Genomic DNA, 72,089 nt, shown 5'->3' on the forward strand with positions numbered 1-72,089 from the left:
CTTTGAACCGACTGACCAAGAAGTCGGCAGCCTTTCATTGGGGGCCTGGGCAGCAGGTAGCCTACGAGGCTCTCCGACAGCGGTTGTACGAGGCACCAATTCTCACCCTGCTAGAGGGTGTAGATGATTTTGTGGTTTATGGTGACGCTCGGATCACGAGCATGGGTACGGTACTGATACAATGGGGTCACATGGTAGCAGGTTTCGGGAATCAGGTTAGAGTTCTGGTTAGGACTCAAGTGTAGTGGTGTGTTTGGTCGAGTGCATGTTCGACCCGGTTTGGAAAGTGTTGTAAGACTACGGGGGTAGCTGTAGCATTCACTAGGTTAGTAGATAGTGTGAGCGCGTTTTTAGGACGTAGAACGGATAGTCGTACCCACCAGTTCGGGTGTAGCGGTAAGGATAAGGAAATCCACGGATTGGATTTCGGAATTACCCAGATGGATTGGATCTGGTTGAGCCAGTGATAGGACTGTAGGAGCGCCACTACAGTTATGGGATCGGGAAAGAAATGGACTGTATAAGAAGTCATGTGAGATAAGGCTACCATTGGTCAAGTAGCAATCACTTTTAGTCTTGGATTTGATGATGACAGGATTCGACACAAGGACCCGATCGGTTAGACCCGAAAGTGGTTTGAGCTAGTGTGGCATGATAACTAGTGGCAACTAGTTCCAGGGAAGTATTTCGTTCAGGAGTCGTGAGAGGCGACTAAGTGGGAGTCCTTTGGCTCCGCAACCGGGTTGGAACTCGACAAATTAAGATGATTAACGTATAAATTAAGACCAGGAAAGTCTCGATAGATTATGGGAAGCAGCTATGTAGCAGCATACTGCTTCCGGCAGTTCAGCGTTTAAGCAGTTTTAGCAATGGGCAGTGTTAGCAATTGTGTTTCAGGTTCCGAGTATGGGCGGAATAGCTAGATGATCTGAGGAGTGACAAGTCACTCACAGCGAGACTATCCGAGCCTTGGCCAAGTATTAGTGGTTTGCGAGGATAATTGGGCCTATGACCTTGTTTTATAATGGGAACCACAGGTTAACAGAAGCTGAGTAGTTAGTTGAGGGATAAACAGACTAGATTCAATGATAATGATTCAGTATGAGTGGTCTGTCAAGGAATCAGACCATCTCGAGATAGTAGATTCAGATGAAGTAGATGTGATCTTGTTGCGAGGAATTCGTACATATGAGGATGTTATGGCTTTATGAAGATTGGTCATAGCTACCCTGGGAAGGCTAGGGCGTGCCCATGATGATGACTATGTTATTAGAGTGGCTTGGTATGTAAGGATTAGCATGGAATGATTTCGAGGACGAAATCTAATTTAAGTAGGGGAGAGTTGTAAAACCCCGTTTATTTATTAAATAAATAAATTAATTAATGAATGGCTAGTAGTCCTAAAATAATAATTATATATATACCAAAGGATGGTTCGAAGGGCTAATTATCATTTTTAGAAGTCGGGGGTTAAAAGCGTGAGTTTGGGACTCATTTTATAAATATTTATAAAGATAGGGGCTCTGTAGTAATTAATTGAATTTAATTTAAAAGGAAATGAGGTGGAGGGAATGATTATGTAATACTTCAGATATTAGGGGCTGTTTGATAATTTATGGGACATAAATTGTAAGGGATCTCCATGGATTGGGTTAGAAATGTAAAATATGGATCTATTTCGAATTAAATTGGAGCTGGAGGGACTAGTTTGGTCATTATGGCAAAATAGTATGAAGATCCGGTATATAAGGGTTATGAAACCCTAACCCTAGCCTCATTTGATCAGCCGCACCACCCTTATGACTCCCATCTTCCAGCCGCCACCCTCACCTTTTCACCCCTCGTCCCAATCGTCGCTTCCATGAGACCTTGGTGAACCACCGGCGATCCTTGCGACTCCGATTGCGGGCGTGAAGGCCGGTACCGAGGCTGTTGTTGCGTTGTTCCTTCTTCAAAGACGCCGTTGCCCTCCTTCATCATTCTCTTCCTCCCATATCTTCTCCGATCGCCGCTCCTTTGTCGCCGATAGATGTTGCTGCTACCCGTCATCTGTCGTCGGGTGTACAGGTAGCCGCCGCCGCCCGACTCCCTCTCGTTCTCCTATATGTTGAAGCCCCGAGTGACTGCCGACGACGAAGTAGAAGAACACGATTTGTCGCTGCTGCTATTTGCTTGATGGGTTCGCGACCTCCCTCCTCTTCCCCATTTATTTTGTGGTGCGTGTTTCAGGATGTGTATACGTCCGTATGATAGCAGTCCTCGTGTGTTCGTTGGGGAGCAAGGGAGCCACCATGGCCGCCAATCATGGTGGCTGTCGATGTTCAAGCTTCTGCTACCGCCATCGTGCACCACCTAGGGTGGCTGAGTTCGTTTACAACAGAAAGTGTAGGTGTGTGTGTGCTTTGCAGTTATGTGGTTTTGGGTGTCGTTTAGCCGGGATTTTCGAAGATCAACCACCGCCGCCATCTGCCGCCGCCGGCCACCACAAGGTGGCTGTGTGTGTGTGTGTGTTTAATTGTTTAGTGTGTGTTTATTTTAATATTTGGCATTGTAAAATGTAAATCACAGCTTGGAATAATAAAAGAACTTGAAAACCACCACCTCAGGGTGGTGGCTGCCGCCTTCTGCCGCCACCGGCCGCCGTGTCGGGTGGCGGTGTGCTTTGATGGTGTTTGGACTCGTTTAGATGATTGGAAAAGGGACTAAAACCCTAATGGGCCTTGTCAGCCTAATGGGCCCAATAAAACCAAAATGGGCTTGATGACATTCTAGTGGGCTTGATAGGCCCAATAAAGCCTTAATGGACCTAAAAGCCCAACAAATTAATAAATGGACTAATATGTGGGTTGGAAAAGCCATAATGCCAATAAAACCCTAATTTGTGGAAATTGCTTGGGACACACACGAGAATTAATTATTAAATCTAAAATAATAATTAATAATCATTGGCAAACTAGCGTAAGGCATAATGGACTTAATGGATTAAGTCCTTAATTGGTTAAGAAAGAAACACCGAACCTTAATCATCATTTCATGTGAAAACTCTAATTTGGGATTATGCGCTTGGACTTATCGAGACCCACTTTTGGGCCATTGGAATGGAATTGTGTGATTAAGCCCAATCACATCATATGACTTATTTAAAAGAATGATGGACGTAATGGATTAAGTCCTTAGAGGAATAATTCCTTAATGGGTTAAGTAGGAAACTTAACCCTAATCGGCATTTTATGTGAAACCCTAACTTCACTTGGGGTTATTGTTGGGCCTTTCTATTGGGCCTTAATGATTGGATTATTAATGGGCCATCCAAGAATAATTATATGGGCTAAAATAATTTAATGGGCCTAGGGTAAGTCCCACGTAAGGGGTTGGGCCCAATTTGGAAAATTGGGCCATAGATGGACCATAGTTGGGCCTTAATGATTGTATGATGTTGGGCCTTAGAATAAGACCATGTATAGGCCTGGGCCCAATTTGGAAAATTGGGCCATATGTTGGGCTTTGATTCCTAGTTCGCTTTGGGCCTATGGATTGGGCCATGGGATTGGGTAAGCCAAGCTAGGGGTAATGTAGTAATTATCCAAAGCATGTATTTTTAGTTATGTGTTAGAACCCAATTATTAATTGGGTGTTATTTTGGTGTTGACAGTTCGGGAATCTGTCCTTCAGCAGCTGGGGTTGAGTCTGCGGGACTTCAGCAGTGTGGGGTTGTGTCTACGGGACTTCATCAGTATGAGGTGAGTTTCCTTCCAGTAGGAACGGGTCTAAGGCCACAATGTCGGCCCGTTTAGTAGCAGTAGTTTCCGGACTTTGGTCCGATGCAGTTGTTAGTTTGTTTGATGCCTTCGTGGCTCAGACAGGATTTATGTGTTAAGTGTTATGGGCTACGACCTGATGTAGTATGCAGTATATGAGTTTATGATCATGTGTGTTATGCTATTTGATATGTGTTTTTGCTATGCTATGCTATGCCCAGTCAGTTCCGGACTTCGGTCCGATGCAGTTAGTTCCGGACTTCGGTCTGATGCAGTTAGTCCCGGACTTCGGTCCGATGTAGGGGACAAGGTCCCAGTCAGTTCCGGACTTCGGTCCGATGCAGTTAGTTCCGGACTTTGGTCCGATGCAGGGGACAAGGTCCCAGTCAGTTCCGGACTTCGGTCCGATGCAGTTTCCGGGCTTGGTCTCGATGCAGTGGGCAAGGCCCAATATGTGTTTATATGTTATTGTATGGTATGTGGTAGTTTGGGGGAGCTCACTAAGCTTCGTGCTTACAGTTTCAGTTTTGGTTTCAGGTACTCAGTTTTCAAAAGAGGAGCTCGGGAAGATTGCAGTGCACACACCATTTGTTCAGCCTGGGATGTTTTTACTCTGATATATTTGACAGTTGTTATAATATTCTGAGATACATTGCTTATGATTTCTATATGAGGTTTATTGACTATGGTTTTATCATTAAATTAAACGAAATTTTCAGACTGTGTTTTTGGGATGTTACAATATATATATATATATATATATATATATATATATATATATATATATTGTTGTAAATAATTGAATGACAACATTTCCTAATGTCAAATGTGTAAGAGTTATTTTCAACTCTTAGGATAAATATGTCAAATATGTGTAAGAACTCATTAATTATGTCTAGTGATTAACTAGTATAAATAGCACTATCACATATGTAAAAGATACACCAATTTGAATACTTTATATAAGTTATCAAATTCTCTCCTTCCTTTCTTCTTTCTTCTTTCTTAAAGGTTCTTAGTTTAGTTTTACTAATCTTGTTTTAATTACATCAAATTTATAACACGTTATCAGCACGAAAGCTCAAACAAAGGTTATTTAGAAGTGGAAATCACATCTATCTTAATCAAGGTATGTATTACTTAGTAAAAACATTATTAATTATAAAAACCCTCATCATATTAAAATAATAATAATACTAATGAATTAATAAAACTTATACATTATGGACTACTAACGATTTTTATTTCTTATACTAACATTTCTTTATGTATTCTAATTTTTTTTATGCATACTAACATTTACATTATGCAACTAACTTTTATTTATGCATACTAACATTTACATTATACAACTAACTTTTAATTATGCATACTAACATTTATATTATGCAACTGACTTTTCTTTATGCATACTAACATCTAAATTATATTTATTTATACATGTCAATGTTTATTTTTTACTCTTCATAATTTTATTTTAACATTTACTAATATTTATTAATGTATCTAATTAGTCAAATTATACAAAGTAAAGTTATGTATTAATTATAAATCTTATTAAATGATTTATAAATATACAAAACGGATATATATATATATATATATATATATATATATATATATATATATATATATATATATATATGCAACGGTTATAAACAGTAAAAACAACGGCTATATTTTTTTACTATAAATAAACATATTTACCCTGCTTATTTTACCCACAATAAATATTTCTCTCTTCTATCAAACAAATCAATTTCAAGAGATCAAGCTTCATGATGATTCACCCGTTTGTGATAATCATAACTATAATAGTCATATTACTTTTTATCCCAATCTTTAACATCGAAGATAATATGGAATTTCATCTACTTTTAGGCTTGTATGCAATGTTAGCTTTACCGCTTCTTTTTTGTGTAATATTTATTGAAATAAATGGATTTTAATTTTAATTTTGTTTAAAATTTATAGTTACATTATGTCCAACATTGCAAAGCTCGAGTTTGCAGCACTTGAAGTTAGCGGGAAAAACTATGTGCCATGGATGATAGATGTAAAAATGCATCTTGAGTCCCTGGGAATCTCAAATGCTATAAATGAATTTAATAAGTGCTTGGCACAAGACAAAGCAAAAGCACAAGTTTTTCTTCGTAAGCATATTGATGAAATGTTAAGATTTGAATATCTTGATGTTACTGATCCAAGTATTCTCTGGAATCTTTTGAAAGAAAGATTTGATCATCAAAAGGAAGTTATACTTCCAAATGCTAGAGATGAATGGAGAACACTGAGGTTTCAAGACTTCAAGAAAGTAAATGAATACAACTCAGCTTTGTTCAGAATATGTTCACAACTCAAATATTGTGGATAAGAAGTTACTGATGAAGATATGTTGGAGAAAACTTACTCCACATTTCATGCAACAAACATTACCTTGATGCAACAATATCGGATGCAAAAGTTCACAAGATATTCTGAACTGAATGCATGTCTGCTCGTTGCAGAGCAAAACAATGAACTCTTGATGAAAAACCATGAATCTCGTCCAACAGGATCAGTAGCACTTCCTGAAGCAAATGCTACAAATATTGATAGTCATCGAAACAATACACGTGGACGAGGGCGTGGTCGTGGTCGAGGACGAGGCCGTGGCTACTTTAATCGAAACCAAAGCCATAATCAGAACCATAATTCTGGTCGTGGACAAGGTAATAATCGTGGTTGTGGCCAGAAAATGAATAATTACCAACATTCACAAAGAAACAATGTCCACACACAAGATAAGGCCAAAGTGGCAAGGCATGACACTGGGACATCACAAAAATCTGATGGTTCATGTTATAGATGTGGTAGCACAGGCCATTGGTCAAGGACCTGTCGCACACCTGCACATCTTTGTCAACTTTATCAAGAGTCCATTAAAGGAAAAGGAAAAGAAGCAAACCTCATTGATAATGTTGAATTCACTCCGCTAAATGTTGCCGATTTCTGCAATGACATGGAAGACATTAACTAAAAAAAAATCTATTATTGTGCTAGTAAAACTGTTTTTCCTTCGTTTATTTGCATGTAATGCCTTTCCTTCAATAAATGAACTTTCTTTTAATAATAATTATGATTATGTTTATTTACTTATTATTCCTTTCATATGTGAAGTTTAATATGAGTCCAACTGGAGCACAACACCAAGAAAATATTGGAGATCTTTGTATAGCAGATAGTGGTAGTACACATACTATTCTGAAATCAAAGAAATATTTTTCAAAATTAGTACCAACAAAAACAATTATACATACAATATCAGGTCCTGCAGACTTGATAGAGGGAACCGGGAAAGCCCATTTTATATTACCAAATGGTACAAACTTTTGTATAGAAAATGCCTTATTTTCTCCAAAGTCTAATAGAAACTTATTAAGTTTCAATGACATATATTTCAAAGGATATGACACAAAGACTGTGACCATTGAAAATAAGAAATATATGTATATTATAGATAAAAGTCATGTGCTTGAAAAACTACCAACACTTGATTCCGGTCTGCATTATACATATATACATATGATTGAATCAAATATGGTAATCGAAGGAAAACATTGTGATCCTGGGACATTTAGTTTATGGCATGATAGGTTGGGCCACCCAGGATTAACAATGATGCGAAGGATAATTGAGAATACACATGGGCATCCGTTGAAGGACCAAAAGTTCCCTCAGTCCAATAGCATAAAACCATGTATATCTTGTTCCCTTGGAAAGTTAATTATAAAACACTCTCCAATGAAAGTTGAAAGGGAATCACCTAGATTTCTAGAAAGAATTCAAGGTGATATATGTGGACCGATTCACCCTCCATCTGGACCATTTAGATACTTTATGGTCTTAATAGATGCATCCAGTAAATGGTCTCATGTTTGCCTATTATCAACTCGTAATATGGCATTTGCAAAGCTTCTTGCCCAAATTATTAAATTAAGGGCACATTTCCCTGATTATACTATCAAAAGAGTGAGACTGGATAATGCTGGTGAATTTACTTCACAAGCATTTAATGACTATTGTATGTCTGTTGGAATTATTGTTGAGCATCCAGTTGCTCATGTACACACACAAAATGGTTTAGCTGAATCACTGATTAAACGTCTCCAGCTAATAGCTAGACCATTGATAATGAGAACCAAACTTCCTGTGTCTGTTTGGGGCCATGCAATCTTACATGCTGGATCATTGATACGCATAAGACCAAGTTCATATCATGTATATTCTCCACTACAACTTGCTTTCGGTCAAGAACCAAATATATCCCATTTGAGAATTTTTGGGTGTGCAGTATATGTCCCTATTGCACCACCTCAACGAACAAAAATGGGTTCTCAAAGAAGGTTGGGAATATATGTTGGTTATGAGTCAGTCTCTATTATAAGATATCTTGAACCATTAACAGGTGATGTTTTCACAGCACGCCTAGCAGATTGTCAATTTGATGAGGCAAATTTCCCATCATTAGGTGGAGAAAAGAAGATCATGGAAAAGGATGTGTCATGGCATGAGCCTTCTTTATCATATCTTGACCCTCGCACAAGGCAATGTGATATAGAAGTTCAAAAGATAATGCATTTCCAAGAAATGGCAAATCAATTACCTGATGCATTTACTGACACAAAAAGGGTGACTAAATCATATATACCCGCTGTCAATGTTCCAGCTCGAATTGACATTCCACATGGACAATCTGATGATAAAGTCACTCAAGAGTCTAAAACACGCCTGAAGCGTGGAAGGCCATTTGGTTCTAAGGATAAGAACCCACGAAAAAGAAGAGGAGCAGAAAATGCACTAGATCATGAGGAAAGTGTTCCTGGAGAAACACGAATTATTCAAATTCCCCCAGGAAAAGAGGATGATGCACAAAATTATGGTCAGCCAAATAGAATATGTGACCAAAATGAAACTGACAGTATAAATGCAATATTTTCTTATTCAGCTGCATGTGATATTATGAATGATGATCCTGAACCACAATCTGTCATTGAATGTCAAAGAAGAAATGATTGGGCTAAATGGAAGGAAGCTATGCAAGTTGAATTAAATTCTCTTAACAAGAGAAAGGTTTTTGGGAACATTATCCTCACACCTGAAGTTGTGAAACCATTAGGATATAGATGGATCTTCGTACGAAAAAGAAATGAGAAAGACGAAATTGTAAGATACAAGGCCAGGCTTGTTGCTCAAGGTTTCTCTCAAAGACCTGGAATCGATTATGAAGAAACTTATTCACCATTAATGGATGCAACCACTTTCCGATATTTAATCAGCTTGGCAGTATCTAAAAATTTAGAGATGCGTCGGATGTTGTTACAGCTTACCTGTATGGATCACTTGATAGTGATATCTATATGAAAATCCCTGAAGGATTTAAAATGCCTGAAGCGTTAAGTACAAAACCCAAAGAAATGTATTCCATAAAATTACAAAGATCTTTGTATGGTTTAAAGCAATTTGGGCGCATGTGGTACAATCGTTTAAGCGATTATTTGACAAGTAAAGGTTATAAAAATAACACTATTTGTCCATGTGTATTTATTAAGAAAACAACATCTGGATATGTGATCATAGCAGTCTATGTTGATGATCTGAACATCATTGGAACGAATAAAGAAATCCTTGAAGTGATTGAACTTTTAAAGAAAGAATTTGAAATGAAAGATCTTGGAAAAACCAAATATTGTCTTGGTTTACAGATTGAACATATGCCTAACGGAATACTTGTGCATCAATCAAATTACACAGAAAGAGTCATGAAACGTTTCAATATGGACAATGCAAATCCTTTAAGCACTCCAATGGTTGTTAGATCATTAAATATTGACAAGGATCCATTTCGTCCATGCGAAGAAAATGAAGAAGTCCTTAGTTCAGAAGTGCCATATCTAAATGCAATTGGAGCTCTTATGTATCTTACCAATTGTACTAGACCTGACATTTCTTTTGCAGTAAACTTGCTAGCAAGATTTAGTTCAGCCCCAACAAAAAGACATTGGAATGGAATCAAACATATTTTTCGATACCTTTGAGGAACTAGTGATTTAGGGTTATTTTACCCTAACGATTCAAAACAAGGTTTGATTGGTTATGCAGATGCAGGTTATTTGTCTGATCCTCATAAAGCTAGATCTCAAACTGGATACGTATTCATGAATGGAGGTACTGCAATTTCCTGGCGTTCTCAAAAGCAAACACTTGTTGCCACATCCTCAAATCATGCTGAAGTAATTGCACTAAATGAAGTTAGTAGAGAATGTACATGGTTAAGATCAATGACACAACTAGTTTTAACTTCATGTGGACTTGAAAAGGATATATGTCCAACTTTAATATATGAAGATAACTCAGCATGTGTCGCTCAAATGAAAGAAGGATATATCAAGAGTGACAGGACAAAACATATACCTCCAAAGTTTTTTGAGTACACTCAAGAGCTTATAAAGAACCATCAAGTTGAAATCAAATATGTTCAATCCAGTAACAATGCAGCAGACCTTTTTACGAAGGCACTTCCTACTGCAATATTCAGGAAACATGTCCATGGCATCGGAATGCGACATGTGCATAGAATATAATGTGACAGATGTCTAAATAAGGGGGAGTAAACTATACACTGCACTCTTTTTCCCTTCGCTAAAGTTTTTTCCCATTGGGTTTTCTTTAGCAAGGTTTTTAATGAGGCAGTACTTCAAGGTTGAACTCTAATTTGAAATGATGTCATCCAAGGGGGAGTGTTGTAAATAATTGAATGATAACATTTCCTAATGTCAAATGTGTAAGAGTTATTTTCAACTCTTAGGATAAATATGTCAAATATGTGTAAGAACTCATTAATTATATCTAGTGATTAACTAGTATAAATAGCACTATCACATATGTAAAAGATACACCAATTTGAATACTTTATATAAGTTATCAAATTCTCTCCTTCCTTTCTTCTTTCTTCTTTCTTAAAGGTTCTTAGTTTAGTTTTACTAATCTTGTTTTAATTACATCAAATTTATAACATATATATATATATATATATATATATATATATATATAAAAGTTCAAATGAGAACCAAAAAAGATTAGGAACCGTAAGAACCACTTTGTTAAGCTTATAAGTAACTATATTTATCATTTTTTCTAATATACACTTATAAATATTCAAAAAATGCATTTTCGTTAATCAATTGTTAAAAAAATAGCATCAATGTAAATAACAATAAATTTTATCCTACTTTGACAAAAAAAAATCAAATATTCTCATTTCAAAAAGAAAATAAATAATCAAATTTTAGAAACAAACTAAAACAAACTAGATCTAGATCAAATTCAATCACTCATTGTTTACAAAAACATCAACCTCTACCTTACCACCTTCCTTCTACCATCAACAGCCTCTTGCCGCCGATCTCCGTCTCACCACTGCCTCGTCGGAATCCAAATCAGAACCTTTGTCGACATCTAGATTTGTGATTCACAAATCTCTGTTTCAAAATCACCACTACACTCATCCTCCTACACCTCGAGATACGTGATTTATGTCGGTAAATCGTTGACGACCGCAACTCCACAGCACTAACGAGCAGCAGTGAGCGGCGATGACAGATCTGTGAGTTCCGACGAACGAAGATGCCAGATCTAGGAGCTTTCGCGAGCAGCTAAGGTCCTCCACGATTGCCTCCTTCCAAATATGTTTTGTCTCTAAACACCTCCGGCTAGCTTGTTTGTCTTCGTCCACCACCCATGCTGCTACACTAATAAGAACTGTAAAAAGAAAAAAAAAACACCAATAAACCTGTCATCGTCTTGCTACTGGAGCAGTCTTCGCTCTCGGTTTTCTGGTCGGCCGCCACTTTTCGGTCGCCGGAGAAGAAGCACCTTCAAATATTATGTGTTGTATGAGGAGGCAAGTTTACAGATGCATTTATTACTAAGAAAACAAATTAACAATGCTTGTACTACAAAGAGAAAGAAGGTAATCTCCTGCCATTTTTTCACTTTCTGTCAACTCAATATTAAAATGCACCGGTACACGTTTTCTTTGCTTTTTATTATAATGCACTAGGTCCTAGTGATATGCATACTTACTTTTACTTTTGTTTATTTTTACTTTTAGCTTTATATAAGTGTTATTATTCATTTGTTTCTTTTAAGAATTTTGCAATTTCAAATTTAAAAATTTTGAACTATTAATTATAAATGTTTTGTTTTTTTTATTATTTTAAGAATATATCATTTTATTATATTATAAACCTTTTGTTTTATGTGACGAACAACAAAAAAACCTTTTGTTTTGATCATTTTTTTCTTTTGTTAAAGTGTGAATTTAATATTTAATATGTCATTTGTTGTTTATTTTTGTCAGTATTAGTTTTAACTACTATTCAGTTGTGAATCCAAGTTTATTTTTTTATTTGCATATAATTGTTGCTCGTAGTTTACTTTTAATTGTTATGTTGTGACTCGAATTTAGAATGTGTGTTATTATGTTAGTGTTATCTTAAAATAATGTGAATTTTGGTATTTTAAACTGTGAATTGTGATGTTTTAATGTTTCGCTAATTGTTTATTTATGCAAATATTACATTTAAAATGAATAGTTGTGTTTTAACCTGTGAACTAACTACATTAAGATGTGAATTTACTGTTTGAACTAGGAATCGACTATAATAAGCTACAAATTTTTTGTTTAAACTTTGAATTAACTATATTAAGCTTTGAATTTATTCTATTAAACTGTGAATCTATTTTATTAAGTTGTGGGTTTTGTGTATTAAATTATGAATTGACCGTATTAAAAGTTTTAAGTTAATAATATAGTTATGAATGCATACTTTTTTTTGAACCGGCAAATACAAATATTTTTAATCTACTCCTAACCTAAACTAACACCTAATTTCACCTATGTCCACCACGGAACTTGAACCCTCGACCTCAATGAAGGAGAGCACCACCTGATACCGTTGGGCTAGAAGCCCTTTGGTGAATGCATACTTATTGAAACTGTAAATTGACTATATTAAAATTTGAATTTATTCTATTAAATTCTGAATCTATTTTATTAAGTTGTGGATTTTTTGTATTAATTTATGAATTGATCGTATTGAAAGTTTTAAGTTAATAATATAGTTATGAATGCATACTTTTTGTGTATTAAACTGTGAATTTATTGTATTAAGTTGTGAATTTTTGTGCTTTAAGCTGTGAATTGATCGTATTAAGCTATAAATTTTCTGTTAAAATTATGAATTGACTATATTAAGCTGTGAATGTTGTATAATAAATTGTGAATTGGTTGTATTAAGATGTGAATAGACTGATATTAAGATGTGGTTTTTTTATATAAATTTTTTCTTTGCTTTTGAAATGATGAAAGAAGCAATATATACATATATGATTTTATCAAGTTTTGAATAAAGTATGTATAAATTAAATTGTGAATATTTTAAACATGATTTCATATACATATTTGATTTGGAAGTAATGATGATTGTGGCGGTGTCAACGGTGGTTGTTAGTGATGTATATAGTTAGTCGTGGTGGTGATGAGAGAGTTTAAGTTTGATTTCTTTAAATATGAGAATTAGTGTATTATGTATTTTATTATGTTATGTTTTGAATTGGTTGTATTAAGCTACTAATTAATGGTATTAAGTTGTGAATTTTGTATATTAAACTATACATTTATTATATTAAGTTATAAATTTGATGTATTAAAATGTAAATTGACTGTATTAAAATGTGAATTGACTGTATTAAGCTGTTATTTGATTGTATTAAGCTATAAATTAATTGTATTAAGCTGTGATTCTTTATGAACTTAATATGAGATAAAAGAAACTTTATACACATATATGATTTTCTCTAATTTTGAATAAAATATGTAAAATTTAAACCGTGACTATCGTGTAAATTAAACGTTGAAATATTAAATTGAGTTGTAAATTAATTTCTGAAATGATGAATTAAATTGTAAATTTGAAAAAAGAATTTTATCCAAATCTGGTTTTTTTGACGGAATGATGTTGGTGGAGTTGGCACAGATGGTTGGTAGTCAAGATGGTTGATGCAGCGTATGATAGTTTGCGGTGTTGAGGCTAATTGTGGTGGTAGAGTAACGATATGTTCTACTTCTCACTCATCTTCATCTTTTTCACTGATTTCAGATAAGTTATCCACTTTTATGATTCATGCATATGTTTTTTTTTTATGTTTTCCTCTGAAATATGCAATAATTTATATATGTATTAAACTGTGAATGAGCTATTTATACACTAAAATATGAGATTATACTTGTCAATAATTTGTGAATGTATTGTATTAAACTATGAATTTTGTGTATTAAATTGTAAATTTTATTCACATATTAATATAATAAGTTTACAATTTAATACATAAAAATTCCTCCAAATATGAACGTATAGATGTGAGTTTTAAGTTTTAGAAAATGGCTTTGAATATATAATTTTTGTGTATTAATCTCTGAATTTATTATATTAAATTATGAATTTATTGTATTAAATTGTGAATTTTGTGTATTAAACTAATTGACTATAAGTTGTGATTTTTTTATGAATTTTGTGTTTGCTTCTAAAATATGTGATGAATGAAGCATTATACATAATATTAAGTTGTGAATTGACTGCATTTTGCTGTGAATTTTTCTATAAATTTTGTGTTAATTTTTTGTTATAAATATTCTTGTGAATATATATATTTTTTTGTGTTGTATAATTATGTAAGAACGCATTAGTTTTTATAATTGTTTTGTATTAAATTAAAAACGAGTAAATTAATAGGTTTATTAAACTATGATTGTAGTATTTAACTTGTTATTGTATTACCTTTATATGCAGATCTGATTTGTAAGGAAGAATGGTTGTGATGCTGGCACAGGTGGTTCCTGGCGGTGTGTGGTGGTAGAGTTTGAGTTTGACAATTCTATGAATTTGTGAATCAGTGTAAAGTTGATTGTATTAAGTTGTGAGTTTTGTGTATTAAACTATAAATGGACTATATAAATTTGTATTTTATATAAATTTTGTGTTAAATATGAATAAATGCATGAACGGAAATATTAGACTAAAAAAAATTACGATTTTACCCTTTTTTTACAAAAAAAAAAAAAAAAAAAAAATGGATTTTAACATATTTAGTAATATTCACAATACATATTTACTTGTGAAATGAAGGTTCTTAGGGTTGTTAATCTTTTCTGATTCTCATTTGAGCCACTCCCTATATATATATATATATATATATATATATATATATATATATATATATATATATATATATATATATATATATATATATATATATATATATATATATATATATATATATATATATATATATATATATATATATGGAGTTAGGTTCATTTGAGACCACCTATATTTTGTGAGACCGTGAGACGCATTTTTTTATTTTTTATTTTTATTTTTTTTAGTTAATTCATGTTCCGAAAATAATATTTAAAAAAAGAATTTTTTGATTTTTCCATTTCTTTTGCATTTTAAAATTATTTTTAGAATATGTACAATGTAATATTCTATTTAGAATATTTCACGTATTTTTCAAAAAAAATAGAATTTTTTTTTATTTTTTTTAGTTAATTCAAGTTCCGAAAATAATATTTAAAAAAAGAATTTTTAGATTTTTCCATTTATTTTGCATTTTAAAATTATTTTTTAGAATATGTCAGTGTAATATTCTATTTAGAATATTTCACATATTTTTCAAAAAAAAACGGAATTTTTTTTATTTATTTTTATATTTTTTTTAGTTAATTCAAGTTCCGAAAATAATATTTAAAAAAAGAATTTTTGGATTTTTCCATTTATTTTGCATTTTAAAATTATTTTTAGATTTGGTCTTACGGTCTCACAAAATTAGAATGGTCTCGAATGAACCTGAACCTATATATATATATATATATATATATATATATATATATATATATATATATATATATATATATATATATATATATATATATATATATATATATATGGGAAAAGTGAATATACCCTTAAGGGTATATAAGCTTAGGTACCCAAACCCACCATAATACAATGTTTTGTTTCATATATTCATTATAATGTTCTTAAACTTCAACCCCTAACTTGATTTACGTTCAACATTTCCAATATTTCTCCATTATCTTCCTCTTACATTACATCTTTTTGTCGAACATTACTAGGCTATATATATTATAGTTAAAAATGAAAATTATGTAAGAGGACAATAAATGTGAAATTTATAAATATCTTCGAAGTAAATCAAGTTAGAAGTTGAATTATAAGAACATTGAACAATTACAATGTATATATATGATACAAAATGACGTAATATAGTGAGTTTGGGTACCTAAGCTTATATACCCTTAAGGGTATATTCACTTTTCCCTATATATATATATATATATATATATATATATATATATATATATATATATATATATATATATATATATATATATATATATATATATATATATATATATATATATAACTCGTCGTAGTGTTAGGTAGAAAACACCACATGCATATTTATTGTATGCATAAAGGAGCCGCACCAAACCCGTGAAAAACAAAAGAGAATATGACGTTGAATATTTAATGCCCACCATTTATTGCATGTTTTGCCTTCAATGTCAAATTGGTTCCAATTGCCGTTCATGAATTAAATGGTGCCATCAACTCCAACATTACACATATGTTCCTTCAACAATTTACCACTTGTCACTTTTGGAAGACACAATTTCCATATAATGTATATAAACATGAAAGTACTATCGGACAGGAAAAAATTTCTAAGACTATCTTCAATGATGAGGTTGAGAAGGACATTCAAGTCTTTTGCAAAGACAAAAGAACAAGATGCAGATGAGTAACTAGCTATGGAAGAATTATAGGAAACATATACTCAACTAATAGAAAAATAGACCAGGGTATGTAACGAAGATGAGTCCTTAAATTTGCGATTAACTATTGCTGTTAATGCTAAGACAAGCCGAAAAGTAGAAAAAGCAAATACAAGAAGAAAGAAATTTATTCAATCAACTCATACCAGAAAAGAAACAAAAGAGAGCATCAAGATGTTTAACCCAGGAACTGTCAAACCCATGGAAATTCTGGCAGCATCACAATGCTCAAAGACACATTAAGGGCTTAAACACACAAGAAAAAGGTAATAGCACAATAAAACCATTTGACTCTGTCCATGCTCGCTTTCTTTGAGTTTTTTCTTTATTGATTCCATATGATCATGATGTGTCTTACTATGTTCATGTTGTAAGTTGATCTCTTTCTTCATCATTTCTGCATTCTCTTTGTGTAATCATTTCTATCTCTGCCTCCATTTGAATTGTTGTTCAGTTGTTTGTTACCCCCTGAGACTGATTAGACTTCCACTTTCAATGGTTCACTCGCAAACACCCTCCTGTCCCAATAAATCTTGAGAAATCCCTAAATCATTACAGAAACCACTAAAAGATGATGTGCAAGAAATTAAACACCACAGAAACCATGTATGCTATTATTTTGTGTTCACAAGAGCAGGGCCAAAACAGCAATCAAGATGTAACCTACCAATCAACTTCTTCCTTAGCATGAAAAGCAAGAAGATCTACAAAAGAAGAAATAGATAATGAGACGATTACGTGATTCATAGTTGGAGCCATGAAGATGAAAAGTGATGGATGCTGCCAACAGGTCAGTGCGAGAGAAGTAGCAGATCAAGAGCACAATAGCTTATTACAAATGTCATACAAAATAGTCTACTATAAAAACTTGATATTATATAAATACCAAATACAACAAACATTTCAAAACTGATCCCAATAAACATCCACATTACAAACATAGATCCAAATATTCATTGATAAACATCTATTCGCAAACTACTTGCATTCCATCGGATCTATGTGGCTTCGCTTCCTCTTTTCATCTTGGCAACTCTTACCATAACTACGACATATATCTTGTCCATGATTTTCTCAACAAACATGAAAAGCCTCCATCTCCACTGCTTCTTCAACAACAGAACTCCAATTACACCCCAAAACCCTGTTGCAAACCCACTCATGATGTCCAGGTAAAACCACCATACTTAGCCGACCCATCAGCTGATTTATGTTTCTTCTTGGGAGCTGATGTTGTTGGGTCTTGATGATTTGAGCAATTGTCTGGCAATGGAGGTCCACAAAGATCTTTGTTCCCAGAATATATTGATGGATCATCAATAAGTGTCTGCAACTGATGGCCTGTTGGAATTCGTCCTGACAAGTTGTTGTGGGACAAATTCAAATGGCTCAAAAACTTCAAATCAGCCATGCTTGAAGGGATCATCCCCATTAACTTGTTTCCAGATAGATCGAGAGAAAATAATGATGTCATGTTTCCAATGTTTTCTGGAATAATCCCACTGAGATGATTATTTGACAAATTGAGACCCAGCAACATAGAAAGTGCAGTTAACTCAAAAGGTATTTCTCCAACAAGTTTATTGCTTGAAAGGTCCATGTTATAAACTATATCCAAAATTCTTGTATATACAAGATCAGCACCTTTCATGAACACATTCTCATTAGAATCACCACTGCCATTATACCACCTTTCTGCACCCTTAACCATCGCATTCAACTTTCCTAGGCAATGAGGGATGATACCTGTTAAATTGTTGTATGCAACATCCAAAATTTGAAGATTTGACATTTTGCATAAAGATTCAGGAATTTTCCCAGTAAAGTTATTCCTGTGTAACCTTAAAACAATCAAATTTGCTAGTTTTTCTCCAATCCAGTGGGGTATATTTCCAAACAATTGATTATCACCCACATCTAGGACTTTTAAATCTCTTAAATTCCCCAACTCTCGAGGAAGTTCACCAGTAAAGTTGTTGTCATTCAGTTTTAACCAATGCAATGATGAATGATTAATACCTATATAGCTTGGAATGACACCTGAAAGCAAATTTGAGCTAAATATCATGATACTCAACCTTTGTAGATTCTGGAGACACTTGGGAATTTTCCCTGTTAACCTATTTCTGGAAAGATCAAGTAAATCTAAATCTGTCCTTCTGCACAAGGACTTTGGAATCGACTCATTGAAAATGTTATTTACCAGTAATAGTGCTGCTCCACTGACATAAACATCAATAGTTCCCCCATTAGGAAGGTTTTCTAAAGATCCAGTGAGTTTGTTGTGAGAGAGATCTAAGAAATAAATGACAGGCATCTTCTGCAACCATGTGGGCAGATGTCCTGAAATTGAAGCATTCGACAACACTAATGTAGAGAGCGCCCTTTGATTATGAAGCCATTGCGGAAATCCATTTGCGAGATCACAAGAACTGAGATCAAGATGTGACAATTGGAATGGAGGAATCCACTCACGTGAGACATTGAATGTCAACTTGGTGTTAGAAGAAGCATCCAAGTGTTCCAACATCGAAAGGTTAGCAAAATGGGCTTCAGAAACTACTCCTTCTAAGGAATTGTCTGAGATATCAAGATATTTGAGTTTGGCAAGTTGCCCAATTGAGACCGGAATAGTCCCATTTAACAAATTTGAAGAAAGCCAACATTCTTGTAATGAAACAAGTCTTCCTAGAGATGCTGGGATGGGGCCCATTAAGTGATTGGATTGTAGATACAAAGATTCTAAAGCTGCTGGATTTCCAAAGGACTCCGGAATTGAACCATTCAATTGGTTGGAAGAAAGGTCAAGTTTAGAAAGATTCCCTAGGAATATAGGAATGGGACCGGTTAACTGGTTATTAGATAGATCTAACATTTCTAAATATCTTAGTCTTCCTAGAGATTCGGGGATTGGACCTGTCAATCTGCTGTGAGATAGATATAAGAATCTTAAATTGGTTAGTCTTCCAAGTGGCTCTGGAATCATACCATTCAAACAGGGACTTAAATCCAATGACTCCAAAGCATATCGGGAGCATTCCGAAACGTTTTGCAGTGAGTCAATCATTTCTATACCAAGAGGATTTCTTAAAGCACTCAAGTGTTTCAAGTGACAGTGTCTCCAGATTCCAAGATGCTCAATCTGCTTAAACTCGTTATTAGAAAGATCAAGCTCTAAAAGGTTAGACATAGTAGGAACCGATGAACTCAGCTTGTTTTCTGAAAGGTAAAGGACTTTTAGGGAACTCAGGTTTGTGAAAAAAGATGGAATTATGCCTTCAATTGAATTTGAGCTTAGATCCAGGTGTCGGATGTTAGAAAGCTTACTGATATTAAGATGAGGGGAAGACAGAAAAGTCTTATCAAGCCCACAACTCGACAAATGCAGCTCTGATAAAGAAGGGATCATGTTTATCAAGTTGACAAAGTTAAATGACAAACTAAGATTAGAGCCAGAAAGATCAAGGTAGCTCAGCTGTTTGAAGGATCCAATGAACTCAGGGATCCGATTTCCATGAAAACTATTACCACTCAAGTCCAAGTATTTGAGATGCCTCAACTCTAAAAGAGAAGAGTTCACCTCGTTACAAACCAAATAGCCTGCACCACCCCAGTAGTGATCTCCTCCGAGTTGAAGGCTTTCAACAGTTCCAGTGAGACTGTCACACTGGATTCCTTCCCACCTGCAACAGTCATCGCCAACCCATGATGACAACATTCCAGAAGCATCTTTCACGCTCCCTTTGAACTTGAGAAGAGCAAGTCTCTCTTTCTGAGAGCACATGACAGTGACATTTCCAACACCCAAACAGGTATATGTGGTTGCAAACAAAAAAATACTTATGAAAATAAGAAACAGCCCCAAACCCCTTGGATTCCTCATTATCAACACTAACTCAGTTTGATTTGGAAGAAGTTGAAGTGGAAAGGTTGGCTGTTATGATGCAGTGATGGGCTGTTACCGGGAGGCAACTAGTTCATTTATACAACTAGAGATGAAGAGCAGCTTATAGCCATGGAAGACTAGGGAGTTAAAAATCAAAATGTTTTCCAAACTATTTTGTATTATAAAAATATTTTGAAGTTAAAATCAAAAATATTTTTAAATTTGAATAAATAAAGTTTAATTCTGTTGATTAATTTTCAAAAAGTTGTTTATGAAAATACTTGTCTGCCAATATCTCTTAAACCATTGTCTTGTAAATGAAAATAAACTCTGTATAAAATCCTTCATCATTATCAATATCAAAGAATGAAGTTGCATAAAATTTGAGTGTACTAAAAAAATGCATTCTTTGAAAAATTCCATGAAGGAGAAGTTGGGTGGATTATTCCACAAAAGAGATGGTGTATCATGACACCACTTTTGTGCATTGATTACTTGAAACATTTGGCCAAATACATTGGTTTTGTTGACTTCAAAGTCATGTGAAGACTTTGACACCAATCCCATTTTCTTTGGAGCATCAAGGCCACTTACGTTGGTTGAGAAAAACAAAATTGCTATGTTTACCAAAAGGATTCCCATTCTTTAATACCGCTTACCTAAAAATCAATTCTCAAATTCCAGGAAAGCACTGTTATGGAAAAAGTTGTATGGAGTATTTCAAAAGATGTTCAATATAATTAGCTTAAAGAATTAAAGAAATTACATCAAAAAAATTAATAGTCTTCTCATTAATTTGATACCAATATTGCAGCAGTGTTTTTTTTTTCAATCGGTGTTATTGAATTGGAACACTTTTGAGTATAGTCTATGCCATGTGGCACACGTAAAAGCATTTAGGCCAAAAGTCTTCCACACAAAGACTTTGAAGTCAATAAAGTAAACCACCTAAGAGTGTCATGATTGATGCACTGATAATCTTTATTGTGGAGTTTTCCTTGCAACTTCTCCTATTGTTCCAAGAAAAAACAAAAATACTGTCAGGATTGGATCTGTCTAAATTAAGATATCCATCTATATTGGTTTTTAAAAAACCCATTATTGAACAAATAAAAAAATAGAATACAAACATTGGTTATTCTTTTCTTGTTTAAGTCAATGTAACTACTATTCGATGAAGGGAATGATAGAAAAGAAACTATCACATCAAAAAATATGTCTGATAACAAAATTTCAAGATTACAATAAAATCAATTTAGAAGAATATTTGAGAAGGTGAATAAATGTCTGTTCAACTATTTGTTAAATATGCAAAAAATATCAAAGTGGGCATATGACTTTATTATACAGCTTATTTTGTGCTCACTGCACTCTTTATCTATTAGAACTAATGTTGATTTTTATTAAATGATAATGTTGTTAATGTTATTAATTATCAGCTTAACTTCATTTAAACATCTATATATACAAACTAAACAACATGCTCGAATAATTCATATTGATCCTAAAAACCAATTAAACATGATAGTGAATGATAATGATCTATCTTATTGTCATGCTCATTAAGCACGTTCAACATCATCTATAAAACTGTTATTATAAATAATGGAAAAGACAAATTTCATAAAGGAACATTTCAAGTGTACTAACCTTTGGAAGATGCATTCCATTTCCTAAATATATTCCTTCTTTTACATTTGATTAAATATTTTAGACAATGGAAATCAAAACGGAAAACAGAAAAGGAGAATCGAAAACGAAAACAGAAAAGGAAAACATACATTTAGACAAAATTACATAAATAGTCCTTATGGTTTACCAATAGTCACAACATCGGTCCCTGCTATGTTGTTTTGATGAATACGGTCCATGGGGATTTTAAAGTTTGCATTGTTGATCCCTACCATTCTCTTTCTTCTCGTCCCATCTCAAGAAATTACTTCCATTTCACTGTTGCACTTGTTAGGAGAAGATACAAGAGAGACCATGGAGATTTAGCAACACTACAAGAGATGTTTTTCTTCCAATGTCTCTGTCAGTAAACAGATGCAGAGAAAATAGAGAGACCTTTTGTGAGCACCGATCAAAATAGGAGATTAGTTGATACAATAACCTACAACCACTTTTAAGTATCAAACAGTCTACCGAGAAGAAGAGGAACTAATTTAATTTTAAGATTTCTACCCTAAAACAAGTAATAACATATTATGTAATTTACATTATATATTTATAACTACCAACAGGAGCTGCGAGTGTGTTGCAGAACAGAGGCCATCACCATAATAAGCATATATGCATCATTTTAAATTAATAACAACTAAATTTTTATCTTCTTTGCCTTTCAGGTCGGTCCCAATATGTGAGAATTAGGTCAGACTGACACTTGAAAGCATAGATGAATTACTTTCCCCATACGATATATCTTCGTTAATACAACGTTAAAATGCTACCTTTCTTTGTGTTACAGGTCCCAATTTGGGTGTTTTGAAGCATGTTCGAAATTTTGTAAAAAAACAAATAGAGCAAAGTATATGAAATGAATAAGAATTAGGTAAAATAGAAAAGAAAAGAAAAATGGAAACCTTACCAACAGAACGTCGATGACTCGGCAATGGAGAAGGAGAGGTGAATCGGAAATAAAGGCTTCGTCTTTTCCCAGTAGCGATTAGTGTGTGAAGGCGATTCGGAAGCGGGATATTTGCTATTTTTTTTTTTTTTTTTTTAAGAAAATAGACAAAACTTCATAAATGGTCCCTGTGTTTTTTTAGGAATCTAATATATAGTCTTTAAGTTTAAAAAATCTCCTAAATGATGTCTATGCTTTTCATCATTTCACTACCACAAGGAACATTTATGAGTTTTTGTCTTATTTAAAATATATATATATATATATATATATATATATATATATATATATATATATATATCATTTCACTACCATAAGGGTCTCTCTCTCTCTCTCAAATAATATTAAAAATAATATTTAATTAAAAAACCACACTGCAAACAAAAAGTTCAAGCTAATTATAAAACACACTTAAAAAAGACAACATATTTTAAAATCCTAAAACGACATCATGTAGATATGTTCAATGTGATCGGTAAGATCAGATCGAAGCTGGTGGTGGATTTCAGCATTGCGCAATTCATGTAGTATTTCCAGGTCATCAACTTCATCGTTGGGGGGGTCAGGCTGATGCACAGGAGATATCGCAACACCCTCCTTTTTAATATCATATTGTGTAGTATAATATAAGTGTGCATTATATTTTTTTGGTTTCTTCACCGTCATAGCCCGTGCAGACATTTTTAAAATGTCCCAACGTCCTTTAAGGATCCAAAAACCACGTTCTACGTCCTTTCTTGCCGTCTCTTGTGCCATCTTGAACCGTTTCTTTTTGTCGGTTACTAGATGTGGATATGCCGTCACAGATACAACCATGCTGGATATAATCCATCCACGAGATAATAACCACGCTTATAGTGTGTTTGGTAAAATGAAAAGATATTAGATACTTATTGAGTTAAATTACATTTTGAAGCTAAAAAGACATTCTTGAAAGAAAAGGACCAAAAATAACAAAAGATGGAAACTTGGAGGTCAAATCTAGCGGCACCATGAAAAAGAGGCATTGTCCTGATCTCGAAGCTTCCGGTGACTTGCCGCATACATGATTTAAAAGATGCACACGACGTGTCACTGTTAACATGCTGTCGCACGCATATTAAACAAATAAATTATCACTATTGGTTGCACTAAAAATATAGCACATGGAAGCAGGGTCGAATCCTCAGGGACACAGCCTAATGGTCAATGCTTTTTTGCATCAGACACAATCTAATCAAGATAGAAATTATAAAGGGGGATTTGAATTAAACTAAAAAAACTAAAACTTCAGTAATATTAAAATTAAACGAAAATCAATATTACAAAACATTTTCAGTTCTGTTGTGAATTTCCTAATCATGCAACTAGCCTAGCTCTAGAATAGTCTCTTTTACCTAAACTAGTTAATCAAAACAAGCTTATTGAATTAACCCTAACTTTTTAGTGTTCAATTAAACAAGCTCTTAATTAAATCAGAAAAATTGCATTAAGTTCTTTGTAAAGTTCCGAGCAATACCCAATATTTCTTAAAGGCTCGGAAGCATAAATATATGGTTTTTACGGTTTATGATAAAGTCAAATCCCAAACACGGAACCGATTTATCACTTGTTACTATTACCAGTTGAAAAGAACAATTACGGATTCTATTAACTGATTAACCGGATGATAAGACCCTAGCTAGGTGATCAGACTAACAAGAATTTTAAAACAAAACATTCATTAAGCTCAAAACTGGAAAATCTAGATAGAAACACAAAGTGAAAATCAGATTTGAAAACTAATCACATGAAAAGTACTAGTCTATGCAGAAGTGAAACTAATATTTAGCCAAACATGGCCAAAAACAAAATCAAACTAAATAGAAGAAACATTATTGATAAATTTAGATAAACTAAATGAATGAGATGATTCGTTGTCCTCAGATCTCCAAAAGTCACTGAAAGGTATCAAAAATCGCCTTCTGAAGTGGTTTTCTTCGTTTGGAATCGTCCAACCCCTACAACTGATAATGAAGGTTGTATTTATACTCAAGGTGGAAGCTTCTGGAGCAAGAATATGATAACATGTGATCGCATGTATTAAGGCTGCGATCGTAGGTTTTAAAATAAACGCGTCACAGGCCTTTTTAATGAAGTAGGAAGCTATTTCGACACATTTTGGCAAAGTTACAATCGCATATAAAGTTGTGATCGCATAAAGCTCCATGCGATCGCATGGACCAGATTTGCGATCACATGTTTTGCCTAAGACGTCCGAAATTTCTTCTACTTGTCAAATCATTTTGAATTGCATCAATCGGAGTTACGGTTCATGAGATATGGTCAAAATACTAACAGGGGGTCAACGCTGCCACAACATCCTTTAGCTTCAGATTTTAGATTTTTATCTTCGTGTGATCAATTCGATCAAATGTTTCTTGACCAAAACTTCTTCCAAGCATTCCTAAGAATCCTTCATAAGTTCCAAGCTCCATTTTAAACTCCAAACGTGATGGATTTTGGTCATATGAACATTCCTATGGGCACATACAAACCCTAATGCTTAGATCTAGGTTTCTCTAATTAAACATGCATTGAATCCAAGACTTCTAATAACTAATTAGGTATAAGAACAATACAAACCAGAGTTAGAAGCTTACCTTGAAACACTTGTTTGATCTTCTTGTTCTTGGAGCTTTAGAGTCACAATTGTCACTCCTCTAATGGCTTACAAACACCAACAAGCAAAGAGAATGATTTGAGAGAGAGGAGAGAGGAGGAAATCGGCCAGGGTATCCTTGCTGTAGAGGAGGTGCCGATTTTCCTATCCCAAGGGGTCTATTTATACTTGTAAGGCTCCTAAGGTTTCACCTTTAACCCTAATTGGATAACTATTACTCAAAGCAATCCAAATCCTTTCCAAGATAAGCCCTTGGACGAATTTGAGGCTATCCCAAGCCCCTAGAATTCGTCCAACCCCTATCCCTTAAGGATTTACAGCCTAAAGTGTAACTATCAAACAATTGACAGTTTATACCCTCTTATTTAATTAATCTCCTTAAGTCACCAAATTAATACTAATTAATCTATGACTTGTATTAATCAAATAACAATATTATTATTCCTTATATTATTCTCATAATATATTAATAATATATATTCTCTCATAATAAATCATCCTACCAAGTTGCTATGGTGAAGGCAACCCAAAAGGACATGCACAATCGGGTCAAATACTTGTCTAATATAGTTGCAGCCTTAGACACTATTCCAACAGTCTCCCACTTGGATAAGTCTAGTAACTATATGCACAGGTATAATCCGATTTGCATTCGTAGCTCTCAAAGACGTTGTCAAACTCTGATCTAATCAATCTTGTCCTTTAGATAAGGGATCGTATACTCCTCTGTTAGATATCATGCTGACAATTCTATGGAATGATTAGTCTAGCATTTGGTTTCTCGATCTCCGATTTATTTGACATAGAACTTAATCGAACACATCAATTCAGTTCTGACCGGGCCCGACACATAAGTCAAATCAAATCATCGAGCGGCCGAGATATCGCTTTTTCCTTCTTAGGATAAAAGTTACAGATAAACTTCGACTTATATGCATTTACTTATTCATTAACCAACTATACACAACAATGCGTTTTATAACATCGAGTTACCAATGCGTTTTCGCATTATCAATGTACAACACCATATATCTAGGTTTTAAGACTATATGATATTATCGTCTTGCGATCACCTTTTATATCACATTCCATAAGGTGATTCCAGCAAGCGCGGGTTTGTTCCAATGCTCAAAACTAGTTCATAAGCACTCATGAACGTTGCAGCAATCTTTTGGTATGTCTAATACCATTTAGACACTCTACATACCTATTCATGACAATCTTCATTCATATCTACTTCCAACATATAAACGATTGTGGACAATTTGAATAATTCGATTATTCTTAATAAACTCAATTATTCTGGAAGTCAAAACATGCAAAGTGAAACAATAGTTAAACAATTAACATAAGACAGTAACATTACTTATAAATAAAACTCCTTTATTTAATCATCAAATGTTAATTACATTTATCTATTACACGTTTCTAATACTATCTAATCTATGCTAATATCATCTTTCAGCCCAATACTCCTAGCATGCTGCAAGTGCTTTGCCCTACTCAGTCCCTTCGTAAGCGGATCTGCTGGGTTATCTTCTGATGATATCCTCTTCACTACGATACCCCGAAGAACACACGCACACCCTAATCTAATTACAAAACATATACACACAAAAGTACACCCACCCGCGGTGGTTCACGACGGCATGAGGCAGTAGCAAAAGCTTTGGGACGACAGCCACCACCTCACGGTGGTGGTGGTGGTTTCTCTCGGTTCCCCGTCAAGCAGAAACACCCACCACACGAATCTTGAAGCAATGTCAGTCAACACTACAAAAGATGGACCAAAAAGTCTCATCAAACTACATATTGATTTGAAATGAGAACTCCCCCTAGTATCTCCAGGTCTTTGTAGTGTGCGTATTTGATTTTTTCCTTTTCCAATCTCAATCTCATCAACCTCAATTAAATGAGAAATTTCAGCAATCTGAGCATCTTGCAATTGATCATGACGCTTGGAAGAAGAAGTTATGACATTAACTATAAAGTTTAAAGTTTTGAAGATGTTATGTACCTCGGTCACATATTTAGACGTTGCAACTAGAGCCAATTGCAATTGATGAGCAAAACAATGTATGTAATAAGCATAAGGGTATTCCTTTAATAATAAAGCTTGCAACCCATTCCATTCTCCACGCATATTACTAGCTCCATCATATCTTTGACCCCAAATATCTTGGACGCTAAGTTTATGATAAGACAATGAACACATTATCTCATTTTTCAAGGTCGATGAAGTTGTATCTTTGACATGAATCAAATCTAAAAATCATTCTTTGACATGTCCATCTCAGTCAACAAATCTCACAACAATAGCCATTTGTTCTTTCTTAGATTCATCTTGAGACTCGTCAACTATCAAACAAAATTTTGCAGTCCCGATTTCATCACAAATTGCTTTTTGTACATTTGTAGCTAAAACACGCAATATTTCTTTTTGGATATCTGCTGATGTGTACTTCGCATTTTGAGGAGCATTTTCTAATACAACATCATCAATAGTCTTGTTATAAGAAGCAAGCAACTTTATAAGTTCAAGGAAATTCCCCTGATTTCATGAGTCAGGTCCCTCATCATGACCTCTTAAAGCACATACTTGAAATGTAAGCCATTTAATAGCCTCAATAGAAACTTTAAGGCGTAATCTATTATCCATAACTTGTTGAGTGGTTTGTTTCTCTATTACATTCTCTATGTGATATAACTCGTTTTTTAAATCTTCATAACATCTGACAGAAAAATTATGTTCTAAGGTCGGGGTCTTACCTTCATGGACGATGAAAGCACAATCTTTGCCACTATTCACTTTTTTCCATTTATTAAACCTTGCGACAATAAATGTATCTGATCCAACTCGTCCAATAGGTTTCTTATTGAAAAGAAAGCAAGCGAAACAAAATGCAGCATCCTTTTATTAAATTAAGTGGGCTATAGGAGGGGCATAGGCTTAAATTGAATTTTATTTTGGCCTTAAATAATATATATAAATTTATATTTATTAGTATATAATGGAAGTAAAGGAAGTTGGGGGGGGGAGCACACCTGCTAGCCATATGTGTTGCCTCCGCCCTTGTTCGCACCAATCCAATCGATAAATAGGAACCTACAATTATTAATAAACATTGGGCCCCGCCTCTCTCTCTCTCATACACATACACATAATCAACAAGAAGAACGTTTACTCTCTCTCCCCTAGCTCTCGATATTTCCTTCCATCTCCTCTAATCTCCACCGGTGCATACCACCACCGTTGCTTGTAACTTCTGCCACCGCCGACCATCCCTTACCCCTTCTTCCAAACATATTTCTTGGTGGTCTTCACCGGTGATGGACGGAGTTAGGCTTCATCCCCCACCTCATTCCCCCAAAACCCACCAGTGAAAAACCCTATTTTTCAATGGATTGGTTTGTGTAAAATGAAGATACAAACAGGTTTGAGTTCCCACTTCTGCACCATCGTATCGTCAGCCACCACCAGATGCAAACTCCGATCTGGTTCCCGATCTTGTTCTCACTTTTCTTTCCTTAGATTTCATCGGATCCACCACTTTTATTTTTTGGAAACAGGTTTGAGTTCTTTTATTGGTTTTGGTTTAGTTTACTCGCCATTACCCCTTCCAGCTTGCCCCTTGATTATGACGGTGATGTCGGAGCAGAAACGATAGTCGCCACCTAACGAGATAAATCTGCAAGAATACTCTGGGTTTAGAAAGATCCAACTGATATAAGATTAACCAACATGGTTGTAGTTTTAAAGTGTGTTTTTAACTTTTAGTATGTGTGTATATGTGAATTTTGAGTCATAATTGAAGGCCGGTGGGTTTGAGTTGCAGGTTTTAGAACAGAGGAAAGAGAGGTGGAGTTTAATATTTTGCACACAGTCACCGAAACAATCGTTTATGTTGCGTAAATCGATCATGATTATCCCATTAATCATCAATCATTTTTAACTTCTGGACGAACCTATTCTTAATCGCCAATTTGATGGTTTTTATTCTCCATTGTGCTCTTCATTTACACCCACTATTTTGATCGATTCATCACTTTGTTTTTATTATCAAATTAAATCTAGGGTAATGGACTTATAATTTGTTATCGATCCTTGTGTTCGTCTGTGATGAATCTGAAGCCAAGATCATCATTTCGTTCATACCCACATCTTCATCTAGTTCATCAATATGTGTGTTGAGAGAGAGAGAGAGAGAACACCCAAATTTTCAAAATAATTTTTCATATTTTATAAAACACATTTTCATTCATGATTGTTATAAAAACACCATTGTATCACATAGTAAAAACATAACATCACATCCCAAGATCAAAATGTAAAAACTCCTCGTGTGTGTACTGATCAAGCTGACGCCTTCCCGTGATCCTCACTGGTACCTAAAACACATAACACAACACTGTAAGCATAAAGCTTAGTGAGTTCCGCAAAATACCACCACAACACATATTAGCCACTCAAGGCTATAACTCTGTTTGACCCTCTGGTCTATGTGTCTCAGTGGGACCCTCCAGTCCCATAACTCTATGGGCCCTCTGGCCCTAACTTTGTGGACCTTCCGGTCCTAACTCTGTAACATACATAGCATAAAGCACATAGAAATCACATCATGCAAGAACATACAAATACTATGTCTCAAAACTCTAATTACCACTCTAGGTAAAGTATAGTGAGAAGACTCACATCGGGTAACTCGGTAAACCTCGAACTTGGAAATACTGCACTAGCCTTCGCCTATTCACAAAATAGTTACTCTAATTAATACAACTTCTAAAGGCTAGGCCAACCCCTCTCTATAAATCCTCTAAGAAGGGTAAAAGACCATCTTTCCCCGTTAGTGACTCATAAGTCTAACCACTGACTAAACCCTAATAGTCAACAAAGTCAACGGTCAGCATTGACCGGACTCGCCGAGTACACTAGGGTGACTCGGCGAGTACATACTTGCCCTCTTCGCCCTTAGTCCTCTCTTGACTCGCTGAGTCAACCCTATACTCTCCGGGTCGTCACAGGTCGCGAGTCTCGGGGCAACCCGACTCGACTCGTCGAGTACCTTATGGACTCGGCAAGTTTCCCCCATGAAAACTCTCAAAAGATCTCTTGAGGCTAGATCTGCTTCACCAAACAGTAGATCCATCCTTCTAACACTCAAAAGTGACATAAAGGTGCAACATTTACATGCATGCAACCCATATCAAGCCTCAAATGGAGAAATAACTCTAGAAATGGCAACCTAGTCTCCAATCTTGCTTGCAAAAAGCTAGAGGGTAGTGACTCTATGGACCTCTCAAGGCCCAGATCTAATATCATCAACACAAAGGAGACCTCATACTCCCTAGATCTCATAAAAAGGGGAGATAAAAACCCTACAATCATGGAATCTATCATATCAACATGAAATAGAAGGAATTATACCTCCAAAGATGAACTCTCAAGATGAACAGCTCCAATCCAAGCTCCCTTCTCGCTTTAGATGAATCCTCTCTTCTTTCTCTAGCAAAATCACCCAAAAAATGAAGATTATAAGCCCTTTCTTGCACTCAAGCCTTTTTTTTTTTTCTCTCTCTCTAGGGTTTCTCTAGAACAAGGTGGCCGCAAATGACGGCCATAAGGGCCTTTAAATAGGACACAAGCCCCGAAAATTAGGGCTTCATTTAACAGTGCGGACTTGCCGAGTCCACGGATGGACTCGCCGAGTCCACTCATTAATCCAGGCTGGAAAAGCGCAATTCCACTCGGCGAGTCTGAGCGCCTACTTGCCGAGTCCCTCTATAAAATTTAACGAAAATACTTAAAAGAAGATACCTGGGAATCCGGATGTTACACCTCTCTCTATTTCTTAATTATTAAAATTAAAATAGATAAATATACATTAAATTTAAAAAATGAAAGAAAAATAAAAAATAAACACACAAGGGGCATTACAATAATTTCAGTATAACGAGAGAACAAATACATAACGAAACTAGCCCAAAATGACCGCGAAGCTAAAAAAGTTGGGGTTTGGACCAAAACCCAGAAAAAATGCATACCATAAGGATCATTTTTGTAGTTTTGTCTTTTTTTATTTATTTTATTTTCAAATTATTTTTTTTATAACTAATTTCACTAAATAGTTAAAACTTTTACCCACAAATTGCGGGTGTTATAGGTAACATTATAAAATGTGACTTCTTCCTTTACTTATATTTAATTTGGTATTTCGATTGGTGTTTAAATGTTACTCACAAGAAATTGGAAGCTAGTGACTAATAGAAATTAGAAAAACTCTTTCATATTGGAAAATCAACACTCTTTTTTTGAAGGTTGACTTATTTGGATCAAATTAAAGCCTTTTGGTAATTTTCAACTTTAATTTCTTTTGTTATATAGAGCTCCTTATATGGTGTTAAAGTTCTTGAGAAGTAATAGAATAATTTCTTTTGTTATATAGAGCTCCTTATATGGTGTTAAAGTTCTTGAGAAGTAATAGAAGAATGTTTATGTGTTTGGTTTTCTAATAAATTTAAAATTATGTAAGATGGATTGGAATAAGGTTTATTTCATAATGATTCTAACGGTCTTAAGATTTTGATAGTTTATGGGGTGTAAATCTTTTTTATTGACTACAAGGGGTGGAGATCCAAGACTATGTGTGGAATCATAACAATCATTTGGAGATTACCGACACATGTTGGCATCTTCATCTAAGAGAGTCAAAGTAAAAAAAAAATTACAATTAATGGATACCATGGCTTTTTTAGTATTGTGGTTTTCAGGGAAAGCAAAAAATTCAGTTTTTTTTTTTTTTTTTTTTTTTGAAAACTAAAAATTCTACTATTTTCAAAAATATTATGATACTCGTTGCACAAAATTCATGATTTTTGAGTTGTAGCCTTTTTGGTTTTTTTTTTCTAGCTGTTTGTATAATTAAAAATAAAATACATTATAATTTAAAAAAACAAGTTTAATAATAAAATTATGAGTTAATTACAAATTTGGTCCATTTTGATATGTTGTTTGTGTTTGTTTGAGTTTGGTTTAAGGAGAAAATGGTCACTTTTAAAAGCTTATCGCTGATGTAGTTAGTTCTTAACAAAATGAAACTACAGGAAGAAAATTATAACAAAATTAATTTTAGAGAAAATCTGTCATTTTAAGTATACCAAGGACCAAATTTGTAACTTGCATTAAAAAAAAATCCCCAAATATCCCGTTCCCGAATCGCTTTCTCTCACCACCAGCCAAATAGTTAACTACGAAAAAGGCGAAGCCTCTATTTCAGATTAGCCATCGACGTTCGCTTGGTACGTTTTCCATTTTTGTTTTTTCTATTTGACCTAATTCTTATTAATTTCGTGTATTTGCTCTATTTTTCTTACAAAATTTCGAATATGCTACAAACGTGGAAGACAAAGAAGATAACAATTTAACGTTGTTGAACACGATGCTTATATGACTTTATGTGTAAACTTATCAGTAGCATTAACGCTGATATCTCGTATGGAGAAAGTAGTTCATCTATGCTTTCAAGTTTTAGTCTGACCTAATTCTCACACATTGGGACTGACCAGTAAGGCAAATAAGATAGAAATTTAGAATGATGCATATATCATATATGCTTATTATGGTGATTGTAATGGCCTCTGTTCTGCAACAACACACTTACAGCTTCTAATGATAGATATAAATATATAAAGGAAATTACATAATCTGTTATTATTTATTTTAGGGAGGAAATGCTTTAAATTCTATTAGTTCCCCTGCTTTTAGAAGTGGCATTTAATGAGATGAAAGTATTTATCGTGACAATCTTCATAATTATGACATTGGTCAAGGACATTAAATTTGTTTTTCATTTTTTTCTCTTTCATTACTTTTAATATGTAACAGTTTTATGATAGTATATGTTTAAAAATAACAAAGCGTAACAGTGTAACTTATAATAGGAATTGATAATATTAAATAAAGTTGAGCTAAATATACTGGCTTCACAAAACTGAGAATTAGTCTATGTAATCCTGATGGTATTGTTTTTCATGAAATAATAGCAAAGAGGAATACATTTGTTAGGGAGAAAAATTCCACAAGAAAGATGCTTACTTAGTGCATAAATCATGTCTTCCTTTTTTTTTTTTGTCTATGGGTATTATTAGTGGGTTTGCTTTGTTGACTTCAAATTTCTTGCATAAAAAACTGTCCATTGATTTCCAAGTCTTGTGTAGTGACTTCTAAGTGAGTAGTAATCTTGAATGTAAGTGCTAGTTGCCAACTTTTGTATTTTATTCAATTCATATTTTGTAGTATATTTGTGGTCAAAGTCAAATACATGCGGCTGCCATGGGTAATATACTTGACCAAAAACCACTTATTTAGATCTAGAGAAACTGAAAAATAGCTAAGGATTGTATCTATTGTCTTCCAAGCCTTCCATGGAAATAAGTAGATTTTAGGTAAATACAATTACGTATGTGATGGCGAATAGCCAAAAACCACTTACAGTGATCAAGAGAAGAAGTAAAATATATAGCCCAGACCAAAAAAATACTACAATTTAGTGGATATGGATTGTCTATTGATTTTCATATATCACACATCATTTTTGACAAAAAAAAGACGGTTTATTTTCATGTAATAAACTTTCTGCAAACATCAACACAAATGTTGCATCTTGTACACATTAGAGATCATACTAAATGGAACTGGAATAAATAACAACCTTAAAGGTTAGGGACTGAACTTGTGACTTTTTGTAAAGTACAGGGACCATTTATGTAATTTTGTCTTTCTTGCTTTTATCCCAGATTATGTTTGTTGGTTTAACACAAGAAACCAAAAAAAAGCTCTTCTATATTCATTATCTATTGGTTTATGATCCTTTTTCTGTTTATAAATATTGTTTTTTCTTGAGCCATCCCCTGTAATTAATAAATACAGCGCTTAATTTTTTTTATGTATCGTTTCATGATTAACTGTGCTCTTTGCTTCATTACATTTTTTATGTCATTTTTAGTGCATCAATCAGAGATAGAGATGTATCCGAAGCGTACGTGTCCAACAAGGCTTTTACAGATAGCGACCCTTGACCTTTGTTGTTGAACTTTGGAAACATGCTAAACATGTTCCCTTTTTTATTGGGGCTGAATTTGTCAAGTTGTGGGCTCACTAAGACTTTTCTATCCTCCCATCATCTTAATATCAGTGTGCTTTCGAACATCCAACATCTGGATCTTAGCTTCAATTCAATTGAAGGCACAATTCCATCTTTTTTCACAAATATGAGTTCGCTAAGAGTCCTTGACCTTTCTGGAAACATGCTGAATTCATGGGTTCCTATAATGCCCAGCCTTCTAGAGCTTGATCTTTCTTTTAACAAGTTCAAGCAGATTGAGCATCTTGGAATCTGGAGACGGTGTCACCTGAAGCACTTGAGTGCTTCGAACAATTCTCTTCGTATAGAAACACCACAAAATGTATCGGAATGCTCCCGATATGCTTTGGAGTTTTTGGACTTAAGTTGGTGTTCAAATGGAACGATTCCAGAGCCACTTGGAAGACTAACCAATTTAAGATTCTTATATCTGTTGCGCAGCCATTTGACAGGTCCAATCCCTGAATCTCTAGGAAGATTAAGATTTCTAGAAGTATTAGATCTATCTAATAATCAGTTAATCGGTCCTGTTCCTACATTCCTTGGGAAATTAGGATCTTTAGAATCTTTGCATCTAGAATACAATCGGTTAACGGGACCCATCCCGACATCTCTAGGAAGACTTGTTTCATTACAAGAATTTTCGGTGCGTTCAAATTTCTTAAATGGGACCCTTCCAGTTTCAGTTGGGCTACTTGACAAACTCTCTTGGCTGGATATCTCACACAATTCCTTAGAAGGAGTAGTTTCCGAAGCCCATTTTGCTAAACTTTCGATGTTGGAGTTTTTGGATGCTTCATCTAACACGAAGTTGACATGCAATTTTTCACATAAGTGGATACCTCCATTCCAGTTGATAGATCTTGATCTTAGTTCTTGCAATATTGCAAATGGTTTTCCACAGTGGCTTCAATATCAAAGGTCACTTAGTGTGTTGGTGCTTTCCAATGTTACAATTTCAGGACCCTTGCCCAGATGGTTGCGGAAGATGCCTGTCATTCATTTCTTAGATCTCTCTCATAACAAACTCTGCGGACCATTGACAAACCTTCCTGATGGGGAAAGTGTTTTTGCATTTGGTGGAGCGGCATTAATACTTGTAGATAACATTTTCAATGGGTCGATTCCAAGGTCATTGTGCAGAAGGACAGATTTGAAATTACTTGATCTTTCAAGAAATAGATTAACAGGGACAATTCCCAAGTGTCTTGAGAATCTGCAAGGGTTGGGTACCATGATATTTAGCTCGAATTTGCTTTCGGGTTTCATTCCAAGTTATATAGGTCTTAATCATTTATCATTGAATTGGTTAAAACTGGATGACAATAACTTCATTGGTGAACTTCCTCGAGAATTAGGGAATTTACCTGATTTAAGAGTTTTAGATGTGGGTGATAATCAATTGTTCGGAAACATACCTCAATGGATTGGAGAAAAACTGACAAATATTATGATTTTAAGGTTACATGGGAATAACTTCACTGGAGAAATTCCTGAGACTCTGTGCAAAATGTCGAAACTTCAAATTTTGGATGTTGGGTACAACAACTTAACGGGTATCATCCCTCATTGCCTAAGAGAGTTGAACGCGATGGTTAAGGGTGGAGAAAGGTGGTATCTTTACACTTCTGATTCTAATGAAAACGTGATTCAGGGAATGAAAGGTGTTGCTCTTGAATATACAAACAATTTGTTTATGTTTTATAACATGGACCTTTCAAGCAATAAACTTTTCGGAGAAATACCAGTGGAGCTAACTGCACTAAAGATGCTGGTGGGTCTCAATTTGTCAAATAATCATCTCAGTGGGAATATTCCATACAACATTGGAAACATGACGAGGTTAGAATCTCTCGATTTATCTGGAAACGAGTTGGCCGGGATAATCCCTCCAAGCATGGCAGCTTTGACTTTTTTGAGCCATCTGAATCTGTCACACAACAACTTGTGGGGACGAATTCCAACAGGCCATCAGTTGCAGACACTTATTGATGATCCATCAATATATTCTGGGAACAAAGATCTTTGTGGACCTCCATTGCCAAACAATTGCTCAAATCATCAAGTCCCAACAACATCAGCTCTCAAGAAGAAACATAAAGCAGCTGGCAAGTCGATCAAGGTATGGTGGTTTTACCTGGACATAGTGTGTGGCTTTGCAACAGGGTTTTGGGGTGTTATTGGAGTTCTGTTGTTCAAGAAAAACTGGAGACGGAAGCTTTTCATGTTTACTGAGGAAATCATGGACAAGGTATACATTGCAGTCATGGTAAGAGTTGCCAAGATGAAGAGAGGAAGAGAAGCCACATAGATATTCCTGTGTAATGCAAGTAATTCTCAGATATATGATGTTATTTTGTTTTTTTTACTTCTGTTATATAATGTGGTTTATTTATGCTGCTATTAGGAATTTTTATATGTATGTCATTTGTAATATGGGTGCTGTTTGATTGTGTTAGTTTTGAAACTTTTCATGGATTTGGTTTACATATAATAAGATGAAGCTGTTAGATTAGATTACTATGATCAAACTGAATTCGGTTGGAATGTTGCTGCTCTCACTCCCGCTCTAAACCTCCTGCATGCATCTAATGCCCTTGCACCAACCTGCTGCTGACTCTTTCACTTTTCGTCTACAAATTTTATCAGCAAACATTATTATTCAGATATAAGAAATATAATCCTTTGTACAAAGAATCATCCCAAGACTAAACCATGATTTTCATTCTCATATTTAAATGGTCAAAAGAGAGGGTGCATTAGAAGTTAACAGGATGTTCCACATAATGCTATCGCTAGGTCTCTACAACTCTAATACATGGAAGTGTCAACTTCAACTTGTTTGATAAATGGTAGCTGAAGCCTAACTTCTTACTGTCTTTGGGTGCTTGGTGCCAAGACAGGGAGGCATACAAATGCATGGGAGGGTCAAACACATGTATCTACTTGGTTTGAGTATAAATTCTTATTTTATTTTCTTCAAATTTATGTTTGTCATGCAACGAATTAACCAATTATGGTTCACTTCCTGATTTCAAGGAAATGAAATAGACGAGTAAAGCAATTTCGTGAAGGACAATCACAATTACTTGTTCACGTAATCACCCATAACAGCCAATAAATGGCATTTCAAATTTTGTCATGCAAACTGATTACACTTGATCAACTTTTAAGCTCAAAGTATCTCATACAAGGCTTATTTCCTTGCAGTGATGTGAATGAGAAGGATGCATAATTCGAATTCATTATCTATCAAGTAGAACTTAGAGATTGAACAAGGCCGAAAAGAAACATTGTCAACAAATTATTATTATCTAATTTCTTTGAACCACCATTACTTTTGGCATAAGGGATAAATAAAAGATATGCGAATAAAATGATATATTTCACCAAATTTGATTATATCATTTAATTGAAAATACATGACAATAAGTCAATAAGTTATATTAAGCTCGATGATGTTCAATTTGTGTTGAACTTCCATAATTAGTACTTTTCAAATTTCATGATCAGAAGGCTTTCTGCTTGATTGAATGCAAATAAAATGCTATAATTAGTACTTTTCAAATTTCATGATTAGGAGACTTTCTGCTTGATTAAATGAGTGTCAAACAAAACACAAATACAAATGTATTCTTCATTTGGTTTTCTTGTGCCATTCTCTAATGTGATTATTTCGTTACGAACACTGTCCGGATCTTTGTCATGGAATTTGATAGAGCACCGATACTTTTCACTTTGATGTAGTTATATCTACACCATGGCTGTTACCTATAATCGATGAGCAAGAGTATGGTGAAGCAATCAGTGAGCAAGAAGCATGTGTTCCCTGCAAAGGACGAGTAACGGGCTACAAAGGCGTCGAGGTGAAATCTTGGCAACCAACAAAAAAGGAAAATGTTTAGATTCTACACTAAAAAATCACATTTCTAGAGATGGAGATGACCTAATATTTATAGAAATTGGTAAGTGAATGCACTTGGTATGTGTTTAGACAGATTTCTGAAATGTTAGTTTTGATGAGGGGGTGAGATGGAAAATGGAAAGCTCTCACAGCCAAAAACTCTCAGAAGACTTATATTTGGTTTCATTTTCCACATCTTTTCGAAAGCAGACTGGTATGAGAGACCTTGCTGTGGAATTCTTTTAATTACATACGCTACAGCTATCATTGCTTCCTCCCAAAACTTTCCCGAAACACTTTTATCGTGGATCATATGGCTCGAAATCTCTGCCAAATGTCTCTTCTTCCTCTCTGAGGCTCCCTTTTGTTGTGGGGTATTACAGCATGTCAACTAACTCCTGAGGTTGTGCGGTTGCATCATTGGATTGGTGTTATAAACCTAAAATAGAACACACAACTTAATATAATCACGAGTTTCATCATATATATTAAGATTTATGGAACATTCGTAAACCTAGAAGACAACAAGGAAAAAGAAAGCTACCTTACAAGCTTCTACTTTAAGAATTAGTTTAGAAACACCATTGGATTTTCACTTTTACTCCTAATTTCATCATCTATCTCCCAACATTGATTTCTCATTTTCTCCTTAGCTCCCAAACATTTCAATGAGAAAAGAAGAGAGATTTATTTATTATTATTATTATTATTATTATTATTATTATTATTTGTGGTGGGGTTGGGGGGGGGGGGGGGGGGGGGGGGGGTTATGTTCTAATCTTTGACATAATTAGTTTAAGGGAAAATGACCTAAAAGGGTGACCTGGTTCTCATTTTGTACACGTTGACTCCTTTTTATTTATTTATTTATTTTTGTAAAATAAGCCCTTATATTTGTTCTTTGTATACTCATGAAATCATTTTGACCGGCTACATGCCTAAACCCGTTTTACCGGTCATATATGATTTTCCCTTTATTTTGGTTAAATGAATTACACATGTGGCGTCCACATGGTAGTTTACGTGGATAAGGACATATTACACCCATATTAAGATGATAATGGGAAATTAAAATTTGTTTACTGAGCCACCATTCGTCCATTACGCCCAAACTTCTTGAGTCGCAAGCGCAATTTACCATGGCATAAGATGCAAATCCAATCTTGGATGTACACTATAATGGAAAGTTCGCACCTACCCCATTGGTGTATTTTGATGCAACTAAAGTTTTTGTATAATACATGGATGTGAACAAGATCACCTACCCCGATTTTATCTCTTTTCTTGAGGAAATTACTAAGTGAAAGTGCAAAGTTGTATGTTATTGTCTACCTAAAGTAAGCGTGGCTTAGGAATTGCATGTCATACAAAATGAGTGCGCTTTTAATGAGTTTCTTGAAGCTGCCATTAGAAACAAGAGATTAAATATGTATGTGGATCACTATCATGAACCTTTGTTTGATTGGATTCATCCGGACCTTGAAGATGATGTGGTTTCTATTGATGATGTTAAATCTATTTTAGAAGATGGTGAGAAATGTGAACATGAAGATGATGAACAGAGAGTAGTAATCCAAAGAAACTGCTAAAATCTTACTAGAATAAAAAATTAGTCCTTATATAAGTGATCAATTATTCGATCATTCTAGATATCTCTATGAACATGACACATTGATAGGGTTAAATCTCAATATTCAACATTATGTTTCCTACGATTAACAATTTCTGAAAATCACATCTAACTTCTAAATCGAACACATCAATTTAGTCAGGGCTCGACCAAACACTTTGATAGTACCAAATCATCGAAGGGTTAATAGATATTGCTTCTAAATTATGATAATGAACAAATAAACTTTGACTACATAGTTTTTGTCTACTTGTCTCATTATATATAGATATACCCTTTATGACTATCGGTTACGTATATCATTGGAGCTGACCAATGCACAACGAATTTTGTAAATAAAACCCCATATGCATCTCGTTTTGAAGAATAAAAGATTTTGTCATCTTAGAATTACTTGTAACTATATTCTTAAAGTAATCTCTAAGTGCAGGTTGTTTCAATATTTAAATCTTAATTTGCAGCACTCATGAGTCTTAGCATAATCTTTATGCAAACATTCTTAAATTACTCACTCACTTCTTAGAGTGTGATCGATTGTGGAGTTTCAGATATAATTAAATATTCTAGAAGTGGGTTCAAAACATGCAAAAAGTGAAACACATAAATGAATAACACAAGTTTGATAGCATAGTAAATTCTTTATTAAGTCACAACTAAATAAACATCAAACTGGATACAATTCATAAGCTTATATATTACATATGTTTACTGTTGGAGAAAATTGAAAAAAAAGAAAAAACATATTTTGTAATACTATTATATTTAGAACATGTTCTTGTTCAAGTGCCATGAAAAATCAATTTCTACAAATGAAATTGTTGTCTTTTTATGTATGTATTGTTTTACTAGGCCACATATTATATATGTATGGATGCAATTGATCCAATATTATCATATTAGGTTCTATATTGATATCTAATAGTACATGATATCATAATTATCATATGTCCTTTTAGGAACTTATCAGTTTGCATTAGTAAGTCATATGATGAAAATGTTTAGGAAACAATAGAACTTCATCTTGTTAAACTCAGATATCAATACCATATTGCATCTTCCTGGTAATTGGTATATCTATAACTACAAATGCTCATGATCATAATGTACATGATATGTTTTCTAGTGTCCTTAAACTTGTGCTTCCACTTAACTTCTACATTGATGATATATATATATATATATATATATATATATATATATATATATATATATATATATATATATATATATATATATATATATATACTTTCGTTATGTTATTAACATGTTCAGTTGAGATTATATATCTAATAGAGTGAACTTGGTATCCTATAATAATGTAAGAGATTGTTTGTTTATCATGGTAATGAAGAAAGTTAATTATGTCTTCTGATTAGGATGCAATGATATCTGAAATATATGGAAATTATTTTTGTTGTGTTTGGTAATTAGACCCCTAGTTGTCTTGTGCATTTATGTTAATGGTTTATGTTGGTGTTTCATGTTAGTACATATGGGGAATTAAAGCCTCCTCTACACAAACATGTGTTTTTGCCATTGTAGCCTCCTTTAGGGAAGCATCTTTTAAAGGTCGGTACACTTGAAACATTGTTCCTTTATGAAATGTGTTTTTGTCATTTTTCATAATAAAAATGCCATGGATGAATTATTATGTGGTACTTCCCAACCAAATTGAACAAATATTGATTAGCCATCTCAAAACATCTTTATAAATTGATATAATAGGTAATCATGAAAATTTGCTATAAAATATATTTTTAAATGTGATAGTTGCTTTCTAGCGTTTCCTTTCATCGCTTTAACAAGAATAAATAAATCAATGTTTATTTTATTTATTTATTGGTTCAATATTGGGTTTTATAAAAGCTTTAACAAGAGATTTAGATGTATATTTTATTCTAGTTATTAAATAATTTAAGAGAACTTATTATTACTGTATTTTAAGAAGTAAAATATTAATTTGTTATTAAAACAACTCACAAGCTTTAACACATTTAAATGAGTTTTGGAACCCGATTGATCTATTTGACTAACTGTAAATAAAGAATGACCCAAATCAACCCATTTAGGTTGGAATTGTTACCTCCACATTATATCGTATTTACTTTCATGAAAGATTAACTTAAAGGATTAAACAAGGATAAAATGGAAGCTGATGGTTAATATGTAAATTCTTTGAGAAGTGGTATTATGTGAGATAAAAGTATCTATCATGACAATTTTCATAGTTTTTTGGCATTGCTCTGGGATATCAAATTTATTTTCGGTTTTCTCTTTCATTAGCTTTAATATGTGACATTTTTGTTTGGTATATATTTAAAAATTACAAGACATAACATTGTAACTTATAATAAGAATTTTGATCATATTAAATAAAGTTAAGCTAAATATACTTGCTTCACAACTCTGATAGTCTATGCAATCCTGATAGTAGTTTTGTTTTTCAAGGAATAATAGCAAAAGATGAATGCATTTGAAAGGGAGAAGTTACATAATAAATTCCACAAGAAAGATGCTTAGTGTATTAATCATGGGTCCCTTTTTTATGTGTTGAGCATTATTAGGGGTTTACTTTGTTGACTTCAAAGTCTTTGTGTCGAACGCTTTTATCCAAATGCTTTTATGTGCGTCACAAGACATAGACTATACTCAAAAGTGTTACAATTCAATAACATCAATTTGTTAAAAGCTAAAAAAATTGTAGCGCTATTGGTACCAAATTTAAAAGAGAACACTACATATTACATGAATGGTCCCTGTAGTTTAAGATAGTTTGCATGTTTGATCCCTTAATTCTTTTTTAACTTCGGTCATCCTTGTATTGTTTTGTTATGGTTTTGTTCCTACCATACTTAAAAAGATTTTTTGCCCATACTATATTTTTTATATTTTTAATTATTTTATATACCTTATTTTTATCATTATTAAAACATTGGGTCCCATGACCTTCCAACCCCAACCCCATCCCACCCCACCCCGTTTCAGATTTTCAAATCTAATGTAACAACCCAAATTTCACGTCCAAACAATTCGTTTTAAAAACATTACTTTAGAAAATATTAATAGTTAAAAACATTGTTTGATCAAGGCATATCAAAATGTAAACCATGTCTAAAAGTCAAATCATACAACCATCAAAATATCAGAGTATAAATCCCAGAGAATCTCGTAAGTGCGGAAACAGTGTGTGTGCATGATGTGCCGCTACCGCGCCGGCTCTTTCCCCTTCGACGAAGAGGTACCTGAAACCAAAACTGCAAACTGTAAACACAAAGCTTAGTGAGTTCCCCCACTGTACCACATACCATATAATCACATAACATACACATATTGTCAGGCATATCTAGGTGCCCGACCTACCCCTTCGACCCTCTCGACCGGACATTGCCTAGCATATCTGGGTGCTGGCCTCCCCTTCGGTCCTCTCGACCGGATTCTGCCTAGCATATCTGGGTGTTGGCCTCCCCTTCGGTCCTCTCGACCGGATACTGGAGAACTACTTCTCCCCTCTACTACTACTACATAACATGTATCGCAATATCAGTATCTATCTAACATGGCTGGGTATGACTACCCCTTCGACCCTACCGACCGGATATCTCGGGGACTATCTCCCCCTACTGTCACTAGCACATAGCATCATATCATACTAGCACATAAACGCAACACAGGTAGTAGTAATCCCTAGATGAATATCACAGAGACAATCATCTACATACAACTCCTATTGGTGGGCCGACATTGTGGCCGTAGACACACCGCTACTGGAAGGTAACTCACCTCGAAGTAGCTGCTGATCTGAGCGGGAACTGACTGTCTACTGCTGCTGCTGCTGCTCCGGAAATCCTCCGACTGCAATTCCCACAACATACTCAATCAAACACTGCTAACTGTCCTTTGGGTAAAATGACCATTTTACCCCTGATCATGACCTAAGTCAAAATCAGAGGCAACTTCCAGTTGACCCGACTCGCCGAGTTGGCTTTCCAACTCACCGAGTCCCTACCCAAACGTTTGCCCTGAATCCCGTTCCTACTCGTCGAGTTAGGCGACGACTCAATGAGTTCTCCTTCTTAATAGATACTCAAGTCCTTCATCCTACTCGCCGAGTTGTATGAACAACTCGTCGAGTTCATCTTCATCAGATGAACACTTATGCTAAGACTCGCCGAGTTGTATGAACAACTCGCCGAGTCTGTTCTTGATCTAAGGAGATTGCCTTGAACTCGCCGAGTCAGGGAATTGACTCGCCGAGTACCTCCATAGATGAGTTCAGCTTCCGACTCACTGATTCACACCCCGTGACTCACTGCTCACTCGACACTACGAAAAGGGGACAAACTCGGAGACTCGCGAACAGACTCGCCGAGTCGTTGCCATGCACCCACTAAATACACAGATCTGCTCGATTCCAGTCCATGCCGTTCACAGATCTGGACTTCTTTGACACGAATCACACGTAAAGTTTCCAACTTTACGTGTAGATATTCACCAATATGGATTTTAGGGTTCAAAATGCCTCAAAAGGGTAGATCTAGGGTGAACAAGCAACATGGGTCCATAAAGCTAACAGATATGAGCTCCTGGAGCTCAATCTTGCCTAGATCTAGAGGTCAATCAACATATTACGAAATATTATGCACATACAAGCTTGGGGGATGGCTCAAGAATGTCTTAAATAAAGCCTTAAGCATAGAAACAGGGGAAAATGGGATATACCTCAATGGAACTGCTGAAATAACACAATGATGCTTGGATGGCTTCCCTTCTTCTGGATCTACTTCCCTTCTTCTTGAAAACCTTCAAGAGCACACAACAAATGCTTCAACTTTTCAAAGAACAAGCTTAAACGAGGGTTGGGAGCTCTGGGGGGTGAATGGGGGCTGGCCTGGGGCGGATGTGTTGCTTAAATAGGGTGCAAACCCCTGAAACTTAGGGTTTCATCCAACATCGGTGACTCGCCGAGTCCAGGATATGGACTCGTCGAGTCGACAACTTAAACGTGTCCCGGGTCCTGCATCTACTCGGCGAGTCGGACCTGTGACTCGCCGAGTCCAAGGCTAAAAGAAGAGAAATACTCAAATAAGATTTACGTACCAGGAACCAGGTGCTACAAATCTCCCCCACTTATTTTAGACTTCGTCCTCGAAGTCTGCTGCTCGATCCTGAAACAGCTCGGGATAATGCTCCATCATCTCGTCCACCGGCTCCCAAGTCCATTCCGAACCCTTGCGGTGCTGCCATTGCACCTTCACTAGCTCCACCCTCTTGTTCCTCAAATCCTTCGACTTCCTGTCGAGGATTGCAACTGGGCGCTCAATGTAATTCAGGCTGTCATCAACCTGAATGTCCTCTAACGGCAAAACCGCTGATACGTCCACTAGGCACTTTCGCAGCTGAGAAACATGGAAAGTGCTGTGGATCTGGCTGAGCTTGGCTGACAGATCCAACCTATACGCCACCTTGCCCACCCGGGCTGCAACCCTGAACGGTCCGATGAATCGCGGGCCCAACTTGCCCCGCTTCCTGAATCGAATGACGCCTTTCCAAGGCGACACCTTTAGGAGAACCATATCCCCGACTTGGAACTCCAAGTTGGATCGATGCTTGTCGGCATAACTTTTCTGTCGACTCTGAGCAGTCTTAAGCCTGCTCCGGACCTGCTGGATCCTCTCGGTTGTCTTGAGCACCACTTCGGTGCTCCCCATGACTCTCTGGCCAACTTCACCCCAGCATATCGGGGTCCTTCACCTCCGTCCGTACAACATCTCGAAGGGAGGGCGGTCGATACTCGCGTGATAGCTGTTGTTGTATGAGAACTCAGCCAGGGGAAGATAGGCATCCCAACTACCACCGAAGTCTAGCACGCACGCCCGCAGCATATCCTCCAGAGTCTGGATGGTCCGCTCGCTCTGACCATTCGTCTGCGGGTGAAAGGCGGTGCTAAAATGCGTCTAGTGCCCAACTCGTCATGGAATCTCTTCCAAAATCTGGAAGTAAAACGCACATCCCTGTCCAAGATCACCGATACCGGCACCCTGTGCCGCGCCATGATCTCCCTGATATAGATGTCGGCCAATTTCTCGGCCGATATGCTCTCCTGAATCGGAATAAAATGAGCACTCTTGGTCAATCTATCCACGATGACCCAAATCGAATCCACTCCACGTGCGGTCCTGGGAAGCTTCGTGATAAAATCCATCGTGATATCTTCCCATTTCCACAGTGGAATATCCAACGGCTGCATCTTGCCATGCGGCCTCTGATGTTCGGCCTTGACCTTCTTGCAGGTCAAGCACCGCTCAACGTACCATGCCACATCCCGCTTCATGCAGGGCCACCAAATAATCTAGACGAAGATCCCTATACATCTTCGTCGCCCCGGGATGAATAGAGAATCGGGACTTGTGCGCCTCCTCCATCAAGATCTGGCGCACGCCTCCGTGATACGGCACCCACACCCTACGGTGTAATGTCAAAAGTCCTCGGCTATCATAATCGAAGGAGGAAACCTGACCCAATACACGCTCGCTATTCCGATGTTCCTCCTTGATAGCCTCCTGCTGAGCCTCCCGGATTTGCTCCAACAGGGGAGTCACCACGGTCATCCTCAAGCAAACGTCCCTGATCGGCGCCGCCTTGCGGCTAAGCGCATCGGTCACCACGTTGGCCTTCCCTGGGTGGTAAAGGATCTCGCAATCATAATCCTTCACCACATCCAACCACCGACGCTGCCTCATGTTCAGATTCGGCTGATCCATGAGGTACCTCAAAATCTTGTGGTCCGTGTAGATGGTACATCGAACCCCGTAGAGGTAATGTCGCCAAATCTTGAGGGCAAAAACCACCGCCCCCAACTCCAAATCATGCGTTGGGTAGTTCGCCTCGTGAGGCTTGAGCTGCCTCGAAGCGTAGGCAATGACATGCCCCCTTTGCATCAGTACCGCGCCCAACCCAGAAATGGACGCATCACAATAAACCACAAAATCCTCTACGCCCTCTGGCAGGGATAAGATTGGCGCCTCGCACAATCTCTGTCTCGGCGTCTCAAATGCAGCCTGCTGCTCGGGTCCCCACCGAAAGACCACGACTTTCTTCGTCAGCCGCGTCAGGGGCATGGCTATGTTGGAGAAATCCTGAATAAATCTCCAATAGTAGCCTGCCAATCCCAGGAAACTTCGAATCTCAGATGGAGACTTCGGAACCTCCCATCTCATCACGGCCTCGACCTTGGCCGGATCGACCAGAATCCCGTTCTGGTTGACGAGGTGTCCAAGAAATTGCACCTCGCGCAACCAGAACTCACACTTGGAGAACTTGGCATACAAGCTCTCCCTCCTCAGGGTCTCCAACACCTCCCTCAGGTGTTCCTCATGCTCCTCTTGAGTCTTGGAATATACCAAGATGTCATCGATAAAGACTATCACAGACCGATCCAGCATCGGTCTGCACACGCGGTTCATGAGGTCCATGAACGCGGCAGGAGCATTGGTGAGCCCAAACGGCATCACCGCAAACTCATAGTGGCCATAGCGCATCCGAAACTCTGTCTTCTGCGCATCCTCCTCCCTGACCCTCATCTGATGATAAATCGAACGCAAGTCAATCTTGGAGAACCAAGACGCTCCCTGTAGCTGATCAAAGAGGTCATCAATCCTCGGGAGTGGGTAACGGTCCTTCACCGTTACCTTGTTCAGCTCCCGGTAATCTATACACATCCGATGCGACCCATCCTTCTTTTTCACAAATAGGATCGGGGCTCCCCAAGGCGAACTGCTCGGACGAATGAATCCCTTGTCTAACAGCTCCTGCAGCTGCGTAGACAACTCCTGCATCTCGGGAGGAGCCAACCGATACGGTGCTTTGGCTATCAGAGCCGCACCAGGAACAAGGTCAATCCTGAACTCCACCTGCCGCTCTGGAGGTATCCCAGGTAGCTCCTCCGGAAAAACATCTGCAAAATCTCGAACCACCGGAACCTCGCTCACTGTCGCATTACCCGTCTTCCGAGTATCCATCACATACACGACATATCCTGCGCATCCCTGCTGAAGATAGCGCCTAGCCCTCGCTGCTGAACATATAGTGGGTCCGCACTGAGGTCTCTCACCATGAATCACTAACTCTCCCCCGCTTTGGGTCCTGACCCGCACTAACTGCTGCGCGCAATCTATCACCGCCCCATTAGGGCTCAACCAATCCATGCCAATAATCACCTTGTTCCCGCGCAACGGAATGGGAACCAAGTCTACCAAGTAACGCTCCTCAAACAAACGCAGAACGCAATCTCGAAACACCATCGATGCTCGCACTGATCGATCATCAGCAATCTCTACCTCTAAAGGGCAATCTAACTCGCCCGAAGTCTCATGAAACTTCTTGCTAAGCGCAAGGGAAACAAACGATCGGGATGCACCCGAGTCGAACAATACCTGAACTGGGATGCCGTTCACATGGAACGATCCTAATGCATACATATACATACAGAGCACATATCAATATCATAACATCATAAAATAAAAATAGGGGGAAAGAATCATACTCGTCCCTGTTAGCCTTTCGGCCCCGCATCCGATCCCTTGGGCTTCTTCCCCGAAGCCCCTCCTGACTGACCCTCTTCTGCCTTCCGTTTCCGGATGTGCTCCAAATCTATCTCCCTCTCCCTCGCCCTGGCAATCATAGAGTCCAAGGTAGGGCAAGCAGAAAAGCTAACATGCTCCCTGATGTCAGCTCGTAGCATATCGTGATAACGAGTCCTCCTCATGTCCTCGTCACCAGCATACTGGGGCACCAACAAAGCCCTCTCCCGGAACTTGGCGGTGATCTCCGCCACAGTCTCCGTCGTCTGTCTCATGTCCAGAAACTCCCTGGCCAGCTGCTGAAGCTCGACAGCCGGCACAAACTTTGCCCTGAACCTGGTCACAAAGTCCGACCAGGTCATAGCCTCGATAGCTGAGGCCCCCAACGAGTCACCCACTGACTCCCACCAATCCCGGGCTCGATCCCGTAAACACCCGGCTGCATACCTCACCTTCGACCCCTCGGGGCAGAAGCTAGTCAACTGGGCAGACTCGATGTCTGCAATCCATCGCCTGGCAGCAATGGGGTCTTTCACCCAATGGAAATCCGGCGCACCACTGCCCCTGAAGTCCTTGAAGGACAGTGTGCGAGATCCCGACTAGCTTGATGCCAAATCACTCCTGAATGCCCGCAGACGATCCTCCATTAAATCCATGATCCCTTCCTTGATCGACCCAAAGAGGATGGGGGTCGACTCAAGGATGCCTCTAGTGATCTCTGACGCGATGAACTCGTGTAGTCCCTCATCTACCGGCTCGGAACCTGATCCCGAACCTGACCCCTCTCCTGAACCGCCATCTACCGGCCTCGAACGAAGTACCACCATTCTGTAATACATCACAACAATAATTAGAGATACTGATACTTCCTGAGGGATCGCAACTACTTACAAGTTCCCAGTCTTGTCTTGGCCTTCCTTGGTTCGGGTACAGATCCTCTGCTTTCAGTAGTACGGGCCCATACTACCTTCCACATCTATCCGTACCTTCTTCAAGGACTGCCTCGACTCCACCAGATCCCTTTCCCTATTGCTGATCACTACTATACTCATCCCAGGCTCGCCCTAGGAAATCTCCGACTCTACTCGATCTAGTCCTCAGCTGCTGCAGACCTCCTTGTAATGCCAATTAGCCATCACCCGAATACCATCACATGCGACGAGACTCAGATAATCCTTCGAGTACCCGACTTGTACCTACAACGGTTGGACTCAAACAAGAGCTGTGCAGTAGGATCAAATCCGACACTCTAAGATTATTCAACTCTGATCACATGTGACGTGACGTATTCGTCTAATGGCTAATTCCCATTATTCGGAGTCCCACATAGCACGAAGCAAGCAACATTCAGACAAGGGAAACAACCTCAAGCAACTCCGCTCTCACGGAGGGAAACTGAACTACCACACAGTGCTAACTCACACTATCGGGCACAACCCTAACAGGCTACCCTACTACTGTCTACTCGATGCTAGCATGCAATTCTCCTACAGCTGGAACACATAAAGCAGGCACATAAGGCATCACTCCTAGATCCTTAGTCCTATTCTAGCATGCTGTTCTACAAAAGCTGATAAACATAACATAAACTTGTATGGGTACTTTGGGGAATACTTACTTGAGCTCGGCCGGTCGCGCACATCACACACTTCGTTCTTTCTTAAACTCTTTTCTCAATTTTTTTTAGAAAACATTTTCTTTTAGAATTTCTTTTAATCCCTCGATTTGAGTTCAGACACCCCCGAAGGTGAGTCCGAATCCCTCAAACTAGGGCTCTGATACCAACTTGTAACAACCCAAATTTCACGTCCAAAAATTTCGTTTTAAAAACATTACTTTAGAAAATATTAATAGTTAAAAACATTGTTTGATCAAGCCATATCAAAATGTAAACCATGTCTAAAAGTCAAATCATACAACCATCAAAATATCAGAGTATAAATCCCAGAGAATCTCGTAAGTGCGGAAACAGTGTGTGTGCATGATGTGCCGCTACCGCGCCGGCTCTTTCCCCTTCGACGAAGAGGTACCTGAAACCAAAACTGCAAACTGTAAGCACAAAGCTTAGTGAGTTCCCCCACTGTACCACATACCATATAATCACATAACATACACATATTGTCAGGCATATTTGGGTGCCCGACCTACCCCTTCGGCCCTCTCGACCGGACATTGCCTAGCATATCTGGGTGCTGGCCTCCCCTTCGGTCCTCTCGACCGGATTCTGCCTAGCATATCTGGGTGCTGGCCTCCCCTTCGGTCCTCTCGACCGGATACTGGAGAACTACTTCTCCCCTCTACTACTACTACATAACATGTATCGCAATATCATTATCTATCTAACATGGCTGGATATGACTACCCCTTCGGCCCTACCGGCCGGATATCTCGGGGACTATCTCCCCCTATTGTCACTAGCACATAGCATCATATCATACTAGCACATAAACGCAACACAGGTAGTAGTAATCCCTAGATGAATATCACAGAGACAATCATCTACATACAACTCCTATTGGTGGTCCGACATTGTGGCCGTAGACACACCGCTACTGGAAGGTAACTCACCTCGAAGTAGCTGCTGATCTGAGCGGGAACTGACTGTCTACTGCTTCTGCTGCTGCTGCTCCGGAAATCCTCCGACTGCAATTCCCACAACATACTCAATCAAACACTGCTAACTGTCCTTTGGGTAAAATGACCATTTTACCCCTGATCATGACCTAAGTCAAAATCAGAGGCAACTTCCAGTTGACCCGACTCGCCGAGTTGGCTTTCGAACTCACCGAGTCCCTACCCAAACGTTTTCCCTGAATCCCGTTCCTACTTGTCGAGTTAGGCGACGACTCGATGAGTTCTCCTTCTTAATAGATACTCAAGTCCTTCATCCTACTCGCCGAGTTGTATGAACAACTCGTCGAGTTCATCTTCATCCGATGAACACTTATGCTAAGACTCGCCGAGTTGTATGAACAACTCGCCGAGTCTGTTCTTGATCTAAGGAGATTGCCTTGAACTCGCCGAGTCAGGACATTGACTCGCCGAGTACCTCCATAGATGAGTTCAGCTTCCGACTCACTGAGTCACACCCCATGACTCACTGCTCACTCGACACTATGAAAAGGGGACAAACTCGGAGACTCTCGAACAGACTCGCCGAGTCACATGAACGACTCGCCGAGTCGTTGCCATGCACCCACTAAATACACAGATCTGCTCGATTCCAGTCCATGCCATTCACAGATCTGGACTTCTTTGACACGAATCACACGTAAAGTTTCCAACTTTACGTGTAGATATTCACCAATATGGATTTTAGGGTTCAAAATGCCTCAAAAGGGTAGATCTAGGGTGAACAAGCAACATGGGTCCATAAAGCTAACAGATCTGAGCTCCTGGAGCTCAATCTTGCCTAGATCTAGAGGCCAATAAACATATTACAAAATATTATGCACATACAAGCTTAGGGGATGGCTCAAGAATGTCTTAAATATAGCCTTAAGCATAGAAACAGGGGAAAATGGGATATACCTCAATGGAACTGCTGAAATAACACAATGATGCTTGGATGGCTTCCCTTCTTCTGGATCTACTTCCCTTCTTCTTGAAAACCTTCAAGAGCACACAACAAATGCTTCAACTCTTCAAAGAACAAGCTTAAACGAGGGTTGGGAGCTCTGGGGGGGTGAATGGGGGATGGCCTGGGGCGGATGTGTTGTTTAAATAGGGTGCAAACCCCTGAAACTTAGGGTTTCATCCAACAGCGGTGACTCGCCGAGTCCAGGATATGGACTCGTCGAGTTGACAACTTAAACGTGTCCCGGGTCCCGCATCTACTCGGCGATTCGGACCTGTGACTCGCCGAGTCCAAGGCTAAAAGAAGAGAAATACTCAAATAAGATTTACGTACCAGGAACCAGGTGCTACATCTAAATTTAAAAGAAAAGACTATAAATTACACGAATCAAATTTAAAAGAGAAAACTATAAATTACACGAATGGTCCTAGTGGTTGAAGGTAATCTGCATATTTGGTCTCTTATTTTTTTTTAACTCAGACTATCCTTGTATTGTTTTGTTGCAATTTTTGTCCCTACCATACCTAAAAATACTCTTTGCCCTTACTATATTTTTTATATTTTTAATTATTTATATACCTTATTGTTATCATTATTAAAACATTGGGTCATACGTGATGGGTTTTATACAAACAATCCTATGTGTGTATGCAATCCTAGAATTGGATCTATGTTTTCACTATTAGTTACACAACATTTTGAACACATAATAAAACCCTAATGAGTCATACTATTTTCGAAATTCACCAAGAAGATTAGAATACATACATTTTGTTGGTATATAGTAATAACAACTCAAATCCTCCTTGTAATGGCTTTAGAAAGCTTAGAGTCACAAGTGTCACTCCTCTAGTGGCTCATAAACACCAAGAGCAAGAGGATGAAGAATGATAAGAGAGGAGGCACCCAAAAAACGTGTGGAAACCCTAAGGAAACTCTTAGCCACATTTTTGGTGCTGTAGGGATCCTTAAATAGTGAGGCTATTAGGGTTATCTAACAAGAAAACCCTAATTTGACTGCTTAAGCCCTAAGCAACCCATGGACTCCCTCCTTAGAGGCCTAGGACGATTTCTAATGGGTTTCCCCATAGAATTTGTCCACCCCTCTAATATGGAGTCCATTAGCCCAATATTCAACTATCATACAATTGATAGTTCTAGTCCCTTAAGTTTAATTAATGTCTTTTAGCCACAAAATTAATTCTTAATTAATTATTGACTAATATTAATTAACCAATATGATTTCTCGTTTAATATATTATTCTCATAATATATTAATAAATCATAATTAATCCTCTCTCTCCATAATTCATCCTATCAAGTTGCTTTGGTGAAGGCAACCCAAAAGGACCATGCACCATCGGGTCAAGTACATACCAAAATAGTTATGAACTTAGACACTAATCCAACAGTCTCCCACTTGGATAAGTCTAATAAATATTATGCATATGACTTCAGATCCTAATCCGTAATCGTAGCTTTCAAAAACTGCTGTCAACTCTGATCTTATCAGATACGCGTCCTTTAGATAAGAGATCATATATTCCTCCATTCTAGATATCGTATAGACTGAGACATGGATTTAAATCATTCTCTCTGTCTATGTGTTGTTTCCCGATTTCTGATTTATGATGACTGACAACAGACTACAATTGAACACATGAAATTAGTCCCGGCTTGGCCAAGCGCTTAGGTGTCATCACTAAATCATCGAGGGGACCACATATATCGCTTTCATCCCACTTTGGATAAAAGGAACGGATAAACTTTGACTCAATGCTTGCTTGCACTCACTCACCGAATCACACACAACAATATGTTTTATGACACCAAGTTACTGGTGCGTTTACATATTATCAATGTGTAACTGACTCGCAAGATACAACTCACACATCTCAGTTTCAAGAATATAAGATATTATCTTCTCACCAATCACTCGTGATAAAATCCATGAAGTGATCCAAGTTAGCGTGGGTATAATCCAATGCTAAAATCATATTCATAAGCACTCATGAACGTTGCAGCAAACATTTGCTTATGTCTAATACACTTTAGACAATCCACACACCAATTCACGACAGTCTTCGTTCATACCTACTTCCAACATATGAACGAATGTGGTTCGTTCGAATAATTCGATTATTCTGAAATAGTTAATTATTCAGGAAGTCAAAACATGCAAATTGAAACATAAGAATAATACTAATCCCATACGGCCCCAAACTCTGGGTATAAATAAAACATTTTATTTAATCACCATATTGATTACTCATTATTTGTTGTTTTGGGTAATCAACTTCTTTCTTGAATTATTACTACACTTGTCCCATGCTCTTAGCATGCACACAATGTTTACCTATGGTTCTTTACTTTGTGAAATAGATCAGATGAACACATTTCCAATCATACTCATTTCACAACTCCCAATCCCTATCACAAGTGTAAGAATATCAAATTCTTGTTACTTATGCTAGATTCTAACATTTTATGCAATGATTCTTTCGTAAAGTCATAGCTCAAAATTATCAAGACTTGGCCAATCTCTATAAGAAACAATTCTATAGATATGATGTCTCAAAGTACATTCCTTTGAACATCCTTTCTTGCATAAAAGTTTCTAATCTATATATAGATTCTCAATATCCAACTCCCAATATGGAAACATTTCCATATTTGCCATATGACAACTCATTCTTAATAGAATCTTATCTATTCATAATAATGTCGATATGGTCCATCCAATACCATACTTCCAACTACTCACAAGCAACCAATCTTCAGCGAACTTTGGATCGTCCTTTGATACTTGTTTAATTATTTTAGTCAAAACCGCTTATTGTCCTTTTTCGCTCTTAATGCGCTAGACATTTGGAAAATTCTAGAATGGTCAAATATTATAGCACTTGCAATCGATCCTATACCCGAAGCGTATGGGATACGACGCATACTGTCTTACATAAAGATACGATACTTTATCAATCTTCTGCCATAATATTTAATGTGTCACGTTCTCACAATTTGAACTATGAAGAGGGATGCCTTAATCATAATCGAAATTTTGAGAACGCACTATGTATCCTTGACTAAATTTATTAACATTCCACAACCTAAGCCTTTAGATTTGAAATGAAGCATAATATTCTCTCCCTTAATTATAGCAAAGCAACTTTTCAACCCTTGCGACTTTGCAAAGTATAACTCTTGTTTTCTATAATTAATATTGCTAACTTGCAATGCTTGCCATAATAATCATACAAACACAACTTTTATGATCCCACTATCATGATGATTATTATCATATAAGCATAACTCTTATGCTCCCACTAGCATTGACATGTATTCTGAAAACAACTTAACTTCCAGAAAAACAATACCTATTGAATTTCTTAAGTTCATATTTCTAATACCTAATGCTTTGATAATCCTTTATCTAAGCTTATACACCTTTGCCTTAGATAGCTCATATGTGTCTCTAAACAATTTAGACTAATTACCAAATCTCACAATTCGAATCATGGAAAGGGATACCGTAACCATAATCGAATTTAAGAATGCAATTTTCACAATCACTATCTTCTTAAAATCTCTATTAGTGAAAGCATTTCCTAATAGTCATTTTCATGAAGGAGGGAATCTTATGACACTTAGATTTTAATGGTGTATGTATTCCTATCCATGCGAATTTGTCAAAACCAAAGTTTGCGACCAATCCAAACTCATATGGACCGAACTCTTAATCTTGATTTCTTGCCTTATAGTAACACGAGTGCCCACCATGTCTTCCAAGCAGTTAAGCAGCTCACCCTTTCCTATCAATGTACTTTTCATTGATCAAGGTCCTTGCCTTTTATGCACTCAAATGAGAACTCATAGAACTCACATGCATAATTAACTCAATTGGAATGACACGGAAACAAAATAACGTCAACACGATAGGTTATAAACCTCAAGTCGTGTGCTAGTGATGATCGATAAGGTTTATTGTTGATTTGTTCTTGAAACCTTTCAAGACCATTAAGACTCCCACTGACTCCTTGACATATAAGATTCTCTTGTCAATAAACATTTCTCGACAAACAAATATTCAAGAGTTAGTGTAGCTTTTATCAAGACAAAACACTTCACAAAATTGGTCCTAGTTGGTCTTTGTCTTATCCAAGACATCACAACTTTCCACATTTGGTGAATGTTATAAACCTTCTTAAGACTTGTCACTCAATGTCACAATCTTAACTCTAAGACTTGTTTTTGGAACGAAGTATGATTGACTTCGTGATTTAACCATTTCTTCAATTCTTGATTCCTCTTCTCAGACATACAATTGTACTAAGACTCACTTAGAGAATCAATTGAGACATGGTTCTTAATCATTGAGACCTATCATAAAACATAATAAAAGGTACTCTCCCTTCTTCTTAGAATAGAGAAACTTTTATCTTTCTGCCTACTTGATTTTTCTTATTCGTTCTGCTATTGATTTAAACTCTTTCAATCAATTCAGTATCACACTTAATCTTATAAGTATAATCATATTTACTAAACCTTCAGTAAATCATGACGAATATCTTTGTTACTCTTGTGGTGGACTTGATCAACACATAACTTTGTGTACTCGATCTCCTAGTCCTTCACTTGACACTTTGTCAACGAATTAGTCTAATTCCAAATATGAAATTTCTCATTCATCATGCGGTTCAAGTTGCATGATTCCAAGTTTCTGTCCAATTGAAACTTAGGTGATGAGAAACTCTCCCTATTTGGTATATTCTCGACATTTCCGCATAATTAAGAATCAAATCCATTATTGCTAATAATAGAAACATTCAAAACATCAGTTTTTCATACATGTCATCGCAAGGATAAATAAATAATATAAAATCAAAATTTTATTTTATTGCGGAAAAATTTGTCCTTACAATGCAATTCATTGAAAAACTATGCTAATACATATTTCTTAGCACTCTTATTTGAACTCTAAGTAGTAGCTCAAGAATCTAATCTTCAAGTAATGCGATCGAAATCCATTTCTTCACGATTAGATTCCGCTCACTTCTTCCGTTAAGCTTCCTCTCTTTTCTTCGATTCTACAAAACATCAAATGTAATCTTATCACATCATGTATTAAGAATCTAGAATAGGAACTTAAAAGAGTTAGTTAATAGATTTTACCTAAATTAGAGCCATACGTTTTGACTCTCCCATCTCTTAGATCTCTTAGGTAAATAGGGCAGCTTCGTCTCCAATGCCCCTTCTCTTGGCAATAAAAGCAAATGGATTCCTTTGGAATGGCACATGGAACTATCGCAGAATCTACCTTTTCTGGATCTCCAATGTCACCATTTTCAATATCCATTGAAGTTTGGGAGTTTGATTTACCAGACAAATTTGCTCGACCAGCTCGCCAAATCATTTCTGATTCAGCAGCTATAAGCAATTAGGTCAAATCAATGACGGTCACGTTATGATCCATCATATAGTACTCTCTTGCGAACTCACTATATGATTCAGGAAGCGACTGAAGAACCCAGTCAACAGCCAACTTACCTGAAATCTCGACGCCCAACATCCTTAACCTTTCAATGTGTGACTTCATCTCTAAGACGTGTACGCACACATGTTTCCCCTGTTTACTTGCCAAAAGGGCTTGAGTGAGCTTGAACTTTTCAAGCCTTCGAACTTGTGGGTTAGGGAGAATAATTGGAGGTGGTGGAGGAAGTGAAGCATGATCTCTTGTTCCTCGATCGAATCATGGAATATCATCCTCATGTGGAAAGCTTGTTCCACGGGATTTGGGAATACCATAGTTGTCATACTTTGACATCTACAAAACGGGAGAAACTAAATTCAAGTTAGTTGATTGATTGAGTCCTTAATAAATCACCCAAATGAGATATTAAGTCTAGGACCCAACACAATACGCTACAACCTAGAAAAGGGATGCCGTAATCTAGTTGCAGAATATTTGAAGGTAGGTAAATGACAGTTTACCAATTTCCACCATGAAAAACGAAAAAGAAATTTAAGTTTTAAATCTATGAAAACTCCTAGATCCTTTGAGATTCATTGAACTTTTTCAATGGCATGTTTAAATCTCGATATGCCCCTCTAGTTTGTGACCGGGATACCGAGGATCACAAAGCGGGTGTGAATAACCATGCAAACTTACATGGTGCCCCCACATGTTACAATCACCTATTCGATGTGCCGGTTAACCACACACGCTCCACCGAACCATCACAAACATCGAGTCACCCTTTTCTACCTTTGCTTAGAACCATTTAGTGTGCCGGTTAACCACACACGCTCCACTAACATCTTCACAAGGGCACAAAGTGTAATTTCATGGAATTACATCAATTCACTTTTTCCTAAAGTAACTAAGATTGGGAATTTTGTAAAACTTTTAGTTACTTCATACTTCATTATACTTTTAATGGAAAGGGTTTGCCCTATCCTACCCGTTCGGCTAACGACCCTCCACCAATCAAAGAAGCGGTGGGTAAGAGTGGATACCCATTAAACGGCCATTTTATAGGCCATAACCTTATACCCCTTTATAGATTAGCTTCGTGAATGAGGCCTACTAACGGTAAGACTAACATTTTAGTTATACATATATAATATTAAACTTTTAATGTTATACATAGTATAAGGGTGTATTTTACACTTTTAAAATACTAGGTGGTTTAAATTATACTTTTAATTAACCAAAAGCATTATGGATTTATTAACTCTCTTTTTATTATACACTTAATTAATTTAATAAAACCATAAGGGTTTAATTTGAACTTTTCAAAATTAGGGTTTTGGAATTTAGACTTTCAAAATTAACTTTTAATCAACAATTTAAATTCCAAAATTTGAGGGCAAGTTTTGAAACTTTTCAAAACAATTAGGTTTTAATCTCACTTAAAATTTTCGAATTTAAGACATTTAAATTAAAATTTTAAATATTAAAACTCTTGATTTAATAATTATCTTGAATTAGACTATTAATTTTAATTATTAAATCATAAGGGATTATCTAAATCATGAGGATAATTACCATTTATACATTTAAGATATCCTAGTCCCTTAAACTTCTACATAGATTTCAAAAAGAAGGGATGAGATATCCTAAAATCTTTAATTACCATATTTAACTATTAAAGGATAGTTACAAGATATGGGATAATCCAAATCCATAAAATTAAGGGTCTTATCTTGGGGAGGAGGCTAATTTCGAAAATCATGGGGTTTTGCAAACCCTAGATTTTGAAATCTTGGGGCTTAAGGAAAGGATTTGAAAATCTTGTTCAAATTTTCGCAAATTAGGGTTTGGAAACCCTAATCTCGAAAATTCTAGCCTCCTAGGGTTTATTGGCAATAAACCCTAATATGTCAAGTTCATACAATTGTATAATACTAATTGAAAACAAGTTAACCAAAGGCTCTGATACCACTGATGGGTTTTATACAACCTAGAGTTGGATCTATGTTTTCACTATTAGTTACACAACATTTTGAACACATAATAAAACCCTAATGAGTCATACTATTTTCGAAATTCACCAAGAAGATTAGAATACATACCTTTTGTTGTTATATAGTAATAACAACTCAAATCCTCCTTGTAATGGCTTTAGAAAGCTTAGAGTCACAAGTGTCACTCCTCTAATGACTCACAAACACCAAGAGCAAGAGGATGAAGAATGATAAGAGAGGAGGCACCCAAAAAACGTGTGGAAACCCTAAGGAAACTCTTAGCCACGTTTTTGGTGCTCTAGGGATCCTTAAATAGTGAGGCTATTAGGGTTATCTAACAAGGAAACCCTAATTTGACTGCTTAAGCCCTAAGCAACCCATGGACTCCCTCCTTAGAGGCCTAGGACGATTTCTAATGGGTTTCCCCATAGAATTCGTCCAGCCCTCTAATATGGAGTCCATTAGCCCAATATTCAACTTGATGGGTTTTATACAAACAATCCTATGTGTACATGCAACCCTAGCTTTGGATCTATGTCTTCACTATTGGATATTCAACATTATGAGCACAAGAATAAAACCCTAATGTACAATGCTATTTTCGAAATTCACATATAAGGTTAGATCACATACCTCTTGTTGTTATATTGTAATAACAACTCAAATCTCCAAATTCTTTGTCTTGAAAGCAAGCACCACAAGTGTAATGCCTCTAATGGCTCACAAGCACCACAAACAATCCTATGTGTACATGCAACCCTAGCTTTGGATCTATGTCTTCACTATTAGATATTCAACATTATGAACACAAGAATAAAACCCTAATGTACAATGCTATTTTCGAAATTCACATATGAGGTTAGATCACATACCTCTTGCTGTTATATTGTAATAACAACTCAAATCTCCAAACTCTTTGTCTTGAAAGCAAGCACCACAAGTGTAATGCCTCTAATGGCTCACAAACACCACAAGCAATTGGAGAAACTATAGAGAGAGATAGGAGGAATAGAAATCGGCCTTGGTATCTCTAGGGAATCGGTAGGATGATTTCTCAAGGCCAAGGGGTCTTTATATAGGGTTGTGATTAGGGTTTCAGTCCTTATCCTTATCCAATTGCTTGCCCACCAAGCAATCACAAGATAAGCCTTGAAAAGCCCATATCCTCTATCCCTTGGACGATTTCAAGGATATCTTATCCTTGATTTCGTCCAAACTATAATAAGGATAATCATTGCCCTAATTTGTAACTATCACATAATTACAATTCAGTCCCTCTAGTTTAATTAATTACACTTGATCACAAAATTAAGTCCTAATTAATTATTGACCAATATTAATTAAACAAATATGATTTCTCCTTTAATATATTATTCTTATAACATATTAATAAATCATAATAACCTCTCTCTTCAACTATTTCTCCAGTTAAGTTGCTTTGGTGAAGGCAACCCAAAAGGACCATGCACAACTGGGTCAACTACTTACCAAATATGGTTACAGCCTTAGACACTAATCCAACAGTCTCCCACTTGGATAAGTCTAGTAACCACAAATGTAACGTACACCTCGATTAGCAATCGTAGCTCTCTAAGACGCTGATGACCTCTGATCCTATCAGTAACTTTTCCTTTAGATAAGGGATCGTACAGTCCTCTGTTTAGATATTGTGCTGACAATTTTATGGAACTAATTGTCTAGCAATTAGTTTCTCGATCTTAGATTTATTTGACATAGAACTTAATTGAACACATCAATTGAGTCCTGACCGGGCCCGACACATAAGTCAAATCAAATCATCGAGCGGCCGTAATATCGCTTTTATCCTCTTAGGATAGAAGTAACAAATAAACTTTGACTTATATGCATTTACTTATTCACCAATCAATTATACACAACAATGCGTTTTATGACATCAATTTACTGATGCGGTTTCGCATTATCAATGCACAACCAATAAGCAAATAATAAACCATATATCTAGGTTTTAAGACCATATGATATTATCATCTTGCAATCACTTTTTGTTATATTCCATAAAGTGATTCCAGCAAGTGCGGGTTTGTTCCAATGCTCAAAACCTTTTCATAAGCACTCATGAACGTTGTAGCAAACATTTGCCATGTCTAATACCATTTAGACAATCTACACACCAATTCATGACAATCTTCATTCATACCTACTTCCAACATATGAACGATTGTGGACTGTTTGAATAATTCGATTATTCTTAATAAACTCAATTATTCTGGAAGTCAAACAAGCAAAGTGAAACAATAGTTAAACAATTAACATAAGACAGTAACTTTACTTATAAATAATACTCCTTTATTTAATCTTCAAATGTCAATTACATTTATCTATTACACGTTTCAAACTATCTAATCTAAACTAATATCATCCCTCAGTCCAATGCTCCTAGCATGCTGCAAATGCTTAACCCTACTCAGTCCCTTCGTAAGCGGATCTGCTGGGTTATCTTCTGATGATATCCTCTTAACCACGAGGTGTCCTTCTTCTACTCGATGTCTAATAAAATCATATTTTCTGTCGATATGTCGAGATCTACCATGATCCCTTGGTTCCTTTGTCAAGGCAACCGCTCCTTCATTATCATAGAAAATTTCCATAGGCTCCTTTATGGCAGACACAACTCCAAGGTCACCAATGAAGTTCTTTAACCATATCGCCTCCTTTGACGCTTCGCTCGCTGCAATGTACTCTGATTCGCACGTTGAATCAGCTACAGTTTCCTGCTTGGAACTTTTCCAAGTCACTACTCCACCATTTAGAGTAAAGACCCAGCCCGACTGCGAACGATAATTGTCTCTGTCGGTTTGGAAGATGGTGTCACTATACCTTCGCACCTTTAAGTTATCACTCCCTCCGAGGACTAAGAACCATTCCATCGTCCTCCGAAGGTACTGAAGTATATTCTTGACAACAATCCAATGAGCTTTTCCTGGATTCCCTTGATATCTACTGACCATGCTCAAAGCAAAGGCCACATCAGGGCGAGTACAAGTCATAGCATACATGATTGAGCCAACTGCAGAAGCGTAAGGTACTCGGCTCATCTCTGCTATTTCGGCTTTGGTACTCGGACTTTGAGTCTTACTCAACTTGGCATTACTCTATATCGGTAGTTCTCCCTTCCTCGAGTTTTCCATACTAAAACGTTTTAGTACCTTTTCCAAGTAAGTATTCTGACTAAGTCCTATTAGTCTCTTACTTCGTTCTCTCACTATCCTTATTCCCAAAATATAGGAAGCCTCTCCGAGGTCCTTCATAGCGAAGCACTTCCCGAGCCAGGACTTAACCTCCTGCAGAGTCGGGATGTCGTTTCCTATGAGTTGTATGTCATCGCCATGCAAGACGAGGAAGCTAACTATACTCCCACTGGCCTTGACATATACACATGATTCATCTTCGCTTCGTACAAATCCAAACTCTTTGACTTTCTCATCAAAGCAAAGATTCCATCTGCGAGATGCTTGCTTAAGCCCATAAATGGACTTCTCAAGCTTTCAGACTCTATCGGGATGCTTCGTATCAACAAAACCCTCTGGCTGAGCCATGTAAACATCTTCACCCAATTTCCCATTAAGGAAAGCGGTCTTGACATCCATTTTCCATATCTCATAGTCATGAAATGCAGCAATGGCTAACATTACCCTAATAGACTTTATTTTCGCGACTGGTGAGAAGGTCTCATCATAGTCAACTCCGGGAGTTTGAGTAAAGCCCTTCACCACCAATCGCGCCTTATAAGTGTGTATATTCCCATCCATGTCGGTCTTTTTCTTGAAGATCCATTTGCACCCAACCGTATTACGTCCGGGTACATTGTCAACCAAATTCCAAACTTGGTTATCATACATGGATTGAATCTCGCTGTCCATCGCCTCTTTCCATTTCTCAGACTCTGGGCCTGCCATGGCTTCCTTATAGCTATTAGATTAATCTAAATTTATTAGTGTACCATCACTAATATACGTGTCCCCTTCAGTAGTAATATGAAAACCATAAAACTGGGATTGAACTCTAACTCTTTCGGAACGTCTAAGAGGTAAGGACTCGTCAATTGGTTCAACTGGAGTTTTCTCCTCGGGTTGAGCGCCAGCGGTAGAGGTTCGTTCATCACTCGATTCTTGAATCTCTTCAAGATCGATTTGCCTCCCACTGTCTCCTTGGCTTATGAGTTCTCGCTCTCGGAAAACCCCTCTCCTCGCAACGAAGACAACATTGTCATTCGGTCTATAGAAGAGATATCCAAAGGATTTCTGCGGGTAGCCGATGAAAATTCATCGCTCACTACGAGGTTCGAGCTTGTCGTGAGTTTCTCGTCTTACGAAAACCTCACAGCCCCAAACCTTGATATGTGCCAACGAGGGAGCCTTCCCTGTCCACATCTCGTGAGGTGTTTTGGCAACCTTCTTTGTAGGGACCAGATTAAGGATATGGGCGGCGGTCTCTAAGGCATACCCCCAGAATGAGATAGGTAATGAAGCACGACTCATCATAGAACGGACCATGTCTAACAAGGTTCGATTGCGCCTTTCTGCCTCACCATTTAACTGCGGTGTCCTAGGTGGCGTCAATTGCGAAACTATTACGCGTTCCTTGAGATAGTCGTGGAATTCAAGACTTAGGTACTCTCCTCCTCGATCGGATCGAAGCGTCTTGATTTTCCTGCCCAATTGATTCTCCAGTTCATGCTTGAATTCTTTGAACTTTTCAAACGTTTCTGACTTGTTCTTGATTAAGTAAATATACCCATATCTACTATAATCATCGGTAAAAGTCACATAGAAGCAGTTTCCATCCTTTGTGGTGGATCTAAAGGGCCCACATACATCCGTATGTATGAGATCCAATAAACCCTCACCCCTCGCACAAGTGCCAGTGAAGGGTGACTTGGTCATCTTTCCAAGCAAACAAGATTCGCACATATCATCTTCCCTAAGGTCGAATGTCTCCAACACTCCATCCTTTTGGAGATGGGCTATGTGCTTCTTGTTGACATGACCAAGACGACAATGCCACAAGGATGCTTTATCCATAGTATTGGAAGAATCTACACACAACACATCATTTCCTAGGTTATCTACAACCATAACAGTTTCATAAATCCCATTGCAAGGTATTGCTTCAAAGTATAAGACACCATTTAGATAAGCATAAATAGAACCATTCTCATTATTAAACGAATATCTAAATCCCTGTCTAAATAAACCATGAAATGAAATGATGTTTCTTGCCATATCTGGCAAGTAGCAACAATTACACAAATCTAAATTTAATCCATTACTAAGCACTAAAGAATACACTCCAATCTTAGTGACAACCGACGTTCTTCTGATCCCCATGATTAGATTTATTCTTCCATGCTCCACATCCCTATTTCTTCCTAGTCCCTGCAAATCAGAACAAATGTGGTAACCACATCCTGTATCAAGAACCCAAGAAATAGCATGTGATGAATCATTAGATTTAATTGTGTATATACCTGCATAAGATGTCTTGATCTTTCCATCCTTGATGGCTTGCAGGTATTCCGGGAAGCTTCTCTTCCAATGCCCTATTTTGTGGCAATGATGACACTCTGCCTCCTTCGGGTTAGGATTGGGCTTAGTAAGATCAACCTTGGTCCCACTAGAAGAAGAACCATCTTGGGACTTTCCCTTGTGGTGGCTCTTTGACGGAGCCTTCCTCTTCTTGCCTCTTCCCTGCCCTATAGCCAAAACAGGAGCAGTGGATGGATTGGGAGTTGGTGCAACAGACTTGTCCTTTAGGTTGCTCTCAGCAGCCCTTAGGAGTCCTTGGAGTTTGCTTAGGGTGACCTCTTCCTTGTTCATGTGGTAGGTCATCATAAATTGGTTGTAGCATGAAGTCAAGGAGTGAAGAACAATGTAAATAGCCAAATCCTCCCCAAAGTTAACATTTAACTTGCGAAGACGATCGACATATCTCTGCATCTTTTGCAAGTGCACGGTAAGAGATTCTCCACTTCCCATCTTAGCGGTGATCATATTCGTAATGATCTCATAGCGCTCTTGCCTCGCGCTTTGATGATACCTCTCCATTAAGTCTTGATGCATTTCATACGGATACATGTCCTCATAGGACTTTTGGAATTCTTGGTTCATGGTGGCTATCATGATGCAATGTACTTTCATTGCATCACGTTCGTGGGTCTCAAAGACATCCATTTCAGCGGGAGTGGCGACTTCTGGATTGATCTTCTCGAGCTTTTCATCGAGGACATACTCTTTGTCCTCATAGCGCGCAATAGTGCGAATGTATCTTATCCATTCGCTAAAGTTCGTTCCATCAAAAGTCACCTTTTGGCAAAGACTCATTAACGTGAATGAGTTAGCAGCAGCGTTGTTTGCGTTTGACATCTACAAATAGAAAGGACAAAGTTGATTAGAATTGAGTCCCTAATTAAACACCTAAAATGAAAAATTAGGGCTAAGACCCAACAACATTATTCACATATTAGAAAAGGGATGTCGTAATCCAACATGCAAATAATTTGGAGGTAAGTGAATGACGATTCACTAATTCTTCATCATGAAAAACATAGGCTTAGGTTTTAGATGTATTGAGAATTCCTATAATTTTCATGGAGATTCATTGAACCTTTCAATGGCATGTTTAAATCTCGATATGCCCCTCTCGTTTGTGACTGGGATGTCGAGGATCACAAAGTGGGTGTGAATAACCATGCAAATCTACACAGTGCCTTCATTGTTACAATCACCTATTCGATGTGCCGGTAAACCACACACGCTCCACCGAACTATGATAAACAATGAATCACCCTTTTCCACCTTCGCTTAGAACCAATTAGTGTGCTGGTTAACCACACACGCTCCACTAACTTCTTAGCAAGGGTGCAAAGTGTAATTTCATGGAATTGCATCAATTCACTTTTCCTAAAGTAACTAGGATTGGGAATTTGAAAAACATGTAGTTACTTTGTATTTTAAAATTATACTTTTAATGAGGAGATAGAGTTGCCTTATCCTACCCGTTCGGCTAACGACCCTCCACCAGTCAAGCAAGCGGTGGGTGTGAGTGTACACCCATTAAGCGCCATTTTATAGGCAACAATCTTATACCCACCTTATAGACCGGCTTCGTGAATGAGGCCTACTAACGGTAAGACTAGCATTTTTAATTATACATACATATATATATATATATATATATATATATATATTAAACTTGTAATAATATAATAGTATAGGGTGTATTTTAAACATTTCAAAATATTAGGGTTTTAATCTTCAATTAAAATTTTTTTTCGAAATTTAATACAATTTAAATTAAAATTTTAAATATTAAAACTCTCTTGTTTAATAATTACCATAAATTAAACAATTAATTTAAATTATTAAATCACAAGGGATTTATTAAATCATGAGGATAATTACCATTTATACATTTAAAATATCCTAATCCCTTGAATCCCTCTCTAAATCTCGAAAGTAAGGGATAGGATAATGCAAGATCTTCAATTACCATATTTAACAATTAAAGGATAATTACAAGATATGAGATTATCCAAATCCCTAAAATTTAGGATCTTATCTTGGGGAAGGAGGCTAATTTCGAAATCTAGGGTTTGCAAACCCTTAGATTTCGAAATCTTGGATCAAAGGAAAGGATTCACAAAACCTTTCATGATATTTTCGCAAATTAGGGTTAGGAAACCCTAATCTTGAAATCTATAGCCTCCTACGGTTTATTGGCTATAAACCCTAATTTGTCAAGTTCATACATTTGAATATACTAATTGAAAGCAAGTAAATCAATGGTTCTGATACCACTGATGGGTTTTGATACAAACAATCCTATGTGTACATGCAACCCTAGCTTTGGATCTATGTCTTCACTATTGGATATTCAACATTATGAGCACAAGAATAAAACCCTAATGTACAATGCTATTTTCGAAATTCACATATAAGGTTAGATCACATACCTCTTGTTGTTATATTGTAATAACAACTCAAATCTCCAAATTCTTTGTCTTGAAAGCAAGCACCACAAGTGTAATGCCTCTAATGGCTCATAAGCACCACAAGCAATTGGAGAAACTATAGAGAGAGAGAGAGAGGATGAATAGAAATCGGCTTTGGTATCTCAAGGGAATCGGTAGGACGACTTCTCAAGGCCAAGGGGTCTTTATATAGGGTTATGATTAGGGTTTCAGTCCTTATCCTTATCCAATTGCTTGCCCACCAAGCAATCACAAGATAAGCCTTGAAAAGCCCATATCCTCTATCCCTTGGACGATTTCAAGGATATCTTATCCTTGATTTCGTCCAACCTATAATAAGGATAATCATTGCCCTAATTTGTAACTATCACATAATTACAATTCAGTCCCTCTAGTTTAATTAATTACACTTGATCACAAAATTAATTCCTAATTAATTATTGACCAATATTAATTAAACAAATATGATTTCTCCTTTAATATATTATTCTTATAACATATTAATAAATCATAATAACCTCTCTCTTCAACTATTTCTCCAGTCAATTTGCTTGGTGAAGGCAACCCAAAAGGACCATGCACAACCGGGTCAACTACTTACCAAATATGGTTATAGCCTTAGACACTAATCCAACACAACTATCATACAATTGACAGTTCTAGTCCCTTAAGTTTAATTAATGTCTTTTAGCCACAAAATTAATTCTTAATTAATTATTGACTAATATTAATTAACCAATATGATTTCTCGTTTAATATATTATTCTCATAATATATTAATAAATCATAATTAATCCTCTCTCTCCATAATTCATCCTATCAAGTTGCTTTGGTGAAGGCAACCCAAAAGGACCATGCACCATCGGGTCAAGTACATACTAAAATAGTTATGAACTTAGACACTAATCCACCACTACAACCCCCTCCCCCCAACCCCAACCCCCATCCCACCCACCTCGTTTTAGCTTTTCAGATCTAAATTAATTTTATAGAAACTCGTATGAAAACACCAAAAAGGGAACGGATGGTGTTGCTCTTCTTAGTTTGTAACATAAGGGTATGGGGAAATGGTGTGAGGGTGGTACCTTAATGGAAAAATAATTCATATTTGATTTGATTTTTCTAGTTCCTTTGATCTTTTACAGAACCGTATAATGATGGTCGGGGATAGTTTCTCTGATGGGAGGTGGTTTCAGGGGCAGTGATGGTATTTCACTGAAGAAGGCAGGTGACATAGGGTTGTGGGTGGGTCCATTTTAGACATTAATAATTTAATGTATTTAATATTAACATAACAAAAAATGAATTAAAAATTTATAGAAAAATATCAGTAAGGGAAAGATAGTCATATTAACTCGGGCGGGGACTAAAACCGAAACAAAAACACACCATAGGGACCATCCAGAGTTAAAAAAAGATAAAGACCATACATGCAAATTACCAAACCACATGGGCCATTCAAGCAGTTTACTCAAAAAAACTATTACATAACTTCTTTAGACAAAATTACAAAAATGGTCTTTGTGGTTGTAAAATTATGTGATTTTGGTACAATAATGTTTTGTGGTGCAAAAGTGGTCAAATTTTGGATACTTTTGTGCGTTTATGGTCCAAAAATATTAATTTTAATAGTTTGACTATTAACTTTTTTTAAAATGACAATTTTACCATCAATGACCACTTCTGCAACCAAACTACAAGGAACATTTCTGCATCTATTCTTTTTTATTTTATTTAATTATTATACAATAATTCTTTTAATATTTTATTACTTTTTAGTTTGTTATTATATAATAATAAATATAAATTTTAATATATGATATTTATATTTTAATGACTTTATTGATATATTAATTATATTTAGTTAATTATATTTAGTTAATTATATTTTAATTTCTTTTTTATTGGACCACTTTGAACCAACCCCACGTCTCCTAACATATTTTGGACATGACCACCACCACCATCACCTAGTCCGACAGTGGTGGGATTGATGGGATTTTTTTTACAATACATTAGAATGGTGGAAGTGATGAGGGAGACATATAATGTTGAACAAGAGTCTGACTACTACGACATATTCCAAGAGATCTTAGAGATTGAGTATTATGGCTGCGAGCCCTCAACTATTGCACTGTTTAATTAAAGTTGATTTGATAACAAAGACAGTGTAACAATCATCAAAAACAAGTTGATTGATGTCAAAACTAACTCTCAGCTTCAAACCCTTGTTAGGTCATAATTTATGGTTTAAACTTTACTATTCTATGCATTTATAGTTTTCGGTCTAGGGCCAAAATCCCCATGGGTTTATTTGTTGTTTGGACCGAAATCACATGTGATTTCGGTCAGGATATTGGGTTTGGGCTTGGCCTTTATATTTAGGTCCAAGAATATAAATAGTGTAAAAAAGGGGCGTGAAAAAAGGTGGATGTGAGTAGAAAACGTTGAGGAGGGGCTGCTATATTGTAAGAGATGTGATTAAGGAGAGAAAACAAGAGATAACATGTGTTATCAACATCTTGTGTACCAGACTATATTCAATATAGTGTGCATTTGAAGATTAATCATCTTGTGTTCTTGTTCTTGTTCTATATTCTATCATGCATCATTCACATGATTGGGATTCCATACCATCAAGTGAATCTGATTAATACATCAAAGCGAATTTGGGACTTACAAGTGGTATCAGAGCTTGGATCGTATCAATCAAACTGGCAAGATATTAAACATTTTTGGACTTTTCTAGGAGTTTTTGGCGTTTTTGAATTGTTTTAGAGGAAAATTTGGCTGTTTGTTCTTCGTGTTCTTCATATTTTTGAGTTTTTGATCAAGTTTAGCATTAAAAGTTGAAAAAATTCATGTTTTTGGACGATTTTTACGAGACTTCGACGACTATTCTCGGTCTCGGATTAGGGTTTCAGTAGTGCTTTCGGCCAGCAACGAGTTTGCGATCAACAACGTTTTTGGTGGAGCGTCTGCAAGGGTTTGCGGTGCGAGGTTTTTCGGCTTCGGAAGATTTCGGTTCGCAAGTTTTCGGCTTCGTAGGTTCTTGGTCCGGAGGTTCTTGGTCAGCAGTTCTCGGTTTGAGATTTCGGCCTCGTAATTTCAGTTGAAAATTCATATTTTCAAGATTTTCGCTTATTTTCAGCCCTAAAGCCACATTTTCAATCCAATAGCCTCTTTTTCAATATTAAAGCTTTGTATTTGGTCAAAAAGCCACGTTCCGTCAAATACCCTCGTTTTTGGTAAAATACTCTTGTTTTTGGTCTTAAATTTTTCGTTTTCGGCTTAAAGTTTTGACTTTGGACTTTTGACTTCCAAGCTTGACTTTTGACTTTCAAATTTGACCTTTGACTTTCAAGTTTTCCCATTTGACCTTCAAGTTTGTCTTTTATGTTTGACTTTCAAGTTTAACTTTTGAGGTTTCAATTCAAAGGGTATTTGTAACGCCCAGTTCCTGGTATGCATTTAACTTATTTATTTATTAATTTTCAAAGGACTCTATGAGTTAGTGGCCCTAACTCGTCGAGTAAAGGGAAGTTTATGCACGAGGTTTAAGCTACCTACTCGGCGAGTCGGTACCCCGACTCAATGAGTAGCCCGTCCAGAGTGAAACCCTAATTTCAGAGTTTTTCACCCTATTTAAGTATCATAACCCCCATCCATTGGTCTCATTGACTGCCTCATTATCCCAACCCCTAATCCACGAAACCCTAGAGCTTTCTTTGAGTGTGTGAGCCATTTTGAGTGATCTTTGTGCATTTTGAAGCTTGTAGAAGAAGAAGAAGATAGAGGGCTCAAGAGGGAAGGAATAGATCCAGAAGTTACACTCCATTTGCTACATTTTATGGTAATCAAGTCTCTAACTTGATCATTCTTCTATTAGATCTATTTACTTACTTTTTT

The 72,089-nt window shown here is 36.6% G+C and overlaps 3 protein-coding genes, 1 long non-coding RNA gene and 1 pseudogene across 5 annotated transcripts; 2 read left to right on the forward strand and 3 right to left on the reverse strand.

The window, feature by feature from the left end:
* The first annotated feature begins 6,150 nt into the window (after window positions 1-6,150).
* LOC145067968 (uncharacterized) lies at window positions 6,151-6,777 on the forward strand. The gene has a single exon (XM_079014983.1). It carries the CDS (start codon window positions 6,151-6,153, stop codon window positions 6,775-6,777), a length of 627 nt encoding a protein of 208 aa, XP_078871109.1.
* A 9,863-nt stretch (window positions 6,778-16,640) lies between these two features.
* On the reverse strand, window positions 16,641-20,814 carry LOC145070261 (uncharacterized; annotated as a pseudogene).
* Window positions 20,815-21,375: 561 nt separating this feature from the next.
* LOC145068975 (uncharacterized) lies at window positions 21,376-23,320 on the reverse strand. Of its 2 annotated transcripts, XR_013689193.1 has the most exons (3): window positions 23,196-23,320; window positions 22,428-22,640; window positions 21,376-21,618 (listed from the first exon to the last, which is right to left on the reverse strand). It is a non-coding gene; the product is annotated as an uncharacterized LOC145068975 (long non-coding RNA). The 2 variants fall into 2 exon arrangements; XR_013689192.1 differs by lacking the exon at window positions 21,376-21,618 and having other exon boundaries at window positions 22,250-22,640.
* Window positions 23,321-33,081: 9,761 nt separating this feature from the next.
* On the forward strand, window positions 33,082-37,530 carry LOC145069178 (uncharacterized). Its single transcript, XM_079016131.1, has 2 exons — window positions 33,082-33,171; window positions 34,878-37,530. The coding sequence occupies exon 2, from the start codon at window positions 34,975-34,977 to the stop codon at window positions 37,324-37,326; it is 2,352 nt and encodes a 783-aa protein (XP_078872257.1). The 5' UTR covers window positions 33,082-33,171; window positions 34,878-34,974; the 3' UTR covers window positions 37,327-37,530.
* Window positions 37,531-65,397: 27,867 nt separating this feature from the next.
* Window positions 65,398-66,559, reverse strand: LOC145070798 (uncharacterized). Its single transcript, XM_079017753.1, has 2 exons — window positions 65,679-66,559; window positions 65,398-65,586 (listed from the first exon to the last, which is right to left on the reverse strand). Exons 1-2 carry the CDS (start codon window positions 66,529-66,531, stop codon window positions 65,570-65,572), a joined length of 870 nt encoding a protein of 289 aa, XP_078873879.1. The 5' UTR covers window positions 66,532-66,559; the 3' UTR covers window positions 65,398-65,569.
* Between the last annotated feature and the right edge of the window lie 5,530 nt (window positions 66,560-72,089).

This window comes from Lactuca serriola, chromosome 8 (assembly GCF_051521515.1).
Source record: "Lactuca serriola cultivar US96UC23 chromosome 8, Lser_US96UC23_V15, whole genome shotgun sequence".
Classification (NCBI taxonomy): Eukaryota; Viridiplantae; Streptophyta; class Magnoliopsida; order Asterales; family Asteraceae; genus Lactuca; species Lactuca serriola.

Excerpts from the sequence above, each read along its gene's own strand:
- LOC145067968 (XM_079014983.1), top strand. The coding sequence starts at position 6,151 with ATGTTGGAGAAAACTTACTCCACATTTCATGCAACAAACATTACCTTG.
- LOC145069178 (XM_079016131.1), top strand. The coding sequence starts at position 34,975 with ATGCTAAACATGTTCCCTTTTTTATTGGGGCTGAATTTGTCAAGTTGT.
- LOC145070798 (XM_079017753.1), bottom strand. The coding sequence starts at position 66,531 with ATGAGTCTTTGCCAAAAGGTGACTTTTGATGGAACGAACTTTAGCGAA.